This window comes from Palaemon carinicauda, unplaced genomic scaffold, assembly GCF_036898095.1.
Source record: "Palaemon carinicauda isolate YSFRI2023 unplaced genomic scaffold, ASM3689809v2 scaffold140, whole genome shotgun sequence".
Taxonomy (NCBI): Eukaryota; Metazoa; Arthropoda; class Malacostraca; order Decapoda; family Palaemonidae; genus Palaemon; species Palaemon carinicauda.
This window is the reverse complement of record NW_027168927.1, coordinates 207,484-276,323: the sequence shown is the minus strand read 5'-3', so window position 1 is coordinate 276,323 and position 68,840 is coordinate 207,484. Positions and strand designations below refer to the sequence as shown.

At 40.6% G+C, this 68,840-nt stretch overlaps 1 protein-coding gene across 1 annotated transcript; it reads left to right on the top strand.

Moving 5' to 3' along the window:
• Window positions 1–23,078: 23,078 nt before the first annotated feature.
• Window positions 23,079–38,397, top strand: LOC137635559 (WD repeat-containing protein 55 homolog). The gene is made up of 7 exons (XM_068368027.1): window positions 23,079–23,260; window positions 23,415–23,456; window positions 25,543–25,724; window positions 26,536–26,947; window positions 29,274–29,488; window positions 34,762–34,942; window positions 38,155–38,397. Exons 1-7 carry the CDS (start codon window positions 23,168–23,170, stop codon window positions 38,296–38,298), a joined length of 1,269 nt encoding a protein of 422 aa, XP_068224128.1. The 5' UTR covers window positions 23,079–23,167; the 3' UTR covers window positions 38,299–38,397.
• Window positions 38,398–68,840: the final 30,443 nt, after the last annotated feature.

The window sequence follows — 68,840 nt, the reverse complement described above, 5'->3', positions numbered from 1 at the left end:
AACGCCTAAGCTGCTTTTTTATAGGGCAAGACAACTCGACGCCTAAGCAGCTTCATTACAAGGCAAGACAACTCAACGCCTAAGCGGCTTTCCTAGAAGACAAGACGACTCAACGCCTAAGCAGCTTCATTACAAGGCAAGACAACTCAACGCCTAAGCGGCTTTCCTAGAAGACAAGACGACTCAACGCCTAAGCAGCTTCATTACAAGGCAAGACAACTCAACGCCTAAGCGGCTTTCCTAGAAGACAAGACGACTCAACGCCTAAGCAGCTTCATTACAAGGCAAGACAACTCAACGCCTAAGCGGCTTTCCTAGAAGACAAGACAACTCAACGCCTAAGCAGCTTCATTACAAGGCAAGACAACTCAACGCCTAAGCGGCTTTCCTAGAAGACAAGACGACTCAACGCCTAAGCAGCTTCATTACAAGGCAAGACAACTCAACGCCTAAGCGGCTTTCCTAGAAGACAAGACGACTCAACGCCTAAGCAGCTTCATTACAAGGCAAGACAACTCAACGCCTAAGCGGCTTTCCTAGAAGACAAGACGACTCAACGCCTAAGCAGCTTCATTACAAGGCAAGACAACTCAACGCCTAAGCGGCTTTCCTAGAAGACAAGACGACTCAACGCCTAAGCAGCTTCATTACAAGGCAAGACAACTCAACGCCTAAGCGGATTTCCTAGAAGACAAGACGACTCAACGCCTAAGCAGCTTCATTACAAGGCAAGACAACTCAACGCCTAAGCGGCTTTCCTAGAAGACAAGACGACTCAACGCCTAAGCAGCTTCATTACAAGGCAAGACAACTCAACGCCTAAGCGGATTTCCTAGAAGACAAGACGACTCAACGCCTAAGCAGCTTCATTACAAGGCAAGACAACTCAACGCCTAAGCGGCTTTCCTAGAAGACAAGACGACTCAACGCCTAAGCAGCTTCATTACAAGGCAAGACAACTCAACGCCTAAGCTGCTTTTTTATAGGCAAGACAACTCGACGCCTAAGCAGCTTCATTACAAGGCAAGACAACTCAACGCCTAAGCGGCTTTCCTAGAAGACAAGACGACTCAACGCCTAAGCAGCTTCATTACAAGGCAAGACAACTCAACGCCTAAGCGGCTTTCCTAGAAGACAAGACGACTCAACGCCTAAGCAGCTTCATTACAAGGCAAGACAACTCAACGCCTAAGCGGCTTTCCTACTTAGGCTGCTTTTTTATAGGGCAAGACAACTCAACGCCTAAGCGGCTTTCCTAGAAGACAAGACGACTCAACGCCTAAGCAGCTTCATTACAAGGCAAGACAACTCAACGCCTAAGCGGCTTTCCTACTTAGGCTGCTTTTTTATAGGGCAAGACAACTCGACGCCTAAGCAGCTTCATTACAAGGCAAGACAACTCAACGCGTAAGAGGCTTTCCTACTTAGGCTGCTTTTTTATAGGGCAAGACAACTCAACGCCTAAGCGGCTTTCCTAGAAGACAAGACGACTCAACGCCTAAGCAGCTTCATTACAAGGCAAGACAACTCAACGCCTAAGCGGCTTTCCTACTTAGGCTGCTTTTTTATAGGGCAAGACAACTCAACGCCTAAGCGGCTTTCCTAGAAGACAAGACGACTCAACGCCTAAGCAGCTTCATTACAAGGCAAGACAACTCAACGCCTAAGCGGCTTTCCTACTTAGGCTGCTTTTTTATAGGGCAAGACAACTCAACGCCTAAGCGGCTTTCCTAGAAGACAAGACGACTCAACGCCTAAGCAGCTTCATTACAAGGCAAGACAACTCAACGCCTAAGCGGCTTTCCTACTTAGGCTGCTTTTTTATAGGGCAAGACAACTCGACGCCTAAGCAGCTTCATTACAAGGCAAGACAACTCAACGCCTAAGCGGCTTTCCTACTTAGGCTGCTTTTTTATAGGGCAAGACAACTCGACGCCTAAGCAGCTTCATTACAAGGCAAGACAACTCAACGCCTAAGCGGCTTTCCTACTCAGGCTGCTTTTTTATAGGGCAAGACAACTCGACTCCTAAGCAGCTTCATTACAAGGCAAGACAACTCAACGCCTAAGCGGATTTCCTACTTAGGCTGCTTTTTTATAGGGCAAGACAACTCGACGCCTAAGCAGCTTCATTACAAGGCAAGACAACTCAACGCCTAAGCGGATTTCCTACTTAGGCTGCTTTTTTATAGGGCAAGACAACTCAACGCCTAAGCAGCTTCATTACAAGGCAAGACAACTCAACGCCTAAGCAGCTTCATTACAAGGCAAGACAACTCAACGCCTAAGCGGATTTCCTACTTAGGCTGCTTTTTTATAGGGCAAGACAACTCAACGCCAAAGCGGCTTTCCTAGAAGACAAGACGACTCAACGCCTAAGCAGCTTCATTACAAGGCAAGACAACTCAACGCCTAAGCGGCTTTCCTACTTAGGCTGCTTTTTTATAGGGCAAGACAACTCGACGCCTAAGCAGCTTCATTACAAGGCAAGACAACTCAACGCCTAAGAGGCTTTTTTACTTGACAAGACGACTCAACGCCTAAGCAGCTTCATTACAAGGCAAGACAACTCAACGCCTAAGAGGCTTTTTTACTTGACAAGACGACTCAACGCCTAAGCAGCTTCATTACAAGGCAAGACAACTCAACGCCTAAGCGGCTTTCCTACTTAGGCTGCTTTTTTATAGGGCAAGACAACTCAACGCCTAAGCGGCTTTCCTAGAAGACAAGACGACTCAACGCCTAAGCAGCTTCATTACAAGGCAAGACAACTCAACGCCTAAGCGGCTTTCCTACTTAGGCTGCTTTTTTATAGGGCAAGACAACTCGACGCCTAAGCAGCTTCATTACAAGGCAAGACAACTCAACGCCTAAGAGGCTTTTTTACTTGACAAGACGACTCAACGCCTAAGCAGCTTCATTACAAGGCAAGACAACTCAACGCCTAAGAGGCTTTTTTACTTGACAAGACGACTCAACGCCTAAGCAGCTTCATTACAAGGCAAGACAACTCAACGCCTAAGCGGCTTTCCTACTTAGGCTGCTTTTTTATAGGGCAAGACAACTCAACGCCTAAGCAGCTTCATTACAAGGCAAGACAACTCAACGCCTAAGAGGCTTTTTTACTTGACAAGACGACTCAACGCCTAAGCAGCTTCATTACAAGGCAAGACAACTCAACGCCTAAGCGGCTTTCCTACTTAGGCTGCTTTTTTATAGGGCAAGACAACTCGACGCCTAAGCAGCTTCATTACAAGGCAAGACAACTCAACGCCTAAGCGGCTTTCCTACTTAGGCTGCTTTTTTATAGGGCAAGACAACTCGACGCCTAAGCAGCTTCATTACAAGGCATGACAACTCAACGCCTAAGAGGCATTTTTACTTGACAAGACGACTCGACGTCTATGCAGCTTCATTACAAGGCAAGACAACTCAACGCCTAAGCGGCTTTCCTACTTAGGCTGCTTTTTTATAGGGCAAGACAACTCGACGCCTAAGCAGCTTCATTACAAGGCAAGACAACTCAACGCCTAAGCGGCTTTCCTACTTAGGCTGCTTTTTTATAGGGCAAGACAACTCGACGCCTAAGCAGCTTCATTACAAGGCAAGACAACTCAACGCCTAAGAGGCATTTTTACTTGACAAGACGACTCGACGTCTATGCAGCTTCATTACAAGGCAAGACAACTCAACGCCTAAGCGGCTTTCCTACTTAGGCTGCTTTTTTATAGGGCAAGACAACTCGACGCCTAAGCAGCTTCATTACAAGGCAAGACAACTCAACGCCTAAGAGGCATTTTTACTTGACAAGACGACTCAACGCCTAAGCAGCTTCATTACAAGGCAAGACAACTCAACGCCTAAGAGGCTATTTTACTTGACAAGACGACTCAACGCCTAAGCAGCTTCATTACAAGGCAAGACAACTCAACGCCTAAGCGGCTTTCCTACTTAGGCTGCTTTTTTATAGGGCAAGACAACTCGACGCCTAAGCAGCTTCATTACAAGGCAAGACAACTCAACGCCTAAGAGGCTTTTTTACTTGACAAGACAACTCGACGCCTAAGCAGCTTCATTACAAGGCAAGACAACTCAACGCCTAAGCGGCTTTCCTACTTAGGCTGCTTTTTTATAGGGCAAGACAACTCGACGCCTAAGCAGCTTCATTACAAGGCAAGACAACTCAACGCCTAAGCGGCTTTCCTACTTAGGCTGCTTTTTTATAGGGCAAGACAACTCGACGCCTAAGCAGCTTCATTACAAGGCAAGACAACTCAACGCCTAAGCGGCTTTCCTACTTAGGCTGCTTTTTTATAGGGCAAGACAACTCGACGCCTAAGCAGCTTCATTACAAGGCAAGACAACTCAACGCCTAAGAGGCTTTTTTACTTGACAAGACAACTCGACGCCTAAGCAGCTTCATTACAAGGCAAGACAACTCAACGCCTAAGCGGCTTTCCTACTTAGGCTGCTTTTTTATAGGGCAAGACAACTCGACGCCTAAGAGGCTTTTTTACTTGACAAGACAACTCGACGCCTAAGCAGCTTCATTACAAGGCAAGACAACTCAACGCCTAAGCGGCTTTCCTACTTAGGCTGCTTTTTTATAGGGCAAGACAACTCAACGCCTAAGAGGCTTTTTTACTTGACAAGACAACTCGACGCCTAAGCAGCTTCATTACAAGGCAAGACAACTCAACGCCTAAGCGGCTTTCCTACTTAGGCTGCTTTTTTATAGGGCAAGACAACTCGACGCCTAAGCAGCTTCATTACAAGGCAAGACAACTCAACGCCTAAGAGGCTTTTTTACTTGACAAGACAACTCGACGCCTAAGCAGCTTCATTACAAGGCAAGACAACTCAACGCCTAAGCGGCTTTCCTACTTAGGCTGCTTTTTTATAGGGCAAGACAACTCGACGCCTAAGCAGCTTCATTACAAGGCAAGACAACTCAACGCCTAAGCGGCTTTCCTACTTAGGCTGCTTTTTTATAGGGCAAGACAACTCGACGCCTAAGCAGCTTCATTACAAGGCAAGACAACTCAACGCCTAAGCGGCTTTCCTACTTAGGCTGCTTTTTTATAGGGCAAGACAACTCGACGCCTAAGCAGCTTCATTACAAGGCAAGACAACTCAACGCCTAAGCGGCTTTCCTACTTAGGCTGCTTTTTTATAGGGCAAGACAACTCGACGCCTAAGCAGCTTCATTACAAGGCAAGACAACTCAACGCCTAAGAGGCTTTTTTACTTGACAAGACAACTCGACGCCTAAGCAGCTTCATTACAAGGCAAGACAACTCAACGCCTAAGCGGCTTTCCTACTTAGGCTGCTTTTTTATAGGGCAAGACAACTCGACGCCTAAGCAGCTTCATTACAAGGCAAGACAACTCAACGCCTAAGAGGCTTTTTTACTTGACAAGACGACTCAACGCCTAAGCAGCTTCATTACGAGGCAAGACAACTCAACGCCTAAGAGGCTTTTTTACTTGACAAGACGACTCAACGCCTAAGCAGCTTCATTACAAGGCAAGACAACTCAACGCCTAAGCGGCTTTCCTACTTAGGCTGCTTTTTTATAGGGCAAGACAACTCGACGCCTAAGCAGCTTCATTACAAGGCAAGACAACTCAACGCCTAAGAGGCTTTTTTACTTGACAAGACAACTCGACGCCTAAGCAGCTTCATTACAAGGCAAGACAACTCAACGCCTAAGCGGCTTTCCTACTTAGGCTGCTTTTTTATAGGGCAAGACAACTCGACGCCTAAGCAGCTTCATTACAAGGCAAGACAACTCAACGCCTAAGAGGCTTTTTTACTTGACAAGACAACTCGACGCCTAAGCAGCTTCATTACAAGGCAAGACAACTCAACGCCTAAGCGGCTTTCCTACTTAGGCTGCTTTTTTATAGGGCAAGACAACTCGACGCCTAAGCAGCTTCATTACAAGGCAAGACAACTCAACGCCTAAGAGGCTTTTTTACTTGACAAGACGACTCAACGCCTAAGCAGCTTCATTACAAGGCAAGACAACTCAACGCCTAAGCGGCTTTCCTACTTAGGCTGCTTTTTTATAGGGCAAGACAACTCGACGCCTAAGCAGCTTCATTACAAGGCAAGACAACTCAACGCCTAAGAGGCTTTTTTACTTGACAAGACAACTCGACGCCTAAGCAGCTTCATTACAAGGCAAGACAACTCAACGCCTAAGCGGCTTTCCTACTTAGGCTGCTTTTTTATAGGGCAAGACAACTCGACGCCTAAGCAGCTTCATTACAAGGCAAGACAACTCAACGCCTAAGCGGCTTTCCTACTTAGGCTGCTTTTTTACAGGGCAAGACAACTCGACGCCTAAGCAGCTTCATTACAAGGCAAGACAACTCAACGCTTAAGAGGCTTTTTTACTTGACAAGACGACTCAACGCCTAAGCAGCTTCATTACGAGGCAAGACAACTCAACGCGTAAGAGGCTTTTTTACTTGACAAGACGACTCAACGCCTAAGCAGCTTCATTACAAGGCAAGACAACTCAACGCCTAAGCGGCTTTCCTACTTAGGCTGCTTTTTTATAGGGCAAGACAACTCGACGCCTAAGCAGCTTCATTACAAGGCAAGACAACTCAACGCCTAAGCGGCTTTCCTACTTAGGCTGCTTTTTTACTTGACAAGACAACTCGACGCCTAAGCAGCTTCATTACAAGGCAAGACGACTCAACGCCTGAGCGGCTTTCCTACTTAGGCTGCCTTTTTATAGGGCAAGACAACTCGACGCCTAAGCAGCTTCATTACAAGGCAAGACAACTCAACGCCTAAGAGGCTTTTTTAATTGACAAGACGACTCAACGCCTAAGCAGCTTCATTACGAGGCAAGACAACTCAACGCCTAAGAGGCTTTTTTACTTGACAAGACGACTCAACGCCTAAGCAGCTTCATTACAAGGCAAGACAACTCAACGCCTAAGCGGCTTTCCTACTTAGGCTGCTTTTTTATAGGGCAAGACAACTCGACGCCTAAGCAGCTTCATTACAAGGCAAGACAACTCAACGCCTAAGAGGCTTTTTTACTTGACAAGACGACTCAACGCCTAAGCAGCTTCATTACAAGGCAAGACAACTCAACGCCTAAGAGGCTTTTTTACTTGACAAGACGACTCAACGCCTAAGCAGCTTCATTACAAGGCAAGACAACTCAACGCCTAAGAGGCTTTTTTACTTGACAAGACGACTCAACGCCTAAGCAGCTTCATTACAAGGCAAGACAACTCAACGCCTAAGCGGCTTTCCTACTTAGGCTGCTTTTTTATAGGGCAAGACAACTCGACGCCTAAGCAGCTTCATTACAAGGCAAGACAACTCAACGCCTAAGCGGCTTTCCTACTTAGGCTGCTTTTTTACTTGACAAGACAACTCGACGCCTAAGCAGCTTCATTACAAGGCAAGACAACTCAACGCCTAAGTGGCTTTCCTACTTAGGCTGCTTTTTTACTTGACAAGACAACTCGACGCCTAAGCAGCTTCATTACAAGGCAAGACAACTCAACGCCTAAGAGGCTTTTTTACTTGACAAGACGACTCAACGCCTAAGCAGCTTCATTACAAGGCAAGACAACTCAACGCCTAAGAGGCTTTATTACTTGACAAGACGACTCAACGCCTAAGCAGCTTCATTACAAGGCAAGACAACTCAACGCCTAAGCTGCTTTTTTATAGGGCAAGACAACTCGACGCCTAAGCAGCTTCATTACAAGGCAAGACAACTCAACGCCTAAGCTGCTTTTTTACTTGACAAGACGACTCAACGCCTAAGCAGCTTCATTACAAGGCAAGACAACTCAACGCCTAAGAGGCTTTTTTACTTGACAAGACGACTCAACGCCTAAGCAGCTTCATTACAAGGCAAGACAACTCAACGCCTAAGCTGCTTTTTTATAGGGCAAGACAACTCGACGCCTAAGCAGCTTCATTACAAGGCAAGACAACTCAACGCCTAAGCTGCTTTTTTACTTGACAAGACGACTCAACGCCTAAGCAGCTTCATTACAAGGCAAGACAACTCAACGCCTAAGCTGCTTTTTTACTTGACAAGACGACTCAACGCCTAAGCAGCTTCATTACAAGGCAAGACAACTCAACGCCTAAGCTGCTTTTTTATAGGGCAAGACAACTCGACGCCTAAGCAGCTTCATTACAAGGCAAGACAACTCAACGCCTAAGCGGCTTTTTTACTTGACAAGACGACTCAACGCCTATGCAGCTTCATTACAAGGCAAGACAACTCAACGCCTAAGCGGCTTTTTTACTTGACAAGACGACTCAACGCCTATGCAGCTTCATTACAAGGCAAGACAACTCAACGCCTAAGCGGCTTCATTACAAGGCAAGACAACTCAACGCCTAAGCTGCTTCATTACAAGGCAAGACAACTCAACGCGTAAGAGGCTTTTTTACTTGACAAGACGTCTCAACGCCTAAGCTGCTTCATTACAAGGCAAGACAACTCAACGCCTAAGCTGCTTCATTACAAGGCAAGACAACTCAACGCGTAAGAGGCTTTTTTACTTGACAAGACGTCTCAACGCCTAAGCTGCTTCATTACAAGGCAAGACAACTCAACGCGTAAGAGGCTTTTTTACTTGACAAGACGTCTCAACGCCTAAGCTGCTTCATTACAAGGCAAGACAACTCAACGCGTAAGAGGCTTTTTTACTTGACAAGACGTCTCAACGCCTAAGCTGCTTCATTACAAGGCAAGACAAATCAACGCCTAAGAGGCTTTCCTAATTGACAAGACGTCTCAACGCCTAAGCTGCTTCATTACAAGGCAAGACAAATCAACCCACCTCCAGCTTTCCTAATTGACAAGACGTCTCAACGCCTAAGCTGCTTCATTACAAGGCAAGACAAATCAACGCCTAAGAGGCTTTCCTAATTGACAAGACGTCTCAACGCCTAAGCTGCTTCATTACAAGGCAAGACAAATCAACCCACCTCCAGCTTTCCTAATTGACAAGACGTCTCAACGCCTAAGCTGCTTCATTACAAGGCAAGACAAATCAACCCACCTCCAGCTTTCCTAATTGACAAGACGTCTCAACGCCTAAGCTGCTTCATTACAAGGCAAGACAAATCAACGCCTAAGAGGCTTTCCTAATTGACAAGACGTCTCAACGCCTAAGCTGCTTCTTTACAAGGCAAGACAAATCAACGCCTAAGAGGCTTTCCTAATTGACAAGACGTCTCAACGCCTAAGCTGCTTCATTACAAGGCAAGACAAATCAACGCACCTCCAGCTTTCCTATAAGACAAGACGTCTCAACGCCTAAGCTGCTTCATTACAAGGCAAGACAAATCAACGCCTAAGAGGCTTTCCTAATTGACAAGACGTCTCAACGCCTAAGCTGCTTCATTACAAGGCAAGACAACTCAACGCCTAAGAGGCTTTCCTAATTGACAAGACGTCTCAACGCCTAAGCTGCTTCATTACAAGGCAAGACAACTCAACGCTCCTCCAGCTTTCCTATAAGACAAGACGTCTCAACGCCTAAGCTGCTTCATTACAAGGCAAGACAAATCAACGCCTAAGAGGCTTTCCTAATTGACAAGACGTCTCAACGCCTAAGCTGCTTCATTACAAGGCAAGACAAATCAACGCCTAAGAGGCTTTCCTAATTGACAACACGTCTCAACCCCTAAGCTGCTTCATTACAAGGCAAGACAAATCAACGCCTAAGAGGCTTTCCTAATTGACAAGACGTCTCAACCCCTAAGCTGCTTCATTACAAGGCAAGACAAATCAACGCCTAAGAGGCTTTCCAATAAGACAAGACGACTCAACGCCTAAGCGGCTTCATTACAAGGCAAGACAAATCAACGCCTAAGAGGCTTTCCTATAAGACAAGACGACTCAACGCCTAAGCGGCTTCATTACAAGGCAAGACAAATCAACGCCTAAGAGGCTTTCCTATAAGACAAGACGACTCAACGCCTAAGCGGCTTCATTACAAGGCAAGACAAATCAACGCCTAAGAGGCTTTCCTATAAGACAAGACTACTCAACGCCTAAGCGGCTTCATTACAAGGCAAGACAAATCAACGCCTAAGAGGCTTTCCTATAAGACAAGACTACTCAACGCCTAAGCTGCTTCATTACAAGGCAAGACAAATCAACGCCTAAGAGGCTTTCCTATAAGACAAGACGACTCAACGCCTAAGCGGCTTCATTACAAGGCAAGACAAATCAACGCACCTCCAGCTTTCCTATAAGACAAGACGACTCAACGCCTAAGCGGCTTCATTACAAGGCAAGACAAATCAACGCCTAAGAGGCTTTCCTATAAGACAAGACGACTCAACGCCTAAGCGGCTTCATTACAAGGCAAGACAAATTAACGCCTAAGAGGCTTTCCTATAAGACAAGACGACTCAACGCCTAAGCTGCTTCATTACAAGGCAAGACAACTCAACGCCTAAGAGGCTTTCCTAATTGACAAGACGTCTCAACGCCTAAGCGTCTTCATTACAAGGCAAGACAAATCAACGCCTAAGAGGCTTTCCTATAAGACAAGACGACTCAACGCCTAAGCTGCTTCATTACAAGGCAAGACAAATCAACGCACCTCCAGCTTTCCTATAAGACAAGACGTCTCAACGCCTAAGCGTCTTCATTACAAGGCAAGACAAATCAACGCCTAAGAGGCTTTCCTATAAGACAAGACGACTCAACGCCTAAGCGGCTTCATTACAAGGCAAGACAAATCAACGCCTAAGAGGCTTTCCTATAAGACAAGACGACTCAACGCCTAAGCGGCTTCATTACAAGGCAAGACAAATCAACGCATAAGAGGCTTTCCTATAAGACAAGACGACTCAACGCCTAAGCTGCTTCATTACAAGGCAAGACAAATCAACGCCTAAGAGGCTTTCCTATAAGACAAGACTACTCAACGCCTAAGCGGCTTCATTACAAGGCAAGACAAATCAACGCACCTCCAGCTTTCCTATAAGACAAGACGACTCAACGCCTAAGCTGCTTCATTACAAGGCAAGACAAATCAACGCCTAAGAGGCTTTCCTATAAGAAAGACGACTCAACGCCTAAGCGGCTTCATTACAAGGCAAGACAAATCAACGCACCTCCAGCTTTCCTATAAGACAAGACGACTCAACGCCTAAGCGGCTTCATTACAAGGCAAGACAAATCAACGCACCTCCAGCTTTCCTATAAGACAAGACGACTCAACGCCTAAGCGGCTTCATTACAAGGCAAGACAAATCAACGCCTAAGAGGCTTTCCTATAAGACAAGACTACTCAACGCCTAAGCGGCTTCATTACAAGGCAAGACAAATCAACGCACCTCCAGCTTTCCTATAAGACAAGACGACTCAACGCCTAAGCGGCTTCATTACAAGGCAAGACAAATCAACGCACCTCCAGCTTTCCTATAAGACAAGACGACTCAACGCCTAAGCGGCTTCATTACAAGGCAAGACAAATCAACGCCTAAGAGGCTTTCCTATAAGACAAGACGACTCAACGCCTAAGCGGCTTCATTACAAGGCAAGACAAATCAACGCCTAAGAGGCTTTCCTATAAGACAAGACGACTCAACGCCTAAGCGGCTTCATTACAAGGCAAGACAAATCAACGCCTAAGAGGCTTTCCTATAAGACAAGACGACTCAACGCCTAAGCGGCTTCATTACAAGGCAAGACAAATCAACGCACCTCCAGCTTTCCTATAAGACAAGACGACTCAACGCCTAAGCGGCTTCATTACAAGGCAAGACAAATCAACGCCTAAGAGGCTTTCCTATAAGACAAGACGACTCAACGCCTAAGCGGCTTCATTACAAGGCAAGACAAATCAACGCCTAAGAGGCTTTCCTATAAGACAAGACGACTCAACGCCTAAGCGGCTTCATTACAAGGCAAGACAAATCAACGCCTAAGAGGCTTTCCTATAAGACAAGACGACTCAACGCCTAAGCGGCTTCATTACAAGGCAAGACAAATCAACGCACCTCCAGCTTTCCTATAAGACAAGACGACTCAACGCCTAAGCGGCTTCATTACAAGGCAAGACAAATCAACGCCTAAGAGGCTTTCCTATAAGACAAGACGACTCAACGCCTAAGCGGCTTCATTACAAGGCAAGACAAATCAACGCCTAAGAGGCTTTCCTATAAGACAAGACTACTCAACGCCTAAGCGGCTTCATTACAAGGCAAGACAAATCAACGCCTAAGAGGCTTTCCTATAAGACAAGACGACTCAACGCCTAAGCGGCTTCATTACAAGGCAAGACAAATCAACGCACCTCCAGCTTTCCTATAAGACAAGACGACTCAACGCCTAAGCGGCTTCATTACAAGGCAAGACAAATCAACGCACCTCCAGCTTTCCTATAAGACAAGACGACTCAACGCCTAAGCGGCTTCATTACAAGGCAAGACAAATCAACGCCTAAGAGGCTTTCCTATAAGACAAGACGACTCAACGCCTAAGCTGCTTCATTACAAGGCAAGACAAATCAACGCACCTCCAGCTTTCCTATAAGACAAGACGTCTCAACGCCTAAGCGTCTTCATTACAAGGCAAGACAAATCAACGCCTAAGAGGCTTTCCTATAAGACAAGACGACTCAACGCCTAAGCTGCTTCATTACAAGGCAAGACAACTCAACGCCTAAGAGGCTTTCCTAATTGACAAGACGTCTCAACGCCTAAGCGTCTTCATTACAAGGCAAGACAAATCAACGCCTAAGAGGCTTTCCTATAAGACAAGACGACTCAACGCCTAAGCTGCTTCATTACAAGGCAAGACAAATCAACGCACCTCCAGCTTTCCTATAAGACAAGACGTCTCAACGCCTAAGCGTCTTCATTACAAGGCAAGACAAATCAACGCCTAAGAGGCTTTCCTATAAGACAAGACGACTCAACGCCTAAGCGGCTTCATTACAAGGCAAGACAAATCAACGCCTAAGAGGCGTTCCTATAAGACAAGACGACTCAACGCCTAAGCGGCTTCATTACAAGGCAAGGCAAATCAACGCCTAAGAGGCGTTCCTATAAGACAAGACGACTCAACGCCTAAGCGGCTTCATTACAAGGCAAGGCAAATCAACGCCTAAGAGGCTTTCCTATAAGACAAGACGACTCAACGCCTAAGCGGCTTCATTACAAGGCAAGACAAATCAACGCCTAAGAGGCTTTCCTATAAGACAAGACTACTCAACGCCTAAGCGGCTTCATTACAAGGCAAGACAAATCAACGCCTAAGAGGCTTTCCTATAAGACAAGACTACTCAACGCCTAAGCTGCTTCATTACAAGGCAAGACAAATCAACGCCTAAGAGGCTTTCCTATTAGACAAGACGACTCAACGCCTAAGCGGCTTCATTACAAGGCAAGACAAATCAACGCACCTCCAGCTTTCCTATAAGACAAGACGACTCAACGCCTAAGCTGCTTCATTACAAGGCAAGACAAATCAACGCCTAAGAGGCTTTCCTATAAGACAAGACGACTCAACGCCTAAGCGGCTTCATTACAAGGCAAGACAAATCAACGCACCTCCAGCTTTCCTATAAGACAAGACGACTCAACGCCTAAGCGGCTTCATTACAAGGCAAGACAAATCAACGCACCTCCAGCTTTCCTATAAGACAAGACGACTCAACGCCTAAGCGGCTTCATTACAAGGCAAGACAAATCAACGCCTAAGAGGCTTTCCTATAAGACAAGACTACTCAACGCCTAAGCGGCTTCATTACAAGGCAAGACAAATCAACGCCTAAGAGGCTTTCCTATAAGACAAGACGACTCAACGCCTAAGCGGCTTCATTACAAGGCAAGACAAATCAACGCCTAAGAGGCTTTCCTATAAGACAAGACTACTCAACGCCTAAGCGGCTTCATTACAAGGCAAGACAAATCAACGCCTAAGAGGCTTTCCTATAAGACAAGACGACTCAACGCCTAAGCGGCTTCATTACAAGGCAAGACAAATCAACGCACCTCCAGCTTTCCTATAAGACAAGACGACTCAACGCCTAAGCGGCTTCATTACAAGGCAAGACAAATCAACGCACCTCCAGCTTTCCTATAAGACAAGACGACTCAACGCCTAAGCGGCTTCATTACAAGGCAAGACAAATCAACGCCTAAGAGGCTTTCCTATAAGACAAGACGACTCAACGCCTAAGCGGCTTCATTACAAGGCAAGACAAATCAACGCACCTCCAGCTTTCCTATAAGACAAGACGACTCAACGCCTAAGCGGCTTCATTACAAGGCAAGACAAATCAACGCACCTCCAGCTTTCCTATAAGACAAGACGACTCAACGCCTAAGCGTCTTCATTACAAGGCAAGACAAATCAACGCCTAAGAGGCTTTCCTATAAGACAAGACGACTCAACGCCTAAGCGGCTTCATTACAAGGCAAGACAAATCAACGCACCTCCAGCTTTCCTATAAGACAAGACGACTCAACGCCTAAGCGGCTTCATTACAAGGCAAGACAAATCAACGCACCTCCAGCTTTCCTATAAGACAAGACGACTCAACGCCTAAGCGGCTTCATTACAAGGCAAGACAAATCAACGCCTAAGAGGCTTTCCTATAAGACAAGACGACTCAACGCCTAAGCGGCTTCATTACAAGGCAAGACAAATCAACGCCTAAGAGGCTTTCCTATAAGACAAGACGACTCAACGCCTAAGCGTCTTCATTACAAGGCAAGACAAATCAACGCCTAAGAGGCTTTCCTATAAGACAAGACGACTCAACGCCTAAGCGGCTTCATTACAAGGCAAGACAAATCAACGCACCTCCAGCTTTCCTATAAGACAAGACGTCTCAACGCCTAAGCTGCTTCATTACAAGGCAAGACAAATCAACGCCTAAGAGGCTTTCCTATAAGACAAGACGTCTCAACGCCTAAGCTGCTTCATTACAAGGCAAGACACCTCAACGCCTAAGAGGCTTTCCTAATTGACAAGACGTCTCAACGCCTAAGCTGCTTCATTACAAGGCAAGACAAATCAACGCCTAAGAGGCTTTCCTAATTGACAAGACGTCTCAACGCCTAAGCTGCTTCATTACAAGGCAAGACAAATCAACGCCTAAGAGGCTTTCCTAATTGACAAGACGTCTCAACGCCTAAGCTGCTTCATTACAAGGCAAGACAACTCAACGCACCTCCAGCTTTCCTATAAGACAAGACGTCTCAACGCCTAAGCTGCTTCATTACAAGGCAAGACAAATCAACGCCTAAGAGGCTTTCCTATAAGACAAGACGTCTCAACGCCTAAGCAGCTTCATTACAAGGCAAGACAACTCAACGCCTAAGCGGCTTTCCTAGAAGACAAGACGACTCGACGCCTATGCAGGTCATTACAAGGCAAGACAACTCAACGCCTAAGCGGCTTTCCTAGAAGACAAGACGACTCAACGCCTAAGCAGCTTCATTACAAGGCAAGACAACTCAACGCCTAAGCTGCTTTCCTAGAAGACAAGACGACTCGACGCCTATGCAGGTCATTACAAGGCAAGACAACTCAACGCCTAAGCTGCTTTCCTAGAAGACAAGACGACTTAACGCCTAAGCAGCTTCATTACAAGGCAAGACAACTCAACGCCTAAGCTGCTTTCCTAGAAGACAAGACGACTCAACGCCTAAGCAGCTTCATTACAAGGCAAGACAACTCAACGCCTAAGCTGCTTTCCTAGAAGACAAGACGACTCAACGCCTAAGCAGCTTCATTACAAGGCAAGACAACTCAACGCCTAAGCTGCTTTCCTAGAAGACAAGACGACTCAACGCCTAAGCAGCTTCATTACAAGGCAAGACAACTCAACGCCTAAGCGGCTTTCCTAGAAGACAAGACGACTCGACGCCTATGCAGGTCATTACAAGGCAAGACAACTCAACGCCTAAGCTGCTTTCCTAGAAGACAAGACGACTCAACGCCTAAGCAGCTTCATTACAAGGCAAGACAACTCAACGCCTAAGCTGCTTTCCTAGAAGACAAGACGACTCAACGCCTAAGCAGCTTCATTACAAGGCAAGACAACTCAACGCCTAAGCGGCTTTCCTAGAAGACAAGACGACTCGACGCCTATGCAGGTCATTACAAGGCAAGACAACTCAACGCCTAAGCGGCTTTCCTAGAAGACAAGACGACTCAACGCCTAAGCTGCTTCATTACAAGGCAAGACAACTCAACGCCTAAGCTGCTTTCCTAGAAGACAAGACGACTCAACGCCTAAGCAGCTTCATTACAAGGCAAGACAACTCAACGCCTAAGCGGCTTTCCTAGAAGACAAGACAACTCAACGCCTAAGCAGCTTCATTACAAGGCAAGACAACTCAACGCGTAAGAGGCTTTCCTAGAAGACAAGACGACTCAACGCCTAAGCAGCTTCATTACAAGGCAAGACAACTCAACGCCTAAGCGGCTTTCCTAGAAGACAAGACGACTCGACGCCTATGCAGGTCATTACAAGGCAAGACAACTCAACGCCTAAGCTGCTTTCCTAGAAGACAAGACGACTCGACGCCTAAGCAGCTTCATTACGAGGCAAGACAACTCAACGCCTAAGCTGCTTTCCTAGAAGACAAGACGACTCGACGCCTAAGCAGCTTCATTACGAGGCAAGACAACTCAACGCCTAAGCTGCTTTCCTAGAAGACAAGACGACTCGACGCCTAAGCAGCTTCATTACGAGGCAAGACAACTCAACGCCTAAGCTGCTTTCCTAGAAGACAAGACGACTCGACGCCTAAGCAGCTTCATTACGAGGCAAGACAACTCAACGCCTAAGCTGCTTTCCTAGAAGACAAGACGACTCGACGCCTAAGCAGCTTCATTACGAGGCAAGACAACTCAACGCCTAAGAGGCTTTCCTAGAAGACAAGACGACTCGACGCCTAAGCAGCTTCATTACAAGGCAAGACAACTCAACGCCTAAGAGGCTTTCCTAGAAGACAAGACGACTCGACGCCTAAGCAGCTTCATTACAAGGCAAGACAACTCAACGCCTAAGAGGCTTTCCTAGAAGACAAGACGACTCGACGCCTAAGCAGCTTCATTACAAGGCAAGACAACTCAACGCCTAAGAGGCTTTCCTAGAAGACAAGACAACTCGACGCCTAAGCAGCTTCATTACAAGGCAAGACAACTCAACGCCTAAGCTGCTTTTTTATAGGGCAAGACAACTCGACGCCTAAGCAGCTTCATTACAAGGCAAGACAACTCAACGCCTAAGAGGCATTTTTACTTGACAAGACAACTCGACGCCTAAGCAGCTTCATTACAAGGCAAGACAACTCAACGCCCAAGAGGCATTTTTACTTGACAAGACAACTCGACGCCTAAGCAGCTTCATTACAAGGCAAGACAACTCAACGCCCAAGAGGCATTTTTACTTGACAAGACAACTCGACGCCTAAGCAGCTTCATTACAAGGCAAGACAACTCAACGCCCAAGAGGCATTTTTACTTGACAAGACAACTCGACGCCTAAGCAGCTTCATTACAAGGCAAGACAACTCAACGCCTAAGAGGCTTTCCTAGAAGACAAGACGACTCAACGCCTAAGCAGCTTCATTACAAGGCAAGATAACTCAACGCCTAAGCGGCTTTCCTACTTAGGCTGCTTTTTTATAGGGCAAGACAACTCAACGCCTAAGAGGCATTTTTACTTGGCAAGACGACTCGACGCCTATGCAGCTTCATTACAAGGCAAGACAACTCAACGCCTAAGCTGCTTTTTTATAGGGCAAGACAACTCGACGCCTAAGCAGCTTCATTACAAGGCAAGACAACTCAACGCCTAAGCTGCTTTTTTATAGGGCAAGACAACTCGACGCCTAAGCAGCTTCATTACAAGGCAAGACAACTCAACGCCTAAGAGGCATTTTTACTTGACAAGACAACTCGACGCCTAAGCAGCTTCATTACAAGGCAAGACAACTCAACGCCTAAGAGGCATTTTTACTTGACAAAACAACTCGACGCCTAAGCAGCTTCATTACAAGGCAAGACAACTCAACGCCTAAGAGGCATTTTTACTTGACAAGACAACTCGACGCCTAAGCAGCTTCATTACAAGGCAAGACAACTCAACGCCTAAGAGGCATTTTTACTTGACAAGACGACTCGACGCCTATTCAGCTTCATTACAAGGCAAGACAACTCAACGCCTAAGCTGCTTTTTTATAGGGCAAGACAACTCAACGCCTAAGAGGCATTTTTACTTGACAAGACGACTTGACGCCTATGCAGCTTCATTACAAGGCAAGACAACTCAACGCCTAAGAGGCATTTTTACTTGACAAGACGACTCGACGCCTATGCAGCTTCATTACAAGGCAAGACAACTCAACGCCTAAGCTGCTTTTTTATAGGGCAAGACAACTCGACGCCTAAGCAGCTTCATTACAAGGCAAGACAACTCAACGCCTAAGCTGCTTTTTTATAGGGCAAGACAACTCAACGCCTAAGAGGCATTTTTACTTGACAAGACGACTCGACGCCTATGCAGCTTCATTACAAGGCAAGACAACTCAACGCCTAAGAGGCATTTTTACTTGACAAGACGACTCGACGCCTATGCAGCTTCATTACAAGGCAAGACAACTCAACGCCTAAGCTGCTTTTTTATAGGGCAAGACAACTCGACGCCTAAGCAGCTTCATTACAAGGCAAGACAACTCAACGCCTAAGCTGCTTTTTTATAGGGCAAGACAACTCGACGCCTAAGCAGCTTCATTACAAGGCAAGACAACTCAACGCCTAAGCTGCTTTTTTATAGGGCAAGACAACTCAACGCCTAAGCGGCTTTCCTAGAAGACAAGACGACTCAACGCCTAAGCAGCTTTATTACAAGGCAAGACAACTCAACGCCTAAGCGGCTTTCCTACTTAGGCTGCTTTTTTATAGGGCAAGACAACTCGACGCCTAAGCAGCTTCATTACAAGGCAAGACAACTCAACGCCTAAGCGGCTTTCCTAGAAGACAAGACGACTCAACGCCTAAGCAGCTTTATTACAAGGCAAGACAACTCAACGCCTAAGCGGCTTTCCTACTTAGGCTGCTTTTTTATAGGGCAAGACAACTCGACGCCTAAGCAGCTTCATTACAAGGCAAGACAACTCAACGCCTAAGCGGCTTTCCTAGAAGACAAGACAACTCAACGCCTAAGCGGCTTTCCTACTTGACAAGACGACTCAACGCCTAAGAGGCTTTCCTAGAAGACAAGGCGACTCAACGCCTAAGCGGCTTTCCTACTTGACAAGACGACTCAACGCCTAAGAGGCTTTCCTAGAAGACAAGGCGACTCAACGCCTAAGCTGCTTTTTTATAGGGCAAGACAACTCAACGCCTAAGCGGCTTTCCTAGAAGACAAGACGACTCAACGCCTAAGCAGCTTCATTACAAGGCAAGACAACTCAACGCCTAAGCTGCTTTTTTATAGGGCAAGACAACTCGACGCCTAAGCAGCTTCATTACAATGCAAGACAACTCAACGCCTAAGAGGCTTTTTTACTTGACAAGACGACTCAACGCCTATGCAGCTTCATTACAAGGCAAGACAACTCAACGCCTAAGCGGCTTTCCTACTTGACAAGACGACTCAACGCCTAAGAGGCTTTCCTAGAAGACAAGGCGACTCAACGCCTAAGCGGCTTTCCTACTTGACAAGACGACTCAACGCCTAAGAGGCTTTCCTAGAAGACAAGGCGACTCAATGCCTAAGCGGCTTTCCTATATGGCAAGATGACTCAACACCTAAGCGGCTTTCCTCCATGGCAAGACAACTCAACGCCTAAGAAGCTTTATTACAAGGCAACTCAACGCCTAAGAGGCTATCCTAGAAGACAAGGCGACTCAACCCCTAAGCAGCTTCATTACAAGGCAAGACAACTCAACGCCTAAACGGCTTTACTACAAGGCAAGACGACTCGACGTCTAAGCAGCTTTCCTACATGGCAAGACGATTCAACGCTTAAACGGCTTTACTACAAGGCTAGACGACTCGATACCTAAGCGGTTTTACTACAAGGCAACACGACTCGACGCCCAAGTCGTCGCCACGCTACCTAACATATAATTAACAAGAAAACCCATGTTCTTATGTAAAAATACCTACTGATAGTGCAATATATACAGTATTACTATAATATATGTTCAGTAATATTACTCCAGTATTGCTTGATTAGCTCAGATGAGACAACACATATAAGTGATTGCTATCTGCAGGTTGTTGAATCATAACGCTACCAGCTTGTTATCTAATACATAGCGTGTATCTAAGTACAGTATTCTATCTTGTATTACAATACAGGAATTAACAAAAACAAATTTGTAAAAGAGCATATGGGGGAGATGCATTGTAACCTAACCTTTAACATAAGGTAGCATAGGGTGCTGATTCAAGGCTCCCATGAATTTAATAGTGAAATATAGAGGTATCGTAATTTTGGAGCTTATGATGGAAAATGGTCCCAGTGGTATTTTTGACTTTCAGATGAGCAACGAAAGCTATATATACATACAGTATAGAAGGCAGTGTGTTATAGATTTGTTTTCCAAAGTAGAGACATTAAAAGTGGGTCATATCAGTGATTGACGATAACTTCAATGAAGGTCAAATAACCGTCACTAACAACAACATTGTTAATGAATGTTCCAATTCAAGAACTATATAACCTTTTAAATAGTAGGTGTTCCAGTTTTGCCCCTTTGAATATTATCAGTCCTTTTGCCAAATAGGACCGCTTTTCTACAAAAGACCCCTAATTTAACTTTACGGAATGTGGTACATCCTATTTCATCTGGTGTTGGATGCCCTCCCTACCTAACCTAATTTACCCCGGGGGCACTGTAAATTACGTAATGTAACATTCCTTAATCTTAACCCTTTTACCCCCAAAGGACGTACTGATACGTTTCACAAAAGCCATCCCTTTACCCCCATGGACGTACCGGTACGTCCTTGCAAAAAAATGCTATAAATTTTTTTTTTTTCATATTTTTGATAATTTTTTGAGAAAATTCAGGCATTTTCCAAGAGAATGAGACCAACCTAACCTCTCTATGACAAAAATTAAGGCTATTAGAGCAATTTAAAAAAAATATACTGCAAAATGTGCTGGGGAAAAAATAACACCCTGGGGGTTAAGGTTTGGAAATTTCCAAAGAGCCTGGGGGTAAAAGGGTTAATCAGTAGGTGTTCCAGTTTTGCCCCCTTTAAAGGTTAAGAGCCCCCTTGCCAAATGGGACCTCTCTCCTACAAAAGACCCCTAATTTAACCTGACGGAATGTGGTACATCCTACCTCATCTGAGCTGGTGTTGAATGCCCTCCCTACCTAACCTAACTTAACTCGGGGGCACTGTAAATGAGGTAATGTAACATTCCTTAATCTTAAACTATTTGGATATTGGTATCTCCTAGCTCGGATCCTGCAGAGTTTTTGACCAGGCATGCTGAACCTGACCTACTGTATAGTGCCATAAATCTTAACTTTTTTATCAGTATCCATAAAGGACAAATTCATCTTTACTCTGAGACTAGTTTCCCACTGAGGTCTCCTGTTACTGATATCCAAAGGTAGGGCATTGTAAGGGGTTGCCTTTTTTATGTTGAAATCCATATGAAAACCCTAATTTCGAATTTAGAATAACTCGTGTATATATGGTTTTTAGAAAGGATGTCCAGTATATATGGTATTTTTGACACTTAGAATGGTAAAAATGAAGTGTTGTTAGGTAACTCGACAGAGATGTCACATAGAGCATTCACAGTTGGTTTTTTGTGTCCCATCTCACATTAGGGGAATTAGTAGAGACAATGATAGAACATGGAAAAACTCTAGCGGGACACATCAGAAATGCTTTGAAATTGAATTATAAGTTTTAAAGTCCCATACAGTATTCCATTGTTTCCTGATAGTTTATACAAATAATGAACTTGATAGGGCAGCGATGTTCATTGGAAATTATTTAGCACCATATAATGAGTGGGCCGCAGTCCCCAATTTCATGGTTAAAGTACTTGTCAGTGGTAACAAGGGTTGTCATAGAAGGAAATCCTCTTCGTTTGGCTGAAATATTAGAGTATGTTACTAAATAATATATACTCTATTTATAGATATAAAAGTAACCTGTACCTTATGTTTAATTTAAGTATAAGAAGGAAAAAACCCTGTGTTGTGGCCTAAATATGAAATGAAATAGGATAATTTATTTTGGCCAAGAGTGCGTCACATATACAAACAAAAAACTTGTTTGTTGTCCTTGCTTTGTCACAAATTATATATACAGTAAAATGTAAAATACAGTTGTATAGTAAGTTGTATTTGTATAAAGTAATGTACGGTACATTCCTAATTTATTTCTATTTTGACCCATATTTCCATGTTGAAAATTACCGGTTACAGTGTCGATTCCATATTTTTGTAACTAAGTTTGATTTGGTATATGGAGGCAGTATATTGCAAAGCATATTAGCAAGTTATCAGTATAGCTTTCATATATAGCTTAAATTTAAAATAAAATTTAGAAATAAAATTCCATGCTGGTACTTTATTAAGTTCGCCAATGCTTCTACTTTTTAATTTTGATTGACCAATCTGATTCTTTCAAAGCTTAAATCTTTCATATATACATTTTACCATGATCATTATCGTTGTTTTGGCATGGGATCGAAAGCACATCACTAGACGATTACTGAAAATTACGGGTTATAATTTAGATTCCTCTGTTTCGTATATAACAAGTTTGATTTGGTATATGAATACGGTGTAATGTAAATCATATCAGCGAGTTATCAGTGTATCTTTAATGCACAGCTTGAAAGAAACTTGAAGCCTATGAATAGATTTTGGGCTTGTACTCTTTGAAGATCACCAATGCTTTAACTTTTTCATTTTGATTTTCCAGTCTGAATCTTTGAGAGCTTAAATCTTTTATATCATACATTTTACCATGATCTGTAGCTCTGTTTTGGAAGGGGATTGAAAGCACATCATGAGACGATTGCTGAACATTCCAACGTTTCCTTTAAATTTGTTTAATGCGGTTTATTTGATTTCCAGGAAGATCCCCCAGAATCCGATGATTCCGACGAAGAAATTCCACCGGGAGGCATTCTCTTTCCAATGGTGGCCATCCAAGGTATGGAGTCGGGCGAGGAAGAGAACGGAGTCGAAGAAGACAATTCTTCCATCGGATCAAACGGACCCGATATCGAAGTACGTTGACTTTGTGGCTGATTGAATATTGAAGAGTGGCCTTCTGTCTTTCTTTTGGATGATTGATAATAATTGTCTCGCTGTTGTTCAGAAGTTTAACTCAGCACCAGTCATCGACATATTTTTATAAATTCTTTTCTTTTGTTCTTTTCAGGATGCCCTCAGTGAAGCAGACCTAACAGTAAATGAATCAGATGTAAGTACTTAATATTTTTTGAGACGTTCTTGATTTCAATAGTTTTACAGTACTTGGTGATAACATAAGTAGGTATAAATATGTGATTGGTAGGTCCTGATGAAGGTTTATGTGGCTTTGGTTAATATTGGTATTGTGCTTGAAATTGTAGCAAAAACCCAAAACCTGTCTGCACGTAACTACTTCCATTCCGTATTGAATGAAGCATAGGGTGTTTACTGAGAGGAGATGTTTTTGTGTCTCGTGAGGGCTCTGCAGTGTTACCTGGAGAGGACTCGATATCTCAGATAGAACCAAGAAGGCGGTGTCGAAGAACACACTTTATGCATTCGTGAAATGATTAATAGAGCGTATGCCTCGACCATTGAGAGGTCGAGGTACCGACTCTGACGAGAGCTCGCAAAGTCCAGGATATCTGTCTCACTTTGGGTAAAAATCTAGCAGTCCTCCAAGTGATGAAGCCAGAAGTTTGGGATAAGTTTGTTCTTGACCCCATGGAGGCCGCTCAAGTAGTTGTAGCCTAACTCTGACACGATAGAAAACATCTTGTCTTTGGTAATGTGTCAGTGTAAGTCTGGATGAAAGGTAGAATGACTGGTGCTTCTGTTGCTTCCATCCTTGCCATCTACTGCGGGTGAAGAGATTATACCTTTGCAGGCTTCATATGACATTGAAAGTGGTAAGCTACACTTCTTAGCTCCATTGTTATTAGACCAGATCTGTAAGAAGTATGGTGAAATGAATACCAAACCAATTGGTCATTATGCACCAGGTGATTCCTTCCTAACTGTATCTCCCCTTTGGCTTAGAAGGATTCCTTCATTAACTGAGTACCAGGTACATAACCAAGTAGAAGCTAAGCCTATTCATTCCCATGATGGGCTTCTAGGGAGTTGCTGGAGTCAACTCCCTGGCTCCTGTAGGGTACCAAGAGATTGGCATATATCAGGGAAGAGAAAAGCCAATCAGTTTGGTTCCAGCGGGACCTTCTACCACCAATATGTGAGTCTCTCTATTTTAAAGAACAAAAGGTTTCTATTTTAGTAGGAACCAATAAGAAATAAATAACTTCTATTTTTCCTAGCTGTACAAACGTGCATCCTTTAAAGTTAAACTTTCCACTTCAAACACTCCTATCAGAGCGAAGTCTGATGGGAAGATGGGCGTGTGTAATCACCTCTGCTATCTTGTTAATGAATTTAACCCTTTTACCCCCAAAGGACGTACTGGTACGTTTCACAAAACTCATCCCTTTACCCCCATGGACGTACCGGTACGTCCTTGCAAAAAACTGCTATTTACATTTATTTTTGCATATTTTTGATCATTTTTTTGAGAAACTTCAGGCATTTTCCAAGAGAATGAGACCAACCTGACCTCTCGATGACGAAAATTAACGCTGTTAACGCAATTTTAAAAAAAATATACTGCAAAATGAGCTTGAAAAAAAAAGATAACCCCTTGGGGTTAAGGGTTGGAAAGTTCCAAATAGCCTGGGGGTAAAAGGGTTAATGATTGTTCCAGTACCTCTGAAAATATTCCCCATTTAAAGGACTATTTTGTTGCTAGGAAAAATACAAATTACTTTTTAAGAATATTTTTATTTACATATTCACACTTGTTTACATTAGAAGCAATAATAGTAGCATTCACATTTATTGAGAACATTACTAAGTTTTGTCATCGTTATATCTTAAGAATTATTGGTAATGATCTGTATTCAAATATTTGATTTTTATAGTTTTGGTTTTTTCATAACTATATTTATTTGGTTTACATGTGTTTCCTGGTTCTGCCTCTTTATTTTTCGTATAGCGTTATGTAACGTTTTGATATGCAAGGAAATGACATTCAGGCTCATTTCCTTGAAATGTAATTCATTGCTGTAACTTGTTGGTTTAAAGAAATACTTCTTAATAAAGTTTTAATTTTGGTTGGATAAAATTAATGCAAATTGTAACCCTGTGAGGGAAGCATGAATAATCTTACTGGTTTTAGTGATGCATCTAGATGCTTCAGTCATTTGAAGCCGCTGAAATGCTGTTAGTATCGTGTAATCACTTGGGGAACTATGCTATACCCGCAGAGCGACAGCGACTCGTCAGTGCCCGACACCACCATCGAGGAGGTCTTTGGTATCAAACCTTCAATCGAAGCACACAGGGACCATCCCCCAGACATTGTTTGCGATTCTAGCGCAGTCGACATATGCTTTCATCCCGAGCTGGAACTGCTGTCGGCTGCCACCATGGATGGAGAAATCATTATGTAAGTAATGTGGTCTTTGGGAGGAATATTACTAGTATTTTCCTTTATAACATCTGTGTTCCTGGGATGTATAGGTTAACTATGACTAGATTGTGGAATGATCTTCCTAATCTGGCAGTTGAATCTGTGAAACCAGTAGTTCATACATCCAGCGAATGTTTTTATGTTGAACAGGCTGACATGAGTCTCTCTTTATACTGTAGTTTATATATAACAGATCTATTTTAACATTGTTAATGATCTTTAAATATTATATATTGATTATTCATTACTTGTAGTTTATTTCCTTATTTACACTTTATGTTGAACAGGCTGACATGAGTCTCTCTTTATACTGTAGTTTATATATAACAAATCTATTTTAACATTGTTAATGCATTGTCAATGATCTTAAAATATTATATATTGATTATTCATTACTTGTAGTTTATTTCCTTATTTACTTTTCTCATTGGGCTATTTTTTCTAGTTGTGTTCCTTGGCCTTATAGCATCCTGTTTTTCCAACTAGGGTTGTAGTATAGCCGGTAATAATGATGATGATGATAGTAACAACTGTGATAATAATACTAAATAAAATGCAGTTTGTTTGATAGGTCCTATGAAGTTTAAAAGTGGTTTAATGATGCATAAATGGGGCTTAAAGTCACTGCTTCATGAGAGGTTAATTATTATACTTATAAATGTTGATTTTTAATAAACCAGTAAAGTTTTATGTTCAAGATAAAGTAAATAATTTGTTGCTATATCAGTTGTATTAATTAGTAAGTCATTATTTTACAGTTTGGATTATTCTACTGTTTATATTTTAGATATCGGTACAGTCGAGACTCAACAGAAGAAGTGACGAGGTTCTCCCACCACGACAAACCGTGCCGCACCGTGTGCTATAGTTCCGACGGCAAAGTTCTCTACAGTGTCAGTAAGGACCAGTCGTTAGCTATAGTAGACATACAAAACTCTTCCTTGAAGTCACACTACAAAGAAGCTCACGAAGCTAGCATATACAGCTTCGTGGAAATCGACGAAAATATATGTGCCACAGGGGACGACGACGGTGTCGTCAAGCTGTGGGATTTAAGAAAAGACAGGTCTATATTCAGTTACAAATGCGGCGAACAGACGGTCCATTCTCTGTATGGCGACAAAAAGTACTTAGCAGCGTCCCTCTGTGACGGGTCGCTGTCGGGCATCAACGTACGGGCAAGGCGGCTGGAGGCCCAGGTAAGGTCTTGTATGCGTTATGTTTTGGTGTATGATAATAATAATTTATTTCCAATTATTTTTAATAAATTAGTCTAAAGCATCATGTAAAAGGATACTGTACATATTTTCCAAATTATGCGGACAAATAAGATGTCTAAAATACCTTTAGGTACATAATCAGGGTTCTTAAGAAATATTGACTGAACAGTATATACATAGAGTTAAAACCAAAAAACACAGATACAGTAGCCATAATAATCGTTTTAAGCTGAACAGTTTCTTCCTTTTGGGTGTCTAAATGCAGATACAAATTCTAGTGCTGGACTTGAAACTACAATTTGTTTATGACAACCTATTAATTACAAGATGCCTTATGTACCGAAATGACTATTGGTTTTACCAATGTATTTCTATATTCTGGAAAAAAGATGTTTGCTCTATCTAGGCCAACCTTCCCTGAAGGCTGGGCAGCACCTGCACTCGTTTTGTTATGCAATAGAACTAAAACTCCCACTCCTGTAGGTTTAGAAATCAGCCAGAAATATGAAGGAGGTTGGTCGGGTGGCTTATTGAGCCGTCAGAGCAGTCCCACAAGGTGCATATCTGCTCGTCTAGTACTGTGATACGGTCTCCTTTCATTTTTTGAGAAGGGTTACATTTATTCTTTTGTATCGTCTTTTTAATAGTTTGGGAAATGGCCCTAATAAGTGGTAAATGAATGATCATGATTAGTAATACTGTAGTCTATTATACATACATATACCAAGGCACTTCCCCCAATTTTGGGGGTAGCCAACATCAAAAGAATGAAAAAAAGGGGACCTTTCCTCTCTATGTTCCTCCCAGTCTGACAAGGGACTCGACCGAGTTCGGCTGGTACTGCTAGGGTGCCACAGCCCACCCTCCCCCGTCATCCACCACAGATGAAGCTTTACAACGCTGAATCCCCTACTGCTGCTACCTACGCGGTCATCCAAGGCGACCGAAGGAAGCAGCAGGCCCCACCGGAACTGCGACACAGTCGCTCGCCATTCGTTCCTATTTCTAGCATGCTCTCTTGAATCTCTCACATGTATCCTCCTATCACCCAAAGCTTACTTCACTCCATCCATCTACCCAAACCTTGGCCTTTCTCTTGTACTTCTCCCATCTTCCTCTATTATATCTCTGATAAATTCTGTTGCATATTTGATTATGAACTTTCATGACAACAGTGTCCTTATGTCACTGACTGTTTGATAGCCTTGTTTTAGTTGTTGTCACTGAGTGGTCCTGTAATGAGGCTGAGAATATTTCTATTTTCAAGGAGAATAGGCAGACTTCATGATTAATAGATTATGGTACCAGTCACAAAATCAAGAATGATGGATACCCTGATTATAAAAAACAAAACATGGAAAATTAGCATATGATAATAAAGCATAATTCAAAATGCCAAAGTTATTTGGAAGAATGAATACCTTTGTATTTGGATGGGAAATAAAAAAAGACAACAAATTAGGGTTATGGACAAACAGATCTTGATAAATTGCGCTCTCAGTTGGTGGTTAGGATACATGTAGGCAATCTGCCGTCATTTTTGAGGGAATACTAAGTGTGATGCACTACAGAATATGCTAGTTCATATAAACAAACTTTTGTATCATATCACTATTTGAAAGTATGGTAATCATGAGTGATAGTGAGGAAACTACATTATACAACTATGCTTTACAAACTAACCAACTGATTATCATGGTGAAAATGGACTGGTGCAAATACAGTATTTGGAGAAACGGGAAGCCTATCATCTTTGGAAAGGCAACAGATCAGATTTGACTTGGAATAACTATAAATAGTTAAGATCTGTTGCTTAGAGAGTTTATGATCATGAAGCTGTAAGTCAGAATTTTGTAAAATTTTGTCTTAGGGTAGGCCTAACCTGAATCCCATGCCTATGATTTTCAGCTACAAAAGTCAACAAATAGTCGGGTTTCAAATGAAATAGATATCAGGTTATTACAAATGTTTGTTTGCTTACTGTATTGAATGGTATACTGTTTCATTTCAGTATTTCTTTATCTTATCTTTGTTATTTTCATTTTGATTTGTGTTTGTATGACGAATGAGTACCTTCTGTATAGATAATCACTTGAAATAATGATTTGTCTTCTGTGTTGTCAATATAAATTATTTTTATTCGTAAATTCATTTTATCCACCACTTATGAAGCTTGTCAGGCTGGGAGGAATGTGAGAGAGGAAAGGTCCCCTTTTTTCATTTGTTTGATGTGGGCTACCCCCTAAAATTGGGGGAAGTGTCTTGGTATATGTATGTACGTATTCATAAAAATTTTTCTTTTCAGTCAGAAATGTACGAAAGCGAGCTAACTGCCATGACCCTCGTCCGCGACGATTCCCGCCTTGTGGTGGGATCCGGCGAAGGGGTCATGTTCATCTTCAAGTGGGGAGACTTCGGCTTTCACATCGATCGGTATGCCGGCCATCCCGGACAGATTAACTGCCTCGTTCCAATCGGCGACAGGATGCTGGTGACAGGATGTGAAGATGGAAACATCAGGTAATGATCTGCAGTTTGAGTTCTTTTCCGGTGTACGTGTGGTCGTCCGCAATTGACGTGTCGAATGCGTACGGTATTTGTTTCAATGTTTCTCTGTGCCTCTGCATATATCTTTTACTACAAGTTGAACATTCTTGGTATTAAAGTGTATCGTTGTTGAATCCATAAGCCAGAAAAATCAGGCCGTCAGTGTAAAAAAAGATTGGGTGATCAGATGATAATACAATTTAAAATTTTTCCATTTTCCTGAAAACCTTTGTTAATCTATTCTTCAGTTTTGAAGTTCTCACTATCCCTTTTCTTGATACTATGGGTCAATGGTGGGGAGGATGGACATGTATTTGAACTTTAGTTAACTATGGAAATAAAAAATGTCATTATTAAAAGTCCAATTATTTCCATGAATCTCCACTGATGTTCATATTGTTGACTACCACACACTGTTGGAGGTGGGACTCAATTGAAGGAAAGGGAAGGATAATTTTAAGCACAAGTAAGGCTTAGGTTGCTAGTCTAGAATATTATGATAAACCATTCAAACTATGGTTTGAAATACGGAGTTCCAGGTTGTTTACTAAAGTAAATAAGAATGAATTACTGTAGTGTAGATTGGCTTCAAGTTAATATCTTGTATATACATACTTAATACGCCTTTATGCTGCTTGAAACTTTCCAGAGAACAATTTCCAAAAAAAAAATCAGTATGTGCTACACTCCTAATATTTACATTCACTCTCAAGCATTGATTTTTGGATCTAATTCCTTGTGCACTTCTGTAATCAAATTTTAACAAGGAATGTCCAAGCCTTTTTGAATAGCAAGCGATTATGAACCCTCAGCCCCCAGAACAAAGTAGGGACACTACATCACTTTAAAGGTTTAAAGGTCGCTCATGAATGGCAAAGGCAAGGGACAGTGACATTGCCCTAGCAATCAGGACAATGCCCTAGAGACTGACCATATATTATATGATCAGCGCCCAAGCCTCCTCTCCACCCAAGCTAGGACCAGGGAGGGCCAGGCAGTGGCTGCTGATGACTCGGCAGATAGACCTATAGGCTCCCCCAAACCCCCCAACCTTAGCTCACAAGGATGGTAAGGTTGCAGACACTAATGGCACTAACGAGGCTGTACGTCTCTTATTGGACAACAATCTATTCTCTACTGAACTGCCTTCACCTAATTTTAGTGAACGGTTGATCAAAAATTGAATTAGACTCCTAGTCTTGAAAACATGTTGGACCGAAGTCTTAAAAACATTTTGGACCTGAAGAAAGTTGAAAGAGACGAGATCATATTATGTTCTCCAAAGCTTACCTTAATCTACATCATCTGTATTTCACTTCGCTTTTAGCCAATGCTAATTCCTACAGAATGCTAACTGTCACTGAATGGCGTAGATGATCCACTAGGTACTACTTGAGCATATTTTATACCTCAAATATTATTGTGAATATAGTATATATTTTATTATTGTTATTATTATTATTATTATTATTATTATTATTATTATTATTACAAGCTAAACTATATCCCTAGTTGGAAAAGCAGTAGTTTTATTTATTTCTTAATTTTCTTTCACCACTGGGCTATTTTTCACTGTTGGAACCTTTTGGCTTATATAGGTACACTGGATTGTAAAACTATTGGTGCTAAGGGATTTGATATGTACTGAAAGAATTCATTTAAGCGCAGGTGTCATGGGAGGGAAGGGTTAGTATGCCTGGCTGTGGGTGCTTCGAAAGGACCGAATGTAGTTACTGTATACTGAAACTGAAAGTTAATGTCGGATAACAGGAGCATATGTCTGTCAGTTGTGATGGAAACATCACAGTCAATGCTCGAAGCCATCGTTGAAACACTACCATATGCCATATATTCGTAAGGGGATATCAGTAGTCATACAAATTGGCACCGATAATTTTTCAATCCAGTGGATTTAGACTTTGAGCAGATGGTTAAGAGAACTCATAACTCATCTTGCAACTTTAAGATGTAATAGCTTATCTTATAAGAAAAAAATTTGAATTATGAAACCTTTAATTTTATGTCTATGAATGTATGGAAATACAGGTTGTTTTGTTAACCCTTTTACCCCCAGGCTATTTGGAACTTTTCAACCCTTAACCCCCAGGCGTTTTTTTTTTTCAAGCACATTTTGCAATATATATTTTTTAACCCTGGATAGGTACGGTGGGTCGTTTGCGACCCCGAGCGTCAAAAAAAAACAGGTTTTTCTCACGTGACTCACCCCTGTGACTGAATTTGTGGGTGATCGACCTGCAGGAGGTGTCTCCCCTACACGCTCTAGTAGTGTCCAGATGTGCATTGCTGTAGCTGTACTCCTTCCCCGATTTCTGAGACGTGTCGGGGTCGTTCGCGTCCGAGTTTACCCTTCTGAGGTAGTTTGCATAATTATCAAAGTTATTACGTATTATGAAATTGTCGTAGAATGGTGCAACTTGTATAGGTTATCAGTTGTGGAAAGTCTTGGTGGATTGTTTGGCTACCATGTGCATGTTTTTTTTTTTAGTTAAAATGTCGTTCATCACCACGAGGACCATTTTACCGCGAGTGCCCCTTTTTCATTTTTTTTCATTTTTTTGCCAAGTCATTTTTCCGTAAGATATTGCCAAATAGTGTCGTAAAACTTTTGCTTGTTTAGTGTTGGAAAGTGTGTCTAGATGATCTGGCTACCCATGCATGACTTTGTTTTTGTCAGATACGACGTAGTTATTGGTATATTGGGTATTTAACTGCGGTTACCAATTTCTGTTTTTTTTTCAATATTTGTAAAAATTACTACGTAGTAAGGAATTGCCGTATATTATTGATTTTTTTTTCATGTTTATGTGTTAGAAAGTGTGCCTTGATGGTTGGGCTAACACGTGCATGTCTTTTTTTTTATCTGAGATGTCGTTTATTAGAATGTCGGGCATTTTACCGCGAGTGTCCCTTTTTAATTTTTTTTAAATTTTTTTGCCAAGTCATTTTTCCGTAAGATATTGCGGAATAGTGTCGTAAAACTTTTGCTTTTTTAATGTTGGAAAGTGTGTCTAGATGATCTGGCTACCCATGCGTGATTTTGTTTTTGTCAGATACGACGTAGTTATTGATATATTGGGTATTTAACTGCGGTTGCCAATTTCTGTTTTTTTTTCAATATTTGTAAAAATTTACTACGTAGTAAGGAATTGCCGTATATTATTGATTTTTTTTTCATGTTTGTGTTAGAAAGTGTGCCTTGATGGTTGGGCTAACACGTGCATGTCTTTTTTTTTATCTGAGATGCCGTATATTAGAATGTTGGGCATTTTTCCGCGAGTGCCCCTTTTTATTTGTTTTGCATTTTTTTGCTTAGTCATGTTACCGTAAGGAATTGGCAAGTAGTGTCGCAAAACTTATATTTTTATAGTGTTGGAAAGTGTTTCTAGATGATCTGGCTACCCATGCCTATTTTTTTTTTAGCCAGATATGGCGTATATATAAGTATGTGTTCGATTTTCCTGTGATTGCCATTTTTTCGTTTTTTCCCATTTCTTTCAAAATTACTACGTACTAAGGAACTATCACAGAGTAATATTTCATTTATATGTTTATTTGTCGGAAAATATGCCTTGATGGTTTGCCTAGCACGTGGCTGAAATTTTTTTTTTCTGAAATGCCGTATATTAGAATGGCCATTTTTCCACGAGTGCCCCTTTTTATTTGTTTTGCATTTTTTTGCTTAGTCATGTTACCGTAAGGAATTGGCAAGTAGTGTCGCAAAACTTATATTTTTATAGTGTTGGAAAGTGTTTCTAGATGATCTGGCTACCCATGCCTATCTTTTTTTTAGCCAGATATGGCGTATATATAGGTATGTGCCATTTTTTCGTTTTTTCCCAATTCTTTCAAAATTACTACGTACTAAGGAACTATCACAGAGTAATGATTCCTCTAGATGTTTATTTGTCGGAAAATTTTGTTTACTTTTTTTTTTATTGAATATCATCAAATTTTTTTAGCTAAAATATTGTTTTACATTTTTTTTTTCGATTTTATTTCCCTTCAAAAAAATTTTTTTGGGTCAGAATTTTAATTTTATAGTCGTAAAATAATCGACAATTATCCAGCAACCCACCATACAATTTTTATGCATATCCAATAATAATTAGATTAGTAAATAACACCTTGAAATTGACATACCCTTCCTACATTTCAAGTGGCAGATTAGGGAGTCTGAGTCAGTGTGGTTGGCGGCCATTTTGTGGACATATCCGAAGCGTAAGCTGCCCTATCTATATATATTCTTGTTCCCTATAGAATTTGTGATATTTTGGTATATTTTTACCTGCATAAATATCATATTATATATTAAATATATGTATTTTTTTACGAAATTTCCAAGTACTCAAAAAATTACCTTTAGATATGGCCCCTGATATAAATGTAATTTACAAAATAATGAAGATTTTTTTACATATTTCTATTTTAGGATAACATATGTTTATTCCCTAAAAAAATTAGCCACTTCCTATTTCATTTGGGTACCCAAAAAAATTCATGAAATTTGGACAATTTTTTTTGGCTGAAAAAAGTTACCCTTTTTTTCTCATTTCAGATCTTCACCTCCATGGGTCTGACTTCATCCAAAATACATCAAGATGTGTCCTAAACATTCAAGAATCAATTCCTAAAAGGATTTGTGTATATATGTATAAACTTTTTTTTTATGAATTTTTATGTCAGGTCTTTTTTTTTTCTACTTATTTTTTTAAAATATTTATAATAAATAGTTTTTCTGCAGATGAGTAGTATTTATCTTTACAGTTGTTTTAAGCATTCATTGAAGTTTTTTTTGGCAAAAGAAAAAAGGAAGTTACTACAAAAACTGATTTTTCAAGAATTTTTTTTGGCGTCGGGGTCGTTCGCGTCCGAGTATACCCTTAAAGGGGTGTCCGAGGACCGTACCTATCCAGGGTTAAATTACTCTAACAACCTTAATTTTCATCATAGAGAGGTCAGGTTGGTCTCCTTCTTTTGGAAAAGGTCTGAAGTTTCTCATAAAGTTATCAAAAATATGCAAAAAAAAATGTAAATAGCAGTTTTTTGCAAGGACGCACTGGTATGTCCATGGGGGTAAAGGGATGAGTTTTGTGAAACGTACCAGTATATCCATTGGGGGTAAAAGGGTTAAGATTATGTTTTATAAGTTTAATTTTCATTGGAGTAAATTCTTGGGACATAAGATGACCTGTAATTGTAAACATATTCGATTTTCCTCCCCTCAGAGCTGTGCATCTCTACGCTCATAGATTTGTCGGCATTGTTGGGCAGCACAAGAGATTCGGTGTTGAAAATATATCGGTCTCAAATGACGGCATCTTTTTGGCTTCCTGTGCCATGGATGACGTGATACGTTTTTGGAACATCAGTTACCTGTATGATGTCGAAGTGGATGGTACATTGAAGGTAAGTATAATTTTTTAAAGTAATCATCATAGTTATAGATATCTGTCTGTTTTAAGTATGGCAAACTGTCCTAAAATATGGCTATTTATCATCCAGAAACCTAGCTGTTTGTCTTCTAGTTTTGTTCCGACGTAGATACAAACCCTCTGACAAGTTTGTTATATTACTCTAAAATTTGGCTATATAACATCTTGAAATTTGGCTATTTATCATCCCAAAATAGGCGGTTTTTCATCCTGAAATCTAATGTTTCATCCTGAAATTTTGCTATTTTTCCTACTGAAATCTGGCTATCTATCTGAAAATATGGATGTATATCTTCCTCCCTATTAACGCAAAGGGCCTAGGTTACATTTTTCCAGTCATCTCTATCTTGAGCTTTTAATCAATACTTCTCCTTTTATCATCTCCTACTTCACGGTTCATAACCCTCAGCCAAGTAGGCCTGGGTCTTCCAACTCTAAACTTTTATCTCATAGGAATACTAATTGTTCATCAAAAGACTTAACACTACACAGTATTCTAGAAATTTCATTCCAGGTATTACCAGATTATGGAATGAACTTTCTAATCTGGTAGTTGATTCTGTGAACTTCGGAAGTTCAAACTTACAGTGAAGATTTTTATGATGAGATTAACAAAAGTTCTTCTTCAGAGTTTATAAATGACAGATATATTTTAACGTTGCTACTGATTTTAAGAAAATATTTTTTATTCATTACTTTTCATATATAGTTTATTTCTTTATTTCCTTTCTTTCTTGTTATTTTCCCTGTTGGAAGACTTGGGCTTGCAAGCATTCTGCTTTTCCAACTATGGTTGTAGCTTAGCTAGAAATGATGATGATAACTGAAGGGGTTTTCCCCAGTTGCATTTGGGTACTGAAGGGCTTCACAAGCCCCAGCATTGGGCTGTATAAACTAAATTCATAAATCCAATCTAATCCTGAGAAGAGATGTTTCAGAGAATCTCTATTATCGTGCAGTGTGTGCCACTTGTAAGTGGTAACCTTCTGGGCAACGTGATTTAATTAAAAATTCAATTCATCCTTTTTCAAACCTCATTGCCAACACTATAAGTAGGTTCTTTTGCTCTCCATTTATTATTAGGAAGTGTTCTTCATTGACTCTTACCAGCTGTGCATTATAAAGTCTGAATGCCAGTCTTACGTTTTAGTTATCTGAAAGCCCACTTACATTATTACTGTAGTAAATCTCGCCCTACTTTTCTCCAGTTATTTTTAGGAAGTGTTCTTCATTAATTCTCTCACCAGCTGTGTATTGTAAAATCTGAATGCCAGTCTTACGTTTTAGTAATCTGAATGTCCACTTATATTATTACAGTAGTAGGTCTTCTCGCCACACTTGTACTATAAATATAGCAAGGGAACTAGTAAAATCAAGCTGAAATTCAGTCATAGAACAGTCTTCTCTTGCCTTTCGGCCTTTTTGTATTTTTCATTTTCATATGAAGGTTTCTAGGGCTCTTTAATACATTTTCGGGAGAACTTCAAAAGTTCAAACTTGTAGCAAATCTTTTTATTTTGAACAGGCTGACATAAGTTTTTTTATATAGTTTATATATGAAGTATCTTTTTAAATTTTATTACTGTTTTTATAATATTTTATTTGAATTGTTCATTATTTCTCAGGTCGTTTGTTTATTTCCTTATTCCTTTCCTCACTGGGCTATTTTACCCTGTTGGAGTCCTTGGGCTTATAGCATCTTGCTTTTCTAACTAGGGTTGTAGCTTAGCTAGTAATAATAATAATAATAATAATAATAATAATAACTGGCATCTTTTTGGGTTGCTGTGGCCTGATAGGTAACGTCTCTGCCTGGTGTTTGCCAGTCGGGGGTTCGAGTCCCGCTCAGACTCGTTAGTGCCATTAGTGTCAGGAACCTTACCATCCTTGTGAGCTAAGGTTGGGGGTGTTTGGGGGAGCCTATAGGTCTATCTGCTGAGTCATCAGTAGCCACTGCCTGGCCCTCCCTGATCGTAGCTTGGGTGGAGAGGAGGCTTGGGCACTGATCATATTACATATGGTCAGTCTCTAGGGCATTGTCCTAATTGCTAGGGCAATGTCACTTTCCCTTGCCTCTGCCATTCATGAGCGACCTTTAAACCTTTAAACCTTGTGGTTCAAAGTAACCTTTACTTACTTTGAATGTACAGTAGATGCTTCCACATCCTAAGTGCTGGTGTACCTTTGTTGTCATGTCTTTTGGTAAACTATAATTATCAGCCAGCATTTTTCCATGGTCAAATATATATATCTGTTTTTCTAGTACTGTACAATGTACAGTATGTCATGTAACAATTATTGAAGGATTATGGCCTTAGGATTTGAATATGCTTGCAATGCTGGATGCTTTTTTTACATGATTATTATTATTACTAGCCAAGCTACAACCCTAGTTGGAAAAACAAGATGCTATTAGCCCAAGGGCTCCAATAGGGAAAAATAGCCCAGTGAGGAAAGGAAATAAGGAAATAAATAGATGATGAGAACAAATTAACAGTAAATCATTCTAAAAACAGTAACAGCGTCAAAATAGATATGTCATATATAAACTATAAAAATACTCATGTCAGCCTGGTCAACATAACATTTGCTCCAATTTTGAACTTTTGAAGTTTAATAGTTTAGCATTTTGGGAATATAAAATGCATGATTTATAGAATTATGGTGGGTTTGTAATACAGTGCTTTTTGGATTGGCAGTCATGACTTAATAATTTGTTAACTCTTTTACCCCCAGGCTATTTGGAAATTTCCAACCCTTAACCCCCAGGGGGGTTATTTTTTTCCCAGCACATTTTGCAGTATATATTTTTTTTAAATTGCTCTAACAGCCTTAATTTTTGTCATAGAAAGGTCAGGTTGGTCTCATTCTCTTGGAAAATGCCTGAATTTTCTCAAAAAATTTTCAAAAATATGAAGAAAAAAAAATTTGTATAGCATTTTTTTGCAAGGACGTACCGGTACGTCCATGGGGGTAAAGGGATGGCTTTTGTGAAACGTACCAGTACGTCCTTTGGGGGTAAAAGGGTTATCACTTGTTTCAAAATTTTGATAATTCCTTCCATGCTATAAATGGTATTGTTGTTTTGGTAATTTTATACTTCACTATGTTTGAAACTTGACGTTAGGGAATTATTAGCCGTGTCGAGTTGAATTTGTAAGCATTTCATGCCATTGTTTTTTTCAGGGCCACAAGAAGCACGACAAGGGATTCAACCTTGAATCCTCAAAACGGCGGAACCGCTGCGATTTCTTTTCGGATATCCCCGAACAGATGGAATCCGATGATGAAGGGGGCCCAGTGGCGGGCCCAAGCCACACTACAGATTAATATTCCCGGTCCTTTTTATTTAACTAACGACATACAGGTACAGTCTAAAAGTAATTTACAAAATATATCTTCTGTTAAAAGAATAAAGAATTTAGAGTTTGTATAGTGTACTTTCAAAGTCCTCTAAAACCAAATAGTTTTAAAAGCCATTAATTTCATTATTTAAAGAATTTAGAGTTTGTATAGTGTACTTTCAAAGTCCTCTAAAACCAACTAGTTTTGAAAACCATTAAGTTCATTATTTGTGTTCAATTTCCTAACCTTTAGAGGATTAGAGAACACCTAAGTCAATTTACACTCAGTAGTTAAAATGGCAGTCAGGACATAATTGTCTATGTATGCAAGAACAAATTCAGAAATAATCAAGACTCTTGGTTAAGATCTAACCTATGAGCTGGACACTTTAACCCTTTTACCCCCAAAGGACGTACTGGTACGTTTCACAAAAGCCATCCCTTTACCCCCATGGACGTACCGGTACGTCCTTGCAAAAAAATGCTATAAAAATTTATTTTTTCATATTATTGATAATTTTTTTTTAGAAAATTCAGGCATTTTCCAAGAGAATGAGACCAACCTGACCTCTCTATGACAAAAATTAAGGCTGTTAGAGCAATTTAAAACAAAATATACTGCAAAATGTGCTGGGGAAAAAATAATCCCCTGGGGGTTAAGGGTTGGAAATTTCCAAATAGCCTGGGGGTAAAAGGGTTAAGATCGTGGTCTTTTAAACAGAGATAGCATCTCCAATTGCACATACCTTAACCCTTTTACCCCCAAGCTATTTGGAACTTTCCAACCCTTAACCCCCTGGTGTTTTCTTTTTCAAGCACATTTTGCAATATATATTTTTTTAAATTGCTCTAACAGCCTTAATTTTTGTCATAGAGAGGTCAGGTTGGTCTCATTCATTTGGAAAATGCCTGAAGTGTCTCAAAAAGTTATCTATAATATGCAAAAAAAAAATGTAATCAGCCGTTTTTTGCAAGGACGTACCGGTACGTCCATGGGGGTAAAGGGATGAGTTTTGTGAAACATACCAGTACGTCCATGGGGGTAAAGGGATGAGTTTTGTGAAACGTACCGGTACGTCCATGGGGGTAAAGGAATGAGTTTTGTGAAACGTACCAGTACGTCCATTGGGGGTAAAAGGGTTAATTATGTAGTCTATTCAAAACACTGGAAAACTGGATATGCTGGATTTATATATTTTTTTTTTTTTTTTTTTTATATAATCGAGGGATATCTTAACAGTTATGCATATGTGTGAGGGCATCTATCTTGAATTTCATCAGAAAGTGTAGAATGTCTTTATTGAACACTATCCTTTATGGAGAGTTGAAGGATGTACGACAGGTAACATCTACTGAACACTATCCTTCAGGGTGAGTTGAAGGATGTACAACGGGTAACAGCTTCTACTGAACACTATCCTTTATGGAAAGTTGAAGGATGTACGACAGGTAACATCTACTGAACACTATCCTTTAGGGAGAGTTGAAGGATGTACGACAGGTAACAGGTTCTACTGAACACTCCTTTAGGGGGCGTTGAAGGATGTACGACAGGTAACATCTACTGAACGCTATCCTTTATGACGAGTCAAAAAATCTACGATGGGTAACAGCTTCTATGTTTCCAATTCAGAACATGGATTTGCCATTTCGTTCTTATACCGTACATCACTCAGGACTGAGAACTATCGTCAGTACACTACTTGGGCGATCATTACGTCTTAACTGCAATATTTTTTCCGTAGCATTTGATGTTCAGTTGCTGATCATTTATGGAGAAATTTCAGTGGTCCTCATAAAGTTGGACCAGCCATCTATTTATGAAACATACCAGGTCAAAGTTGGAGCATCTGTTGTAACTTTTTTTTATCTCATCATGAAAATACTGGGAGGAACGTAAAAAGGAGAGGTCCCCTTTTTTGTTTCATTTGTTTGATGTCGGCTACCCCCAAAATGGGGGGAAGTGCCTTGGTAAATGTATGTATGAAAATACTAATTTTTATTGATTTACATTCTTTCCATAATTATCCCATTACCTAAATACAGATGTGAACTTAAGTGTTTTACAAGATTATAAATCAAAATCATTATACTTGAAAATCACTCAAGAAAAATGATAAAATATACAATAAGTATCTGAGTTCTAAAGGTCTTTCTTGAGGTTGCATTCAAACTTTTCTTTATTCTTGAGTTTATCTTTGGGAAGGTTAACTCTTAAACTGTTCTTTGCAGAGGATGTTTTTTCTTTATTCTTGAGTTTATCTATGGGAAAGTTTACTCTTAAAATGTGTTCTTTGCAGAGGATGTTTTTTCTTTATTCTTGAGTTTATCTTTGGGAAAGTTAACTCTTAAAATGCGCTCTTTGCTGAGGATGTTTTTTCTTTATTCTTGAGTTTATCTTTGGGAAAGTTAACTCTTAAAATGCGCTCTTTGCTGAGGATGTTTTTTCTTTATTCTTGAGTTTATCTATGGGAAAGTTTACTCTTAAAATGTGTTCTTTGCAGAGGATGTTTTTTCTTTATTCTTGAGTTTATCTTTGGGAAACTTAACTCTTAAAATGTGTTCTTTGCAGAGGATGTTTTTTCTTTATTCTTGAGTTTATCTTTGGGAAAGTTAACTCTTAAAATGCGCTCTTTGCTGAGGATGTTTTTTCTTTATTCTTGAGTTTATCTTTGGGAAAGTTAACTCTTAAAATGCGCTCTTTGCTGAGGATGTTTTTTCTTTATTCTTGAGTTTATCTATGGGAAAGTTTACTCTTAAAATGTGTTCTTTGCAGAGGATGTTTTTTCTTTATTCTTGAGTTTATCTTTGGGAAACTTAACTCTTAAAATGTGTTCTTTGCAGAGGATGTTTTTTCTTTATTCTTGAGTTTATCTTTGGGAAAGTTAACTCTTAAAATGCGCTCTTTGCTGAGGATGTTTTTTCTTTATTCTTGAGTTTATCTATGGGAAAGTTTACTCTTAAAATGTGTTCTTTGCAGAGGATGTTTTTTCTTTATTCTTGAGTTTATCTTTGGGAAAGTTAACTCTTAAAATGCGCTCTTTGCTGAGGATGTTTTTTCTTTATTCTTGAGTTTATCTTTGGGAAAGTTAACTCTTAAAATGCGCTCTTTGCTGAGGATGTTTTTTCTTTATTCTTGAGTTTATCTTTGGGAAAGTTAACTCTTAAAATGCGCTCTTTGCTGAGGATGTTTTTTCTTTATTCTTGAGTTTATCTATGGGAAAGTTTACTCTTAAAATGTGTTCTTTGCAGAGGATGTTTTTTCTTTATTCTTGAGTTTATCTTTGGGAAAGTTAACTCTTAAAATGCGCTCTTTGCTGAGGATGTTTTTTCTTTATTCTTGAGTTTATCTTTGGGAAAGTTAACTCTTAAAATGCGCTCTTTGCTGAGGATGTTTTTTCTTTATTCTTGAGTTTATCTATGGGAAAGTTTACTCTTAAAATGTGTTCTTTGCAGAGGATGTTTTTTCTTTATTCTTGAGTTTATCTTTGGGAAAGTTAACTCTTAAAATGCGCTCTTTGCTGAGGATGTTTTTTCTTTATTCTTGAGTTTATCTTTGGGAAAGTTAACTCTTAAAATGCGCTCTTTGCTGAGGATGTTTTTTCTTTATTCTTGAGTTTATCTTTGGGAAAGTTAACTCTTAAAATGCGCTCTTTGCTGAGGATGTTTTTTCTTTATTCTTGAGTTTATCTTTGGGAAAGTTAACTCTTAAAATGCGCTCTTTACTGAGGATGTTTTTTCTTTATTCTTGAGTTTATCTATGGGAAAGTTTACTCTTAAAATGTGTTCTTTGCAGAGGATGTTTTTTCTTTATTCTTGAGTTTATCTTTGGGAAACTTAACTCTTAAAATGTGTTCTTTGCAGAGGATGTTTTTTCTTTATTCTTGAGTTTATCTTTGGGAAAGTTAACTCTTAAAATGTGCTCTTTGCAGAGAATTTTTTTTTTTTCTCAAATTATTGTGGATCCATCATAATCAAGATCCCTCCGTATCTTCTTCAAGCAATATCAGGTTTGTTATGGACTCTCCTTTTGATTTCAGCCAAAGCAAATCACTTGGTTGTAAGGTTGATAAAATTACAAGTGAAGTAAATGGAAATATTTTGTCTGCGTTTTATGTGTATATACAGTATTTCAGTCATTTTGTTGAATATAATGAAATCTTATGTATCGGCATAAAGTTAAGCTTAATATTTCTTCCAAATTGAGTACTTTGAAGTGTACATTACTTGTGCCTGTCTGTTTAACAGACCATGATCTGATTGGTCAATGTCCTATTGGTAAGTTTTATTGTCACTGTAAAAGTGAGCTTTGCTCAACTTCAATAATTTATAAGTAGGAGGTTTGAACTGAATGTATTTTAAAGATGCCAAACAGACTGTAAGTTGTGGAAAGACCTTCCTAATCAGGTAGTTGAACCGATGGAGCTTTTAAAATTTCAAACTTGCAGCGAATGTCATGTTGAACAGGTTGACATATCTCTTTTTAGTTTATATAAGAAAGATCTGTTTTAATGTGGTAACTTTTCTTGAAGTATTTTATTTTAATTGTTCATTACTACTTTTGTAGTTTATGTATTTCCTCACTGGGCTATTTTTTTCCTCTTAGAGCCCTTGTGCTTATAGCATCCTGCTTTTCCAACCAAGGTTGTAGCTTAGTAATATTGATAATAATAATAATAATTAATAGTGATCGACTAAAAGTGTCAAACTCTATTCTTTTCGAGGACCAATTATGCACTTAGTTCTGGTCTCAAGGGACATAAAATATTGGTTATGTACTCTTTGGCAAGACCAAAGCTTTTTAACTTATATTACTAGTCATACTGGTTTACCAAAAATACATTATTTATGTTCATCTTAACAGTTTAGTTACATTTTCTTCAATTATAACAAATTATAGTAACTCAAGTTGAAAAATCTCTTCGTCTTGGGGGCCACTTAAGGCCATGACAGAAACTTCAGGTGTAAAAACCTGAACAATTTGTTTTAATCAAATTTGACTCCACAGACTGGAAGGGTAGAAGATCCCCTATCATAGTTTTCCATATCACAAGGAGATTCCTTCCCTTTCAAAGAAATCATATTACTTGCTAAGCTACAACCCTAGCTGGAAAAGCAGTGTGTTATAAGCCCAAGGGCTTTAATGGAAAATAGCCCAGTGAGGAAATGAAATAAAGAAACTATAAAGTAATCAACAATTAAATAAAATATTGTAAGATCAGTAACAGCATTAGAATAAACAGTTCATATATAAACTAAAAACTTTTAAAAAACAAGAGGAAGAGAAATAAGATAGAATAGTGTACCCTCAAGCAAGAGAAACTACCCCAAGACTGAAAGACCATGGTACAAAAGCCATGGCACTGTCCAAGACCAGAGAACTGTGGTTTGATTTTTGAGTGTCCTTCTAGAAGAGCTGCTTATCATAGCTAAAGACTCTTCTACCCTTACCAAGATTAAAGTAACCACTGAAAAATTACAATACAGAAGGTAACTCCTGGAACGAAGAAGAATTGTTTGGTAATATTATTGTTGTCAGGTGTATGGTGTCAGAGGAGAATATAGAAAGAATAGGCCAGACTATTCGGTGTATGTGTAGGCAAAGACTAAATGAGCTGTAACGAGAGAGCAAGAAGTATCCAATGTAGTACTGTTTGGCCAGTCAAAGGACCCAATAATTCCTATAAGATTTTTCATAATAATGACCATCCTTTGCATTCAAATCTTCCCAGACTGTACCTTCCTGTGTGTAGTTGTGGGTGGGTATTTAGTTAATTCTAACAGTTGTGCCTCCATCATAAGATTCAACAATACACAACAATCTAGAAGTTTTATTCCAGCTGTGACCAGATTGCGGAATGATCTTCCTATTCAGGCATTTGAATCGGTGGAACTTCAAAATGCGCACTTGCAGTGAATGATTTTCTCTCTCTTCATAGTTAATATATGACAGATCTTACTTATCTTAAGATGATTTAAATTATTAATTATTTCTCGTATAGTTTATTTATTTCCTTATTTTCTTTCCTCACTTGGCTATTTTACATTGTCGGTACCCTTGGGGTTATATCATCCTGCTGTTCCAACTAGGGTTGTAGCTTAGCTAATGATGATGGTAATGATAAATTATTTCCTCTCTCAGGAAAAGTATATCTGGTAAGAAATCTAATTAATGTTTTGCATTCAAGTCAGATATTTCTCAGCTCAAGGTAATCTTTGTGATCAAAATCCTCTAATTCTGTGCTTGCTTATTAAGTTGTCCCTTTTTAATCGATGACAAAATTTAATGATCGTCCTGTGCTTACAGCAGACCATGGTATGCAATAATCCATCCAATACGGGGCTGGATTATTGTATTTTCACTCCTGCCAGTGACCCGGTACATAGGGGTACATTACTGCTATCATTGTAGGTAAGTCTTTGCAGCTTTATCTCCTGGACCTGAAATTTTTTTAGCAGACTGTGACTGTTGATGTAAATTTAGACAAGTACTGCTATCATTATAGATAAAACTTAGCAGCTTTGTCCTGAACCTGAATTCCTCTTACGGAACTGTTATTATTGATGTAAATTTAGTCCAACATTTGACCAATTGCTCCCCTTTCCTTCCACTTAGTTATTGTGTTGGTGAAAGCAATATTCAGAATTTAATTACTGTATTGCTTTTCTTACTCCTTTTCTACTACTATACTAATCAATTTCAATGCTTGCAATCCTCTGTTGGATGGTGATGTATTGATATTGAATTAAAAAAGTAAAATATATGTCATTAATGGAAGTACAATGGCAACTGCTGATCAGAAAAGCATGCATAATAAAGGTTCTACTGTCAAGAATTACAAGACTTGAAATACGACTTATAACGCTACACTAAATTACATTCCATTTGTATAGAATGAATATTTCTGACAGCTCCATTCCGTCATCTGATTACAGTATTGACCTGCAGTAATTTTGTTCTTTCACCATCCATTTCAATTTCATATGATCAGATGAATATTTGAATGTATGGGACTAATTTCCAATGCACTTGAATTGTAGAATTATCCCAACTGAATTTCGTAAATACAGCAGAAGGCTGACGGGCAGATTGGAGAAATCGAGGAAGTGTTTTTATGGATAGATTTTAGAGGTCTACTGTATACTCCTATACAGTACTGGTGTATGATTTTAAAATTTGAAAATTCTTGTCATCTGTACCAAAACTAAAGAAACACCTCTCCTGTAACTCCATGGTGCAGAAAAACATGTGTTCTTAGAAATGATACTAAGAATTCTACCAAGATATAGAAATTATATTTTTTAGAGTTGAATGTATGTTTGCAAAAGGGCAAAAGTATTTGTATGTTTTTAAGATATATAAGCTTTGTTGTTCTTTTATGCGCTCTTGACAAAGAAACGAACGCGTAGGTAAGCTGCGAAAATTAGAATGAGTTTATCAGGTACGAGTAGTACTATGAAGGGAGAAGATATGTAGCGGCTCCTCACTTATCCTCCTCCTTAGATTCCTAGACTAGGTTAAGTCTGTTTCGGGTGCAGATATCTATGGTTATCTACTGATGTGTGCCTGATTAAACACGATATCTTAGGATAGTCGTTTCGGGGTGTTAGAAACCCGTGATACCTGACGGTAATTCTCTTGTAATATCACTCACAGGAATATTATACAATAGGAAGCTGCCTAAAGGAACTTCCATCAGGACGACATGGTTATCTCACCCAAGAATAGATTTCTCCTAAAATTGAAGTCTCCAAATGAGAGGTATTTGGAGATAAATATGAAACCTTGCTGCCAAGTTTGTCCCTTCCCCTTGAATATGATTTATGGGCTGCCAACGCAAGAGCCAGTGTATCACAGAATGTAGAACAATTGAAAAAAAAAATGATTGAAACTACATATAATTCTTCTGAAATTGTTGGGAAACTGGGCCAATAATTTTGATGTATCCCGAGAATGATGTTCAAGGTAAGTTTCTTGTTAAAAGAATTTAGTGATGCAATATCTTCATCAGAGTCTACTGCCATTAAGGGAAAAAGCATCATTGTGGAAGGTGCTGTAAGGGACTATTGTGGTTAGTATACTTCATACAGTGCATAGGGGTTGCTGCTTAAGGCATTTGATATATAAAAAGGCAATTTAAGAAAGGACGAATAGCACTTGGGGTCAAGTACGCTTTTTTTTTTTTTTTTCTAAACTGGCATTAGCTTGCCAAGGACTTCCTAAATAGACCGCCAAATAATAATGTACTCTTGGGCTGAGTACCTCCTGCAAAGCTATGACCACATCTTGTGGGCTATAACTTATAGTCTAACAGCCGCAGCCTAGAGATATGCTCCAGGCAATCGCAAACGAGTGAATGCAACGTCCCTTTGGCTTCTAAATGCATCCACGTTTTGACCTCTGGGTTCCTCTTTCTTTTATTTGCTTTGCTATTCAACTTCTTAACTTTTCCTTCATAGTTCAACTGCTGAGTTCTATTTCAGTTTAACTTGGGCACTGAGGACCCTCCAAGACCCTTGGGACAGGCTATTAATGTAGCCCAAATTTCATAGATAAATCTACGGTACCTCCTAGATAATGCTTAAATTCTTTTTCAGAATTGTTACATATTGAGATTTGATATTTTTAATAAATCTAAAGATTAATTGATCTAAAAATCTATGTATATACAGTAAGTTACTGTCGCGGCTGCCCTTGTGAGGGCACTTGTGTCTACTTTTTCCATCTAAATACTGTACTTTTGTTCCTTGTATCTCCCTAATCCTACCTCACCATATTCATCCATCTGATCTGCTGACGCCCCACACTCCTCCTCCCCAACACTGGAATGTTCTTAGTACTCTTGATCATTTCCATAACTCAGACAGGCTTCCATTCCATTCTACATTACATTATCATCATAATTTTTATTCTTGAGTCTCTTTGCATCAATAACCGTAGGAGGAAATAATGATTATTATTACTAGCTAAGCTACAACACTAGTTGGTAAAGCAGGGTGCTTCCCCAAGGGTTCCAACGGGGAAAAATAGCCCTGTGAGGAAAGGAAATAAATAACTATATGAGAAGTAATGAACAATTAAAATATGTTTTAAGAACAGTAACAACATTAAAAGATCTTTCATTTATAAACTATAAAAAGAATTATGACAACCTGTTCAACTTAAAAACATTTGCTGCAAGTTTGAACTACTGAAGTTATACCTCACATTCTTCTTTTATCTTGAATATCCCTCATTTCTGGCCCAGTGTAAAATCTGGACGTCGGATGTCGGATGCCGTCCGGGAGAATAGAAAATCACTTGTATCACCGGTAAAGGCGCCATAACATACCACTTTTTTGACACTGGTAGTTTTCACTGATACTTTCTGTTATTTCCTGAATAAATGTTCTCCTGAATTCTTATCTGTGACTGCTGATTGGCGACGTCCGGCTTTTATCGTAACGGTAAAATAGCGGGCAGTTGAATAGTGTAATGTTGACGTCCGATTGAGATTATTCTTAATAACATGAAAATAAACCAATATTTTTCGAACATTTATTCAGAAAATAACAGGAAGTATCAGTGAACATTACCAGTCACGAAAAAGCGGTGTATTTTCGCGTCTCTCCCGGTGATACAAGCGATTTTCTATTCTCCCGGACGGCATCCGACGTCCGGATTTTACACTGTGCCCTCATTTCTAGTAGTGATATTTCGGCAATCCTTCTCATCATCCCCATCTCTTTATTTCCAATAGTTCCTCCTCAGTGCCAAACTTTCTAATAATTTTTTTTTTTTTTTTAATAATTTGGTCTACTGTAAAACACGACAGTGAGAACTTGGGAATAAAAAAAAAACATAAAAAACTGGTGGTAGTAGAATTAAAAAACCTGGAACCTCCAAATTGTATCATCATCATGGACCCAGGAACTATAAACCAAACATATCTTTGTATAATTAGGTACAGTAAATAATAACATGATGCAAGATGTAATAATAATAATAAAGAAAAGAAAGTTGCTCTTAACAGTATGAAGACCTTATTGACAAACAACAGGAGATGCATTCAGACAAGAGTTAGAGCACTGATAAGCTATGTATGGTCCACATATATAGGTGGGAAATGTGGACTTTAAACAAGAACTTGAAAAATTAAATAAATACAGCTGAGATGTGATTTACACAAGATTGTCGAAGGTCGGATGAACTGAGAAAGTGGCAGATGAGTAGGTATTGAGGAGAGTGACTCAAGAAAAGGTCAATTATAAAAGTTATACGGAGGCAAATGGAATTTCTGGGACATTAAAAGAGAAAAGATCAAACTTTTTTGCCTTAATGGACAGATAGGAAAAGAGCAAGAATCCTGCAAAGAAAAAAGTTCCTGCGCAGCTTAATGGAGGTTGTAAATGGGAATGTAATAGCTGGAAATTTATACATAGAACTATAGTCCATTTATTTTAGCGATGCAGATTTGCACCGACTCGCAGCGGTGTCCTTTTAGCTCGGAAAAGTTTCCTGGTCGCTGATTGGTTAGAATTATCTCGTCCAACCAATCAGCGATCAGGACACTTGTCCGAGCTAAAAGGGCACCGCTGCGAGTCGGTGCAAATCTGCATCGCTAAAAGAAATGGACTATAGAGATAGTTCCAGATGGAGGCCAGAAGATATTCTTTAGCTATGGTAAGCAGTTCTTCTAAGAGAAGGACACAACAAATTTCCAAAATCAAACCAGTGTTCTCTTGTCTTTGGATATTGCCATAGCCTCTGTACCATGACCTTCCACCGTCTGGGATTAGAGTTCTCTTACTCTATGGTACACTGGGGCACGCCTTTCTATCATATTTATCTTCATTTTATTTTTGTTTTTAAGTTGTTATATATGAAAGATCTAATTTAATGCTGTTACTGTTCTCAAGATAGTTTATTTTGATTGTATTCTTCTCTTGTAATGTATTAATTTCCTTGTATCCTTTCCTCACTGGGCTATTTTTCCCTGATGGAGCCCTTTGGCTTATAGCATCGTGCTTTTCCAAGGTTACATTGCCGTGTAATACACTACAATAATACCGACCTGTCACCTATGTTAGGTTAGGTAAAGTCTACTGTGACTGCTTTGGTTTGAGTATTTGCAGTGTTGTTCAAATTATTTTTAACGATAAAAAAATCTAAAAATCATAATATTTTCGTAGTCATTGACGTCTAAAAGTAGTTAGGAGACCCATACAATGTAATGGAGAAACTCCAATATGTAGCGAATATAATTTAGTCCCCCAATGAAAAGTTTTCTCTCACTCCATATTCTCCGTTTTCTTTATCATGTCAATCATAAACTATTGTAAATTTGGGTTTGGATTTCATATGAGTTAATGTGTCGTATCCTTTAAAGTATAACACATTTGTATTCATGGGTGATACTTTATTAAGTAATACAATTTCTGTTTTGATATTTTACACAAAAAAAGTTATAAAATTGAGATAAACTTCGACGTGGGACGTCCAATATAGCGTAGGTTCCAGGTTCCTCATTGCTCTCTCCACAACACTATGATTGTGGGCAGACTACTAGAAGCATGGTAGGTGCACTGCTTACATACTTTTACTTCTAATTTTAAGGGCCTGTCTAATATACCGGGCAACATATCTAGTTATTGTTTCTAGATTCGCTAATTCTATGAAATTGCTTCTAAACCTTTCTAAATAATTACAGCAAACCATATACTCACTACACAACACAAAGCCTATCCTTATAATTCCTATTTATAAGTTTCTTTTAATTTTTATTGCATATTTCTATATTACCAATGAATCTGCGTGAAGTAAATTAATAGCAATTTATTTTTCATTATTTGAAAAATATGTTGATGGTGATTGATGGAGTAATTTGTATATTATTCTCTAAAGCATGAGGTTTTGTAGACACTGAAGCTCCACCCACAAAAGTCGGTTCCTATTTTGGTTTGAATTACGGAAAACAACAATTGAAGAAAAGAACGAAGGAAAAACTGAGATTCATACAAAGGAATGACCATCATCTATATATTAGAGAAATCGATATGGATAAGGCAATCCTGATAATAAAGAATTGGGAAGACAAAGTTAAAAGGCTCAAAATAAAATAAGATATCTTGGGAAAAATACATAGATGATGTTTGTGACCTATGCAAACAAAAATGAAATAATGCAGAACATTTATTTGCATCCCAAAATGTGTAAAGTTAAAGGAACAGGATACAATATAAACTTAGATAAGTTGCAAAGTCCTAAAAAATGTTAAGTAGAAGGCATAAGCTGAGCCATGAATCTGAAAGAAGAGTTTAGAAGTACCACAATTATAGCCAAAACTGACAAAATATATCCCAGCTGATTTCAAGGTACATTAGGATAAGCTTAAAACTAAATATCTTTACTAAGATTTGCTTACTTTACAGGAAAATATCTCAATTGGATTACTGAATATAAGTTTAGAGGCTTTCCTCTCGTTAAACTTATTTTGCAAAGTGAGCAATTAGGAATCAGGAATCATGACTGTGTCCAGAGTACTAGATGTGTAGGTGCAAAGAGCTTTACTCTGCAGAAAGTTCACTGTCATTAGTCACCTCTTACACAGAGTACAACTTATGTACTTCCATAGCAGCTCTTCTAGGAGACAGTACCTTAGCCTCTGTACCATGGTCTTTCACTGTCTTGGGGGTAAAGTTCTCTTGCTTGAGGGTACACTCGGTTACACTATTTTATCTTACTTCTCTTCCTCTAGTTTTTTTAAAGCTTTTATTGTTTATATATATGAAATGTTTATTCTCATGCTGGTACTGTTCTTAAACTATTTTATTTTAATTTTCAATTACTTTTCGTGTAGTTTCCTTATTTCCTCTCCTCACTGGGGTATTTTCCCTGTTGGAGCCCTCGGGCTTATAGCATTCTGCTTTTTCAAATAGGGTTGTAGCTTGGCAAGTAATAATGCTAATGATAATAAGATATTAGGTAATATATCTTTTTTTAATGCTAAATTCTTTAATTTTATGCTACTGCTTCTAAATTTTCTTAATTCTGTGCTATTGCTTCAAAATTTTCTTAATTCTGTGCTATTGCTTCAAAATTTTCTTAATTCTATGTTACTGCTTCTAAATTTTCTTAGTTCTTTACAGATAAACAGATGCTTTGTCGTATCATATGCTTCACTGCACAACCCAAAAAGCATATAATTTTCTTTCCTATTTCTATAATTTTCTTATAGGTTTATCACAAGCAATTTTGTCCTTATTACTATGACTTCTTCCTAAGTGTAAAGCTCACGTATCTCTTTTAACATTACCACTCATAAACCTTAACTTGGTCATTTCTAAAGAAAGATAAAAGAATTTTAACAGCCATATGAAGAGGAAAATAAGAAAATAATGTGAAATATCTTATCTAAGGAAGAAATATATAAATATATAAGTGCAAAGCTTATTACTATGATTTCTTCCTAAGTGTTAAGCTCACGTATCTCTTCTAACATTACCATTCATAAACCTTAACTTGGTCATTTATAAAGAAAGATAAATGAATTTTAACAGCCATATGAAGAGGAAAATAAGAAAATAATAGGAAATATCTTATCTAAGGAAGAAATATATAAAAAAGTAAAGAATAACTGCTCACTCCGCAAAATAAGTTTGCGGCCACTCAAGAAGAAGAAGAACCGCTCAAGTGCAAAGCTTCTTTAATAATGTAAACAAAGTCACGTTTGAAATATGAAAAGTGAAAGAGTTATGGTAACGAGGTAAGCGTTATTTAGCGTTATTTAGCGTTATTTTATGGTTAACCTATCGTTTTTATTAGTAAAATTACATGCTTAATAACGTAGGATATATTGTAGATAGGAATTGTAAGGGATATTATAACCACTGAAGCCATTTGACCCAAAAATCGCTTCATTTCTGATGCTAGACTGGCTGTGTTTTGGGTTTGAGGAATCTGTCGTATTTTAAGAGAAGTATTTTGGGAGATAAATAACCTTTACCTCATTACGTAATATTTTTAGAGATTATATACATTTATTATAGACATTTTACGTCATTCCTTAACTGAAATAGCCCATAGATCCTATGCAATAAGTTATTTTGAATGTGCATCATCAGAGGGTAGTAGGTTTACCCTTGTACCTCTTAAAGGAATTTATTACGAAGAATCATCATGTACGACGAATATTGCCTACCTAACCTAACATCCCTATTAACCTAAACTATTCCGGTTTAATGTATTCCAACTTCTGATACCTTGAAGTACCTTAAACAGTGTATGGGTAAAGATTTCGGGGCGTTTGTATATCAGTGGCCATTTCCTCTTTTGTGCATAGAAAATGGGAGAATTTTCGGTAATTTTGTATATTATTCCATGGTAATGTAACCTAGGAAAAAAACTACTGTTTCTTACAGAAAAAATTACGATCTCTTCAAAAATGACACTCGTTTCCGTCGCAAATGAATAGTTTCAGAAATATATATACATCTATATCCTACGATAATGGGGGACCCCCAGTGGGAACTCGGGATTTTGGGTGGGGAAAACATACTGGGGAAACGATATATAATTGTTTTCCTATAGTAAATAACGTGAATTAAGGGAATTTGATGTTCATTTCAATCGGAAACAAACAGATCAACCAATTCGGATAACTTTAAGATGCACGGTGTCACTTCTCTTACGAACGAACGATAACATTAGCAACGTTACCAATAATACACAGTGTTACCAACGTTGACTTATGGTACACAGAGTTACCAACGGCACGTTGACATTACTAAAGATAGTAATGATAGATATTTCCATATATTACATAATTTCTCCATATAAGTTTTACTCAATATATAAAATGTACAAAAATGGCACAGAACCTAACAAACCCACCTAACCTAGCCTAGTAGTATGACAGGTCACAAAATAACATTTGATCTACATCGGACGTTGGCAGCACTGGTTACTGTATTTTTTCATGACAATCTTTGCAACGGCGCCTCCAAAGTTTATTCATATATACTGTTTTGTATTTTCCTCCAGTTATTATAATTTCAAGAAGGTAATGTATAGAGAAGAAAAGGCTTGGTTTACGTTTATATATCGATTCCCCAGTATGTTTTCCCCACCCAAAACCCCGAGTTCCCACTGGGGGTCCCCCATTATTGGAGGATATAGATGTACAGTGATACCTCGGTAGTCGAACGACTCTATACTCGAACAATTCGGAGTTCGACCAAAATTTTCGAGAAATTTTTGCTGCGGTGCTCGACCAAAAATTCGGTACTCGACCAGCCGAACACGTGACGACCGCATGGGCTTTGTGATGATCGCGCCATCTCGGCCACTCTCGCTTGTTCGGGAAGCATCAGTTCTCTCGAGAGCGTCACTCAGACAACGCGCGATCAGCATTCGTTGTGATTTAGTGATTTTCAGTGCTTTTAATTGCTTTTTTAGCTTTCATAATGAGTCCCAAGAAAGTAATGAGTGTTAAGGGGAAGGAGAAGAGGAAAACAGTGCGAACAACGATCGAGTTGAAGAAGGAAATTATAGCGAAATATGAGAATGGTGTACGAGTGTCCGATTTAGCGGTAGAATACGGAATGGCGAAGTCGACCATTTCTACGTTTTTAAAGCATAAAGAAATGATTAAGAAGGCGAATGTTGCAACGGGAGTTACGGCGGTAACTAAGCAAAGGCCACAAGTGATTGAGGAGATGGAAAAGTTGCTTTTAATATTTATTAAAGAAAAACAGTTGGCCGGGGAAAGTGTTAGTGAAGCGTTCATTTGTGAAAAAGCGTTGCATATCTATGAAGAATTAGTGAAGAAAAGTCCGAGTACCAGTGAAAGTGATTCATTTACATTTAAAGCGAGCAGGGGTTGGTTTGAAAAGTTTCGTAATAGAACAGGTATTCATCGTGTTACTAGGCATGGGGAGGCAGCTAGTTCGGATCAAATTGCAGCCGATAAATACGTGGGGGAATTCGATCGGTACATAAATGAACAAAATTTGATCGCACAACAAGTCTTTAATTGTGATGAGACTGGGTTATTTTGGAAGAAAATGCCAGCCAATACGTACATTACCAAGGACGAGACGAAGATGCCAGGTCACAAGCCAATGAAAGATAGGCTAACATTGTTGCTGTGTGCAAATGCAAGTGGCGATTGCAAGATCAAACCCTTGTTAGTGTACCACTCGGACAACCCCCGGGTGTTCAAACGAAATAATATTTGTAAAAGTGCACTACCAGTTATGTGGCGCTCGAACACTAAATCTTGGGTCACAAGACAATTCTTTACTGAGTGGATAAACGAAGTGTTTGCCCCCCAGGTTAAGGCTTACCTCATTGAAAAGAGCTTGCCAATGAAATGTCTTCTGGTTATGGACAATGCTCCTGCACATCCTCCAGGTCTCGAGGATGACTTGAAAGAAGAATACAGCTTTATCAAAATCAAATTCTTGCCCCCCAATACTACTCCCATACTCCAGCCCATGGACCAACAGGTCATTTCAAACTTCAAAAAACTCTATACCAAGGCCCTTTTCAGAAAGTGTTTTGAAGTGACCAGTGACACGAAGTTGACCCTAAAGGAATTCTGGAAGGAACACTTCAGCATCCTCAACTCTGTTAACATGATTGACCAAGCTTGGCGAGGTGTGACCTATAGGACATTGAACTCTGCCTGGCGTAAGCTGTGGCCATCATGTGTCACAGAGAGGGAGTTTGAAGGTTTCCAACCAGAGGCGGGTCCAAGCACTGCTACCCCTGTAATTTCTGATGACACTGATGTCGTTGAGGAAATTGTTGTCATGGGCAGGAGTTTGGGGCTTGAGGTCGACAAGGATGATATTGATGAGCTTGTAGAAAGCCATTCTACCGAGTTGACTGTGGAGGAATTGTTGCACCTGCAACAACAACAGCAGCAGGATCTGATTGTGGAGCAGGAATCTTCAGAAGAGGATGAGGTAAGGGAGGATGTTCCAAGTTCTCTCATCAATGAAATTTGTTCCAAGTGGGCAGATGTGCAGGCTTTTGCTGAAAAATACCACCCAGAAATTGCAGTAGCAAACCGGGCAGTGCATATGTTTAATGATAGTGTCATGTATCATTTTCGAAGAATACTGCAGAGGAGGAAGAAACAATTAACAATAGACCAGTTTTTCACAAAAGAAAAGAAAGCTGCTACATCAAAGCCTGTTTCTCCTCCAAAGAAGAGACAAAGAAGAGAAGAAACCCCTGAAATAGATCTGCCCACCCTTTCATTGGAGAGAGAAACAACTCCTGAAGGAGAACTACCCCGCCACATCATGGAAGGGGACTCTCCTTCCAAGCAGTAACCTCCCCCTTCCATCCTCTCCACATCCATCCCTGTATGCCATCGAACCGCTGCTCAAAGGTATGTTCACTACAGTACAGAAAATGGTTTAAAATTGTTTTATTTTAGTACAGTAAATGGTTTAAAATTGTTTTATAGGATTTTCTGACCAATTTCATACACATTTAGATAATTATTGTTGTTTAGGTACACGTTTTATTAATATTTTGGGCCTGTTCGAGTGCTTGGGAACGGAATAGAATATATACCATTATTTCTTATGGGGAAAAAAAATTCGGTACTCGAACAAATCGGAGGTCGAACACGGATCTCGAACGGATTATGGTCGAGTACCGAGGTATCACTGTATATTTATTTCTGAAACTTTTAAATTGCGACGGGAACGAGTGTCATTTTCGAAGAGAGCGTAATTTTTTATATAAGAAACAGTAGTTTTTTTCCTAGGTTACATTACCATGGAATACTGTAATATACAATGAAACCGAATTTTCTTCACATTTTCTAGTCGTTGTAAAGGCGGGTTTACACGGTCAAAGTGTTTGAAGTTGTTTGAACGTTTGATAGGTGTATTTGGTTATCGAACACGTTAGTCTAACAGTTCAAAGAAAGCCTGTTCTCGCCTGACTTTTGTGGGTGAAGCTTTATTATCCACTGGGGTGAATGTAGTTTTTAGGGACGGGGCGATATCTTTCTTAATACTCGCCAAATTGTTTTTCATTATGGGGAAGATGTTCTTTACTATGATCCAATATACCATAATATGATGTTATTTTATCATTTTGAATATCATAATTTACCCTTACCCCGGCAATATTTTCTAAGTTCAGCACCGTCGGAACGCAAGTCACGGGTAGCTCCTGCTTAGTTTCCAACTTTCCCGATAGATAGAGCCCGTGTTATCCCAGTCTAAGAATCGTTCGTTTTTACAATTTAATACTGTCCCATCAATCTACATTTTTACCTCATGAATTGTTAGGTTAAGGAAAGGTCGTTACAATGCGTCGTCTGCTGAAGCCACGGCCAAGTTACTCGATCGTAAAATTTCCCCCAAGCATTGTTTCCTGCCTGACTATAATAACACCCATTTGGCGGCACTCTGTTCGCCTATCAGCTGGTGGCACAAGCTTGAACAGTTATCGATGTTAGGACTTATGTTTTCGCTAATCCCAACAATCTTAATTTTTAACCCCTTGTTAAGATTGTTAGTTCGTTGGGACACGTCCTGAAATTATGCCGAATACTAATTTGTTATACTGTATATACAACCAAAGGTTAGGTTAGCCAACATCTAGTTAAGATGTTTCGGTAGATAAAGCTAGTGTCAAACAAACCACCCGAACTAACCCTTCGTTTCCATGCGCTTGTAGGCCTACTTTTGCTGGCCGCGTGATTTCAAAATTTTAAATCCCCCCCTCGACCCGAGATTGACCTACACACGAGGTCGACCCGTTCCAACGCTAAACGCCGAAATGGACAGACGTGTTCCGTATAGTTTCTCTTTGAGCGATGGTGTTGAGTTTATTACTCATATAGATTAGCTTGATGCTTTGAAGACAATAAGGTTTTTAGACCTACGGGACTTTACTCGAGTTACCCCGTAATTTTTTCATTTTTTATTTCGAAAAGGGCTCTTAGGTGACTTTAGGGGTCCCTGTGAAGGCGCAAGAACCCGAGGATTTAGACTTCAGCAACTACAAATATTAAGGTAATCCTGAGTAACTTTTTTATCATTACAATGTTGTTAAGATATAATTTAGAGTACTGCCCATAGCTTTTTTTGTGTAAGAGAGAGACTTACGAAGGGCAAGCCCCGGCTAGGGGTTGTGACCTGGGAACTACTAGGTTCGGTTAGGTTGGGCTTGTGGGTTTTGTATGTTAGCAACAGTGGTTGTGGGGTTGCAGGGGGGCATTAGCCCCCCCGGTTAGGTCTTGAGAAAGGTAAGGACACGGCTTGTAGGTCAGGTTAGGAGGGGAATTTTGAGTTAGTTGTCCATTTTTCTCGCACGTTTCCGACTTTCATGCGCAGAGTGGTCCGAGTATGTAGATTGTTGGGATAAGCATTTACAAATTTAGTGAATTTAATATTATTTCATTCTGTGATCATTCCCTTGAAAAAGAGCCGATTTTGGACATTTTTTACTCGATTTTCGGCCGGTCCAAGGCCTTTCCCCATAAACTACAGAGGCTCCGACAAACCGTTCGACTTGTAAACCCCGCTTAAGGCATGACCGCTATACTATAAAAACTGTACCCCTTGTTGTGTAAAAATTCTACACAAGAATACCACCTAATTTAAAATTCCCAACCTGACCTAACCTACAAGCCTTGTCTTTACCTACTTTACTTGATAGAGGTGGCTAATGCTCTTTGCAACCCCCTTATACTGCCATATTTTTAGCTTTCCCTGTTTTTGAATCGTTACCCGTTTCACTCCTAGCAAGGTTAGGGAATTATGGAGCATGGCTGTCATCATACATACACCCCAAGAATGATTTAAAACAGGTTTAAAGGTTGCTCATGAATGGCGGAGGCAAGGGACAGTCACATTGCCCTAGTAATCAGGACAATGCCCTAAAGACACCATATATTATATGATCAGCGCCCAAGCCTCCTCTCCACCCAAACTAGGACCAGGGAGGGCCAGGCAATGGCTGCTGATGACTCAGCAGATAGACCTATAGGCTCCCCCAAACCCCAAAACTTAGCTCACAAGGATGTTAAGGTTGCAGACACTAATGGCACTAACAAGTCGGAGTGGGACTCGAACCCCGGTCTGGCAAACACCAGACAGAGACGTTACTAATCAGGCCACAACCACCCTAAGAAGTATATAAAGTATGTAAAGATTATACATTGGTAAAGGAGTATTAGAGACTGTATATTGACCGTCAGGGGCCCCTGTGTGCATAGAAAATTGAAATCACCTTCCCACTCTTTAGTCGTCTGTAGCCATGGACATTGTACCGTACTGCAAAACCCATGTCCGTCACACTGCAAAACATCACACAAGAACACTGCCTTACCTAAGATTCCTCACCTGACCTAACCTTAGAACGGTGTCTAAACTTACTTACCTACCCTCCATAGATTGCCGTATTCTTAGTTTACCCTGTGTTTCCTTCCCAACCCTTTTCACTCCTGGCAAGATAACACAAAATCATATTTCATAAAGGAAATAAATTTTACAAGTAATAAGAAAGTTTACACTTGTCGTAACAAATTACATTCACCCTATATTAACTGAAACAAAAATACAGTAGCTGTCCCTACATTACTTGAATTCCCTGAAGTTGGAATATTTGGCACAAACATTCAAACATCACCAAGAAACGTGGGCTTGCTATTGTGCGCTGATTTTCCACTATGAACATAATGCATTTCACCAACACTACACTTGGAACAAATGCCGGAATAATCACCCAGGAGTCCTATCTTATATCAATAAGACGTAAATTCCTTTAGCTGGGTAAAGTTTGTAACACTCGATAGTTTTAGATTGATTGATTTAGAAAATGATTCACAAGTATCAGGTCGAATTTCGTCGCTCTTGGAGTGATGCGTATCCATCCTTGCGTCTTAAGGGCTAAGAATGGACATCTCCGACTCATGCTTGCTGCTCACAGTACCCTGTTCAAATTTTTGAAATACTGAATTCTAATTGGATAAGAATAAACCCTGTGGCAATTTCCCGTCAAGTGGGGTCCGATTGGGTCGTTTTAAATTACCTCACCCTGCTGAATTGATCAAAACGTTCTATGAACTACGGGAGCGAGAAAGTGCTTGTGGGTACAGAGCTCGTTCGTTAAAAATTTCACGGTAATTTTGATGATGTTCAAAATATTTCCATATCTATCTTGTAAGTACTTACTTGCGGCATTTAAAACACTCTGAACAGTTTTTATTCGATACGAGGTTGTGATAGGGTTGAAAATAAGGGAGTTATGCAGCTTGTGGCATACATACACCACAAACTATCTAAAAAAGGTGCTTGGGTAAACTTATGTGAGATATTACCACCAAATAACTTCCCTTGACCCCAATGCCAGGTCCTATATACCGAATTCCACATCGCACATAAGCGTATTAGTCACGGTTACTAATATACCTGGTGGGCTATGTTTGAATATATTGTTACCTATTTTAAATTTGGTCATAATATAACTGACCGTTTTTGCTTATTATGTGTAGCGTAGGCAAGAAAGAGTCACTTAGGGAATTGTTACCACCTGTTATTTGTTTTACGTAGCAATAAACTATGCTGTAATTGTCACTAGCTAATCTATATATGAAAGGAGACGCTATCAAAAATTATCATGGAACTAAGAACATTGGTCTAACTTCACTGTTCAGAGTTTAATGTACAATGAGTAAGAATGGGGCACCCGTCCTGGTCAGGTTAGGCAAGTGTTGTTGCTCCCCTGATGTGCTTGGATATATCATCCTAGGTTGGGTTAGAAGTTAATCATGAGATTTCTGTTGTCCACAGGTAAAGATTGTCTTATTAACTTATAAAAGTATAGAATTTAAGATGTGTTAGATCAAGGATGAAGGTTATATCTAATGGTAGATGTGGGGAATAGAAGCCAGACCTTTTGCAGAATTGTGGATATGACTCTGATTTTAAGACAGTCAATTCTATTAGCCAGGTAAGATAAGTGTCTGGCTACTGCCGTTCACGCCTGAAGATTTATACACGTTTAATGTGCTGGAGCAGTATTATTAAACTACAGCCCTATGGTATGAAATTGAAACCTCGTCAATAATATTGCATGGTTTTATGACACCCAGTGTAAAGTTTTGTATGATGGCTGCAGTACATATTTCAAATCAACCCTTTTACCCCCAGGCTCTTTGGAAATTTTCAACCCTTAACCCCCAGGGGGTTATTTTTTTCCCAGCACATTTTGCAGTATATTTTTTTTAAATTGCCCTAACAGCCTTAATTTTGTTCATAGAGAGGTCAGGTTGGTCTCATTCTCTTGGAAAATGCCTGCATTTTCTCAAAAGATTATCAAAAATATGAAAAAAAAAAAATTTTATAGCATTTTTTTGCAAGGACGTACCGGTACGTCCATGGGGGTAAAGGGATGGGTTTTGTGAAACGTACCAGTACGTCCTTTGAGGGTAAAAGGGTTAATGAATTGAAAGAAATTCATAACAATCCCTACATTTTTCTTCATAGCAAAATGTGTTCTATTGCTACTGTTTTCTCCTACAGTAATGCTTTTTATAAAGCACCAACAGCAGGCATAAACCTTATCCTTTCATTACTATCAAAGTTAAAAATAGGTTTTAGTAAATACTGTACAGTATTGCTTCCTATAAACTTACTTCGTTTGTACGGACAGTATACTGTTTTTGAGCACCCCTTGTGTCAGCTTGGTCATAATGGTTTATTTGATCTGAGGTATCAATGAGAAAAACAAATATTTTGAACATTTACGATGGGTTACCTGATGGGCGGGCTGTCAATAAAGTACTGTAAGTTTGTTTTGACTCGTATATTGTTACACAGTAGTAATGGTAACAGAAATAAATGAGGATTACTTTTGCACATCATGGTAAGTAAATTACTTACAAAATGAAAGAATATTTTAAGTCTGTTTCTTTTGGGTGTAAAGTGCATGAAGGAGATATATAGGCAAAGTGGTATCAATAATAAACAATAGAGTATTTCTTGGTGCAAAATAGACCCTGTAAGGACAGTGAGACGAGCTATCACCAACAGCAACTGACGGTTTATTCAAACAGGTGCGAGAATATAATACAAGGTGCGGACGGCAATGTAGCATGCGCAGTGGCGCCAATCGGGCTTGAACCAACCGCCACAAAATGTGTGGTTTTTCACACGTACAAATACTTGAAATACAAGTTAATAGAAATATGTAGTGAAATGATAAATACATGAAATTGTAGCTCTGAGGGAGTGGAACAAATATATACGGTTAGCTACAGTGTGGCGAAAGGAGAATTTAAATGAAATGGAGAATTCGATGAGAATGCTGGACGACGGAGGGAGCAATGTCCTTACAAGTACTCCCCCCCAAGACATCAGGCGGCGTAGAAGGCTGATGAGGCTAGTCTTCGTATCGTTTCGGGCGCCGGAGGGTTCCTCTTGTTCTTGAACGAAGGGCGCGTCGGCGGTCGGCGTATGGATCGCTACCTCTCGTTGTCGTTTGTTGCTTTTCTTCTCATTGGGTGCCTTGTTTTGAGGTGGCACTCTGGATCTGCCAGGTCCCGCGGAGGCAGTGTCGCTTCCTTCGAGAAACGCCGGTTTCACGCGGTCTATTGAAACCCAGTCCTCTTGGCCATGCACGTCGCAAAGGAAGGCTTTCGTCATTTTCTTGATTACTCGGTAGGGGCCTCGATAGGGTCGCATTAGCGGCTGTCGATGGGTGTCGACACGGACGAAAACATAGCCACAGTCGTCCAGGTTCCTCAGCTTGAAATGCTTAGTTCTGTCCTGGTAAGTTTTAAGACATGGCCTGAACTTCCTGGCGATGTCCCTAAGATGATCCAGCTGCATGGCGTTGGTTGATGTGGGTAAGAATTCGCCGGGAACTGCGAGTGCCTCTCCGTAAACCTTTTCAGCGGGCGATGGCTCGCCATCTGCGCGAGGGACGGTGCAAAGATCGAGAAGTACCCAAGGAAGTCGTGATTTCCAGTCCCCGTCGGTGCAGCTCGCCATCAGGGACGCCTTGAGGGCGCGATGAATTCGTTCGACCATGTCATTTGCTGCGGGGTTGTATGCTGTGGTGCTGTGGAGTGTCGTTCCCATCAGGTTTGCCAGAGCGAGGCATATCTCTGACAGGAAAGCGAGGCCTATGTCCGTCGTGATGTCGTCAGGAATGCCAAATCTGCTCACCCAGCTCGACAAAAGGGCTTCGCCGCATGCTTGGGTTGTAGCTTCGGTCATCGGTGATGCTTCCAACCACCTCGTGGAGTGATCGATGATTGTCAGCAGGTAGCGAACAGATCCCGAAGGCGGCAAAGGTCCCACGACGTCGATGTGGATGTGACCGAAACGTCTTTTCGGTTGGGGAAAATCACCTATCCCCGATTCGGTGTGACGGCTGATCTTGCTCGTCTGGCAATTGATGCATGTCTTCGCCCATTCCCGGGCGTCCTTTTTGATCCCTGGCCAGATGAACTTTTCAGACAGGAGGCGAGCAGTGGTGCGTCCCGAGGGGTGTGAAAGACCATGGATGATGTCGAATATTTTTCTTCTGCCAGAATCCAGGGACGTGGGCGGCTGGTGCTGGTGTCGCAGAGGATAGTTACTCCTGCCGGCCCGAGGGGAATTGCAGTTATCTTGAGCGCAGATGGCCCCGTCAGGTGATTCTGTGCCTCTAGGTCGAGGCGCTGCTCGGGTGCGAGGTTAGCGTAATCAATTCTCAGGTGGATTGCGTCGATTTCAATCCTTGAAATGGCGTCTGCGACTGGGTTTTTCTTTCTGGGAACGTAGCTTATGGTGCACCTGAATTCGGCGATTGCTGCGAGATGACGTTGTTGTCGGGAGGACCATGCGTCTGTCGATTTTTTGAAGGCGTGTACGAGGGGTTGATGGTCCGTCGTGATGGTGAAGGGTGTGCCCTCCAGGATGTGCCTGAAGTGGCGGACGGCGAGGTAGACGGCGAGGAGCTCCCTGTCGAAGGTGCTGTATCTTGTTTCGGCGGGTTTCAGTTTTCTGCTGAAGAATGTCAATGGTCGAGTAGAACCATCGACGAACTGTTCCAGCCGAGCCCCACAGGCGACGTTGCTGGCGTCGGTTGTCAGTCGCAGAGGGGCGGTGTCATTGAAGTAAGCCAGGGTGGTGGCGTTTGCGAGGGCGTCCTTTGTCCGGGTGAATGCGTGTTGTTGTGGGGAACCCCACTCAAGTTTCTTCGCCTTTCCCTTCAGGACTTCGTCGAGGGGTGTCAGGGTCTGTGCGATGTTGGGGATGAAGCGCCTGTAGTAATTGACCATCCCCAGGAACTCCTGAAGTTGCCGGGTGGTCGTAGGTGTCGGGAACTTTCTGATGACGTCCACCTTGGTTGTCATGGGTTTTACCCCACTCGAGGACACGCGATGACCGAGAAAGTCCACTCCTTCGGCGCCGAATGTGCATTTGTCGAAACGTATGACCGGGCCATTCTCCTGCAGGCGTTTGAGGACGACGCGGACGTGCCTCTGGTGTTCCTCCTTGGTCCTTGAGAATATCAGGATGTCGTTGACATAGTAGACGCAGAATGGTAGGTCACCCAGGATGCTATCCATTAGGCGTTGGAAGGTCGCCTCCGCATTGCGTAGACCGAAGGTTGAGTATGCGAAGGTGTAGGATCCAAACGGTGTCACAATGGCAGTTTTCGGTATGTCCTCTGGAAATACGGGGGCCTGGAAGTAAGACTTGAGAAGGTCCATCTTGGGGAAGTATTTCGCGCCATGCAACGCATTCGTCAGGTCTTGCATGTTGGGCAGAGGGTAGTGGTCGGGTGTTGTGATGAGGTTGAGGCGCCTGTAGTCGCCGCAAGGTCTCCAGGTTCCGTTAGGCTTCTTTACCATGTGTAGGGGAGATGCCCAAGGGCTCGATGCTTTCTTACAGATACCCATGCATTCCATGTCCTCAAAGGCGCGTTTGGCGTCCCTCAGCTTCTGGGGCGGGAGGCGGCGGAATTTGGCGTGTGTAGGAAGTCCCGTCGTCCTGATGTGGTGGTAGATCCCGTGCTTGGAGGGGGATCCCGGGTTTGGCAGAGCTCGGGCTTGAAAACGTCAGGAAATTCTTGCAGAAGGTCGGCGTAGGGCTGCGTCTGAACAGCGGATACGGACATTGTGGCAGGGCCGACTCTTAGGGCGCGGGACCGGTAGGTTCCTGTGTCGATGAGGCATTTCCCAGCAACGTCGATGGGTAGTCCATGGTGAGCGAGGAAATCTGCACTGAGGAGGGGACGACTAACGTCAGCGATGGCGAAGTGCCAGGAATACGAACGGCCCATGATAGATATCCTGAGGACCCTAGTCCCATAACACAGTATGGGAGACTCATTGGCGGCGACGAGCGAGGGGGCGTCTCTGCTGGGACCACGGTCTAGGTCGGCTTGTGACGGCGGGAACGTTGACTGCATAGCGCCGGTGTCGACCATGCGTCTATGGTTGGAGACCGTGTCGAGGATATAGAAACCATTCTTGCTTTGGTTTCCTGCAGCTGCGATGGTGGTAGGTGGTTTCTTCTGGCGTCATCTTCTAGGGAAGTTTCATGGTGCCCCACATTTCTTGGCGTCGTTGCCGACCTGCTGATGGTAGAAACACCACGCTGGATTAGGCCTAGGGCTCGGACGTGTCGGTTGTGGTGGTTTCCTCCATGCCAGAGCGTTGTTCTCGTCCTCGTCGTCAGGAGGCGTTGCTGAAGAGTCTATGGAAAAGTAGCTGAAGAAGGAGAACGAAGATGATACTGATGATGCCCCGAGGCAGGATGCTTTGGAGGCCTCGTGGAGCTTCTGAGCCTTCGACAGGAGTTCGTTCATCGGAAGTGTGTCGGCGTTCGTCAATTGGGCCCTTACGTCCTGTGGCAGGCGTCGAAGGAAAATCTCGTGCCGTTGGCCGTTGTTGTCGGTCTCGGGAAGCATTAGCAGGCCGGTCAACTCGTCCCACGCCTCGACAGGAGAGGTGTCACCCATGGGTTTGCCGGCGAGATCCAGGACTTTTTGTGCCCTTGCTGAAACGGAGAGTGAGTAGATACCGATTAGTTTTGTTCTCAGGTCGTCGTAGGAAACTTGGCCAGCCTGGGCGTCGAGTCATGGGGAATTGGTATCGAATACCTCCTCTGGGATGGAGGTGAGAACAATGTTGGCCTTGGCGCAGGAGTCGCTGAGCCTAGCGACTCGGAAGAGTACGTCTGCTCTCAGGAACCAGGAAGCGGTGTTGTGTTGAGAAAACGGCGGCAGTTTGACTTTGGGCGTGGAGGCGAGGCTGCTGGGTGTGATGGGAAGTTGAGATGTCGGTTAAGCTCATCCTACTGCCTTACAAACGCACCGAGGTGTGGGAAAACCAAAGGCCGAAGCTCACGCCCAAGGTAACGGAGTGAAAGAAAGTAGCACGGCCGTAATAAGTCCGTTAATGGCAAAGCCAAAACCGCTGATGCTACTTCAACTCCGGTGTCACCAGTTGTAAGGACAGTGAGACGAGCTATCACCAACAACAACTGACGGTTTATTCAAACAGGTGCGAGAATATAATACAAGGTGCTGCCGCCAATCTGGCTTGAACCAACCGCCACAAAATGTGTTTTTTCACTTACAAATACAGTACTTGAAATACAAGTCAATAGAAATATGTAGCGAAATGATAAATACATGAAATTGTAGCTCTGAGGGAGCGGAACAAATATATACAGTTAGCCACAGTGTGGCGAAAGGAGAATTTAAATGAAATGGAGAATTCGATGAGAATGCTGGATGTCGGAGGGAGCGATGTCCTTACAACCCTTGAATACTGTATATGATTTTATATGACGTAGGATCTTAAAGAACACCAAAATGCAGATTTATTTTGTCACAAACCTCCGTTATTAGCGGAGCTGGATACAGCTACTGTATTAAAATTTCAATGAGATGGCGGTAGTTACTGCTCACCCTACAAGCCACTGGGCTTCTATTTTGATTTTAGCTGCTGTAAGAGGGATATTAAGAAAGAAGCAACCCTCGTTCTTCTTCTAGCCCACTGTATTCTCAGGACACCTCGGGGACTCCGTTTTGAAACACGTTGAAAGAATTGCAAGGAGTACCAAAAACATTACCGCTTGGAAAGACGATCTCGGTACAGTACATTCCCACCTTGTACGCACGAAGAGGTTTCTTATTGGGAAAGTTTTCTTCCAAGAGAATACGTTTTGATATATGGTACAGATGTTCTCACACTTGCTATCACTGCTTGGACTCGTATGAAACTGACCACGGGCACTCTTCTGCAGGATGATGAGAGCTGCCCTCGTGCCCTTCCTTCAGGAGAAGTGTTCAATCAGTGAGCGGTGCGAGCACATTGATGTTAACAGACTGCGTCATCTCAGTTGAGTGATCCCATGGGCAGGGTAAGATAATAAGATAAAAGAATACGGTAATAAAACAATATTATATCATTTAATACAGTTAGCAAAATGACATTTCGAATAGCCTGGTGTTTATTTCATATGAAACATATTAATTGTTGACTTTTGTAGTTGGAAATCTTTGCGACTGGAGTCAGGTTAGGCCTAACCTAGGCCAAAATTTAAAAAAATTTTACTTGCAAACACTTTTACTTACAAACAGCTTCTTGGAACATATTAAGTTTTTATATTTAGGACCTCCTCATCCCTTACCTACCCCAGGAGATTCCCAGGACACTTCGGTGACGCCAACGTTTAGAAGAACGTTTGAGAGAATCACTGGGATTACCAAGGAAACCTTTGTATATTCTGATTACTGCTTCTTTCTAGCTTTTCCAGTCTATGATATCGTTGAAAGAAAAACGTATGATCGTTTTCATCGCTTGTACGGAGTACAAGATTTGCCATTCACAAGTGCCTATGTTTCCTTGTAGTTTTTCCTTTGTTTCCTGTCTTCATAAGAACGTTCTGTCTGCGTTCTCTCCCCTCAAGATAGGATTCCTTGCGCTTTTTCTCTGTGATCGTCGTTTGCCACGGCATCGACCTCATACAGTTATCGGGAACGTATGATCAGCAATAACACGATTATTATTATTATTATTATTATTATTAATTGCTAAGCCACAACCCTAGTAGGAAAAGCAGGATGCTATAAGCCGAGGGGCTCCAACAGGGAAAATAGCCCAGTGAGGAAAGGAAACAAGGAAAAGTAAAATATTTTAAGAACAGTAATATTAGAATAAATATTTCCTATATAAACTATAAAAAAAAATTTAACAAAACAAGAGGAAGAGAAATTGAAAACCATGCGATTTTAAACCACGTGATTTGAAAACATGATTGGAAGCCTTGCAATTTGAGACCACTTCTTGGAAACCACAGTACTTAAAGCCACATGAACGGAATTTATGCTTATTCTTCAGGTGAAAGTTACTTTGAGTCGCCAGAGAACAAACTGGTCTCCACTTATCTGTTCCTTCTCAGTGCTCCCAGTCCAGAGATCTTCCACCTCTCGAGATCTTTGGATGCGCAGAGAACATTTCCCGAACTAGATCTTCCTGCGCTCAGAGTCCAGTCCGGGACATGAGATCTTAACCCTTTTACCCCCAAAGGACGTACTGGTACGTTTCACAAAAATCATCCCTTTAGCCCCATGGACGTACCGGTACGTCCTTGCAAAAAATCGCTATTTACATTTTTTTTTTTGCATATTTTTGATAATTTTTTTTGAGAAACTTCAGGCATTTTCCAAGAGAATGAGACCAACCTGACCTCTCTATGACAAAAATTAAGGTTGTTAGAGCAATTTAAAAAACATATACTGCAAAATGTGCTGGGAAAAAAATAACCCCTGGGGGTTAAGGGTTGGAAAGTTCCAAATAGCCTGGGGGTGAAAGGGTTAACACACTTGTTTGAGCAATGAGGGTTAGAACAGGCGACATCTCAGGTCCTATATTAGCACTCGTGCAATCATCTAGGAGACATGTTGTGCTGGCTGATGCTATGCTTCTATTAAAGGTCTCAGGTCTCAGGAAAAATACATAATATTTTCAAATTTTTTTTCATATTTCTTTTTTGTATCAGTTGGAATACAGTATTGTGTGGTTATTAATTTTCTTTCATATCTGGGTTACTAATACTGAGTTTGTAAATTATATCCCCTGAATTTTTGGTCTTGTTTTCAATTCTTTAGTTTTTTTTATTTATCTGTTCAAAACTAGTAATTGCATAGCTTAGATAAGACTAACTGAGGGCTAAACTTGCAAATGTGATCAATAGCTAATACTAATTAATTTGGGATGGAAAATTCATAGCTTGCTTTACTTGAGCATTCAGAGCATATTTTAATTATTCTTTTTTTAATTCCAGATTTCTACAAAGAATGACAATTTCCATGACCAGGAAGCCGAGGTTGATGAGCAGCGGTCTTTGATCCTAAGCAGAAAGATGAGAATGGTTTTCTCTCATGCCAAGATAAGTACTATACTGTATCCTGGGGTGAGGGGAGGGCCCCAGGGGTGAGGGGAGGGCCCCCGGGGCGGGGGGAGGGCCCCGGGGCGGGGGGGAGGGCTGATTCAGTTAATATAG

Excerpts from the sequence above, each read along its gene's own strand:
- LOC137635559 (XM_068368027.1), top strand. The coding sequence starts at position 23,168 with ATGGTGGCCATCCAAGGTATGGAGTCGGGCGAGGAAGAGAACGGAGTC. Across the intron at positions 23,457-25,542 it reads TAACAGTAAATGAATCAGAT|AGCGACAGCGACTCGTCAGT; the intron begins GTAAGTACTTAA and ends CTATACCCGCAG. Across the intron at positions 34,943-38,154 it reads AAGTGGATGGTACATTGAAG|GGCCACAAGAAGCACGACAA; the intron begins GTAAGTATAATT and ends TGTTTTTTTCAG.